Raw genomic sequence first — 69,772 nt, 5'->3', positions numbered from 1 at the left:
CAGGCCTGGCCAACACCCAAGTTTACCTTTGGGGCTCTGAGGACCCCAGCATGTCTGTGTCACACGTCCACGTGTAACTGCCCTTGAAAGGCTAGCGTGTGGGGCCGGCCGGCATCCCTGAGAGGTCAGTCACCTGAGTGCTGAGTCTGAGTGTCTGGGGGCCCTGGAACATAGCAGGACACAGAGCGGAATTTTATTCTCCCATTTCCGGAAGCTGGAAGTCCAGCATCGAGACCGCGCTCGCTAGTCCAGATGCTCCAGGGGTTCAGGGGGGACTGTCCTGCCCCTGCCACCTGCTGGTGCCCAGGCGTCCCTGGGCTTGTGGCCGTGTCACCCAGTCTCGGCTCCTCTTCACGTGGCCTCTCCTATGCGTGTATCTAGTCACCTCTGCCTCTCTCCTGCAAGGATGATGCTGATGCATCTGGGGCCGACGGTGAATCCAGGATAATTGCTTCAGCTCAGATCTTTAACTTAATCACATGTCCCCTGTCAGAACAAAGGTCGCATTCACAGGTTCTGGGGTCAGGACGTGGCCATGGCCGTGCACCCACCATGGGGTGGGGAACTGTGCAAGGTTTCAGAACAGCTGTACCAGTCCATCCTGCTACAAACAGCACAGAGTGACCACTCCGCCCCAAGTCAGAAGTGCGGGAGCCACAGAAGGGACATCGAGGAGTCTGCAGTTTCTCAGGGAGGTTCAGGAAGTGGCACCAAGAGGAGGCAGGAGGCCAGAAACTCACCAAGGTCCAAGCCTAGGAGCAGCTGGGGTGGGAGTCCTGCCTCAGCCATGGATCCTGGGGTCCCCCGTGATCCGCCACTCTCCCTGGAATGGATTCTGCCATGCACCCCGCTCTTGGGGTGTGGTGAGCCGAAGGGCCTGAGCCCTGTGATGCCCCAGGTGGTGCAGGAACCTTCGTGGTGGGACCCGTTAGGAGGGTCTTCCTGGCCGGAGATATGTGGCCCCGTCTTCCGGTGACACGGCAGAGCACAGGTGAGGGGTAAGTCGTCCCTCACTTGTAAGGAATGAGAGCCCCAGGATATAAAGACCTGAGGACCCCTGTGCGCAGGACCCCAGCCATGCAGCCAAGGGCAGCTGGTGAGGGATCTCAGGCGAGCCGGCCCACCCACCACCACTGCGGCCTTCCTGGCTGTCCAGGAGTCGTCCTGTACCAGAACTCAGTTCTGCTGACCACTGACCCCAGGAGTTTCAACGGTGGGGTCCCAAGCAGTGGGGTCTAAGAGCCCCACCAGGAGGTGCTTCTGTCATCCTGGTTTCCAGGGGGACGCCTGCACCACGAGCCCCCAAAACACAGGAAGGGGATCAGAGGCAAGAAAACTAAAGGACACAGCCATGCTCTGCAAACGCTGAGGTCCCACCACCAGGCTGCCGAGACGGGAGGAAACCCACAGACAGTAAGAGCCGGTCTTCAAAACCTGCTTTTGTCTTAGTGCCTAAGTCACGTGTTTCTAGTGCTCGCATTTATTTATTATGATTTCTTAAAACGCACGTCCCTTTCTCTGTGTCTCTGGGCACTGTGGGCACAGCCACCTGGAGGCCTTGGAAGTGAAAAAGAAACAAGTGTGAGGCAGAACCTGAGACCCCGCCAGCCCCAAACCACAAGGACAAGTGACAACAGACAGCGGTGATGGTGGATGATGTCCATCCTCTCGGAAGGAAGGAGCGGCCGTGTCGCTCCTTTTACTGTGTTCACCTCCAGCCTCAGAGCATAAAACACGAGTCACTCTTTTTAATTTCATTCTGTTTGTGAATTTCTTTCTGTGCATCAGTGAAATACAACATAAAAATTAAGTTCCAAGGCAGAAAAAATTGTTAAATAACTGGAGAGACACACCATGGAAACACTCAGAATGAAGCACTCAATTTTGTAAAAATGTCAGCTCTACAAGTTCACTGTAACCCTAATGAAACTTTCCACAGATTCAAGCCTCTGAAATGCACATAGAAGAATAAACTACAAATACATTTTACAAAAGCAAAATATTTTACAAAAGCAAATAAGGGGACGATGAGGGGTATTTCCCACCTAGAATAAAAGAATATTATGAAACTATAGCAAAGAAATGGTGACGTGCCAGCGCGGACGTAGCCCAACAGTCAATGGGACGACAGGCGTGTGGAAGCGTGATCGCGTGACCTCCGCGGCATCCAAGTCCATGCAAAAAAGAAAAATCCTTCAATGAATTGTTTGGACAAATGACTGTCCGTTTGGGGAAAACCATAGAATTGTATCCCAAAGTGATCTCCAAATACTTTCAGATGTGAACTTTGAAACACTGCAACTATATGAGAAGCAGATGTAAGACGGCGGGTTTACGACCTTTGGGAATCAGGGCTCCTTAAACCAGACACAACACACAAAATGGCCCTAAGGCTGATGGCATCAGCATTTGGAACTTCCGAGTTAGGAGACAGTAGGTGTGCAGCTGGGACAACGTGTGGACGACACAGCCCATGGAAAGGACTCGGAAAATCAGCAACCGGAATAGACGTCCCACAGGAAAACAGTCACTTCCCAGAGGAGACAATCCCGACAGCCAGTAGCAGCTGGGAAAATGCTCAGACTCTGTTATGCAACAAAGTGCAAGCTGAAGTAGCCATTTTTCACTGCTCAGGTTGCAGTCTTTTTCCCGGGGAGCTGGGGATGGGCGTCAGACCCGGTGGTCCGGCCACGTGTCTGCCCGGCACCTAGTGGCCACGTGGCCCAGTCCCGGGTAGTGGCTCCCGAGTGGGAGGGAGGAATGGTCTCCAGGTGACTGGCCTCAGGGACACGCCTTCTTCCTTTGTATTGGCTGAATCCTGGAGGAACATGAGGGCTGCTGCTTGAACGCAGGCTGGACTTGCGGGTTGAGAGTGGCAGGGGCACAAAACGTGGGTCTGGTGTCTGCCTGACATGAGCCACAATGCAGCCAGGCCAGGGCCATCCTCCTGAGTTTCATTTCTATCTGAAGTCCCTGCTCTTCCTGGTTTTCTGCCCACTGCAGCGGAAGCGAGTCTGTCCTACCAACTCCTACCACTGACTCCCCCTGACTGAGGGTGGGAGTGTTTGTTTGTTTACCCGCTGCCCTCCCCCAGTCCTCAGGCAGCAACCCCACTTTCCCTCTGCTATTCTTGAAATGCCCCATGTTGAATGGTCACTGAAAGCAGCCCCTCTAGGTGCCCACCACTCGGCCGGAACCTGCCTGTGTGTGACTGTCAAGGCTGACGCAGTGGCTGCTGCAGGGCCCCCGACATTCGTCAGCACCCCGCTGACCCAAGGTCACTCCTGGGACAGCTGCAGAGCATGCTGGGACGCGGGTGCAGTCTGAGCACTGGAGCCACGGGCGCTCCGGCTGTCAGGAAAAAGCAGTGATTCCACGCGTATGCGTGCACACGCTGACATGTAACTGCAGGATGTCTCCAGCAGGACACTGACAGGTGCTCTCGGCCCGCCCCACGGGGCACCAGCACACACTGGTCCCAGGGCCGCCCTGCAGGTGGCAGCTGGCTCCACTGGGGCCACATCTGGGTTACAATCTGGAACTAGAATGACCCACGCAGCAGACGGCCTGCAGTCCAGCCCTCTTCCTCTGTGTGAATTCCTCGGGGGTCCTCAATGACTCAAACCCTGACCCTGTCCCTGCAGTGACATGACTGTCAAGTAATTTGCTTCATTCCATTGAGAAAACACAGGCAAGGTCGTGGGTTTCATAGCCCACGGTAAGCCACTGGTCCACTGACTGACACCCACTTTTCCAGGACAGCTGCCGGGAGTGGGCCAGACGCTGCCTGAACGTCGGCCTGCAGCTTGGGGCTCCCCGGCCACCTGCGCCTCCTCCTGCCTCTCACAGACCCAGGACGCCATCAGCTCTCCAAAGCAGCACCAAAAACTGGGCGACTGTGAGAAGAATGACAATAGGCAGGAGGACTGTAGCTAGTGCAGGTGTAATTTTGTGGGTCACCAAAGGCATTGTGGGAAGCTTGGTGGTGTTTACAGAGTGAGGGCTGGGGTTGGGGGGCGGGGGGCCAGCTACACCTGCTCTCACATGAGTGAGCACCTCACAGCCGGTTTCAGGAAGGAAGCTGAGATTCGATGGCTTAGCAAATATTAGCATGGCGGGATGCAGAAATGGATGAGGAGCCCCAAAGCCAGCCTGCCCCGAGATGGGGGGAGGACGCCTTTCCACAGGGACCCTTCCCGCAGTGCTGCGCACTCTGCTCAAGGGCACAGCCCCCAGGGCCAGCACTGGCCCCCTCGCAGTCCCCACCAGCCCAGCTGCAGGCTCCCAGTGCCGCTCTTCTCTGGTGAGTGGAGGAACCTGATGGAGCATTGTCAGGCCTGCTGAGAGCCCTGCATGCTGCCCCCACGCCCTCCTGCTGGGTGTAATGAAAACCACTAGAAATTCTTCAGAAAGACAAACATTGGGCAACAGCCTGCTTCCCGTGCACTGTGGAGGATGCCTTGCAATGTAAGACGTGGTTAGATACATAAGAGTAGCACTTGACTGAAAACAAGAAACTTAAAACTAGGAAATCATTACAGCAAGGCTGAATGACCCTCGTTTTAACAGAAAAGTCTGTTTCCAAATTAACGTCTCATAATTGAAAGCCTTTATATACTGAGCTGTCCTGGGGTGCAGGGCACCACAGTGGACCTTCCTGCAGTGTGACAAGTGTGGGACGGTAGAGAGAGGGGCTAGTCAGCAATCAAACTCGTTCCGGGCTCTGTCCCCAGCACGAGGTGATACAGGGCTCGGGGTGCTGCCTTCAGGATGAGCCTTGGACGAGCCTGTGTTTACTGCAATCTTGAGAGGCATGGTTACAGTTCATAAAAGCATTAGAGTTGGGGCACCAAACGCCACAGAGCAGGAAGCGGAGGGGCCGAGTGGCGGCCGTGGTCAAGGACACGCAGTGACTGGGACCAGGCCCGACTCCTGGCCCCACCTGCCCCGCGCCTGCATCACGCCTGGCTGGGTCTGCAGAATTTCCGTTTGGCACACGAGCCCTGATCAGTCACCAGCCTCCAGAATCTCCCGCCCTTTCCCTGCCTGTCTTGCCAAGTTCAGAACACAACCCCACCTGCTTCCAGGGCACCCACGGAGATCTGTGTGCACATAAGCACGTCTGAAAGCCGAGCAGAGCCCCACCACGGCTACCCAGGCATTTGGAGTTTGGGGCATACGCCTCCTGTGGTGCAGTGCGCCCCTCAGTCCTGGTGAAAGAGGGGCGCCCTGCCCCCACCTCACTGCCCGTCCTTTCGTCCTTTCCCAGCATGCTCCTCTCTGCATGTGGGGGTCGGGGGGACTTGCCAGGAGACAGAGGGGTGAGAGCAATAGGGTCAGTAGATACACAGAGATGTGTGGGAGTCACTACAACCACACTCTGGACACCCCGTCCCCCAGAGGCCAGCCTTGCAGGTTGGAGCTATGGAAGTCTAAAGCAGCACCCTGTAACTTTGACTGGAGAGAGGAGAGGAATGGGGGTTCCGTTGGGGTGCAGACCCCCACGGGGAGCCACCTGTGTAATGGGTCTGCCTGAGAGGCGACTCCCAGAGAGACCAAGCCCTCAGCGCTCCTGCTCCCTGGCAGACTGCCAGCTGGGGTGTCAGCCTGGTTTCTGCTCCGCGGGGTCTGGGCCAAGTGTCACTTCGAGGGCTGTGCAAGGAGGAGAAAGGGGGGCCGTGTCCTCTGCTGTCATTCTGCTCCTCTGGTTTCTCAGACTGGAGCCCAGCAGCTTCCTGACACTGAGAGCGACACTGTCACTTAACAGGAACCCGGGCACTTACTGAAACAACAAGCCAACTTACAAAGGCTGCGCCATGGCCGGCAAGAGCCCTGTGTCCAGGGCCTGGCCTATCAAGTGTGGCCTTGGCATCTTGGAGGCTCACAGTGTCTCCAAGGCCTAACTGTGACTCCCCGACCTTCGCCAGATGCAACCCCACTGCAGGTGGGGTCCCTCCTTCGCCAGTGGGGTGAATAGAGGTGAGCAGAGCAGTCCATGTGGCTATGGTGGCCCAGCTCTGGGCCCACCGGGAAGTCTCCCTGGACAGGCTTTCCCCTCGGGCCCTGGGCATCAGGGGGCCCCCTTCCTTCCAGGGAACAAACAGCTCAGGTTTCAAAGCGTGTATATATATATATACACGTGTGTGTGTGTGTATATATGTGTGTGTGTGTGTGTGTGTGTGTGTGTGTGCCTGGACGCAGATGGGAACCACTCTGAGCACCTCTTGTAATTGCAGAAATCAAAGGTGACTTGTATTCATCTTTTGTTATCGGTACATACTGAGTATGACAATTTTAATAGTTTTCCTTTCTTAAAATGTGTATATTTGTTCTGTATTTATATATATATATATATATATATATATATATATATATATATATATATATATATATATATGCTGATTGAGACCCAATCCAATAGTCCCACAAAATCTGCACTAATGGGGGTCTCCTTCCCAGAACGGAACTCCTAGTCTAAGTTGGGGGTGCCCTCACTGACGCAGACAAGTGCTGAATTGGGCCAACACCCACGTCCCGAAAACTGAAAACGGGACCCATGCACTTTAGAAAGTGGAGAAAAAGGTGGTCGTGAGGGTCCAGTGAATGCATGACATGGCCCCAAAAATTCTGAAGAGCAGGATAACCTCTGGTTCACCCACTCAGCAGAGGGCGGACCCCTGCTCCTCCCCCCATGGACTCGCCTAACTAAAGCACTGTCCCCAGGGCCCCCACCTGTGACTCTGGCCCCCCGCGGTGTGGCAGGGGCTGGACCCTCTCCGTTCAAAGCCCCTCGTGAATGCACAGAGGCTTTTTGTTGCCCTGGGATTTCTTTCCATGGCTGAGTGATCTGGCTCCACAGACCAAGGAGGCCTGGCCGGCGTCCAGTGGGGGACAGAGGGATCTGTGTGTCGTGTTGGGTCAACATCACAGCACAGCCATGGCGGGAAAGTGGGGCGGCCGTTCATGCAACTCTGACTTGTGTGAATAAGGTTTGCTTTTTCCCAAGTAGCCAAATGCCGGTCCATGCTGAAATCTCATTGCCTGCCAAGGTTACGGCATTTAGATTTAAAATAAAAGTATTGCCGAACTAGAAGCTGGGGTAAGTTCCTTTTTTCTTACCCCCCTTCAACAAAGCTAAATGGAATAACGGAGACCAAATCCTACCCTTCAAACACGCATTTGGCTGAGAGCAAAGGGATTTTCTGTGCCAAGCGTCAGTCAGGAACAATCCCTTTGCTGACACTAGAAGCCTGTGAAAGAGTCTAGGACAGGCGCTGACGCCACCAGACGCACAGCGGGGCAAACGAGACGGTTCTCTTTAATTTCATTCTGAAAGTGAAAGGGCTTGGCCGCTGAGCTGCATATAAAACCACACTGGCGTGAATGCTGTGAGCAGTGAAAGAACTTATTATTAGGGTAACAGTGTTACTCTCAGACGTGGAGTAAAATAGAAACACCGAGGCTGAAATTAAAAATATCAAAACTGGTAGTTTCCTTATCAAATAAAACTCAACACCTAAAATTTGCATTCATAATTAATCCTTTGTAAGTGTTCTTAGACTCACACCCACTCCTCAGCCTGGCTCCTGACCCCAGGCTTTGCGAAGCGGTCCCGCGGCTGCCGCAGGGAATGCTGTCCTGTCTGCATCCCGCTTTGTCCCCATTTTCAGCCATGTTGCTTCAACTTTCAAAATGGTGTTTCAGCATCTGGCATCTCACTCTGCCCCAGCGTTGGATTCCCCTCGACTTCTGTGCCTCTGTGTTTGGTCTTATGTTGTGATTATGTCAGTGATTCTTAAAAAAGAAAACAAAGCATTTGCCGTGGTTCTCAGACTGTGCCTGGAGACCCACAGCAGTGGTTGCATTTCGTTCTTGGTTGTTAATTTGACAATGTCCAGGCTCCATACATGACGACGCAAACTTGGCTTGTCACTTCCCTCCTGGTGGACATTTACAGTTTCTCACAATTCCAAAATCAAGATTCTTCTCACATGGGATGTTTCTCTGAGACACATTCTGAGGAGTGTAATTCCTGGGTCACGGGGAGTGTGTGTCACTTATTGGCTAGGCAAATTGCTCTCAACCCCCTTCTCAGCGTCACTGCATATCTCCCTACACTAGGCCTTGTCAGACCTTCTCATGCCGTCGGCCGAGGGGTACAGGGGTGTGTCTCCAGGGTGGTGTTCACATTTCCTGGGCACCAGCACGTCAACCACCCTTTCCCGCTTTTCCTGTCTGTGGCTTCCTCTTCTGGGGATTGCCTGTTCAGGTGCTTTGCTCGGGCTTTGTTGTTTTGCTCTGAGAGCTTTCTGGAAGTTATGTTTTGTGGATGCTGATCCTTTGCCAGTGACATTCATTGTAATGATTTTTGGCCCCTTTTGTGGCTTGTATTGTCAGTTGGTTTATGGTGAGGCTTTTACAATGTTGTCTGATTTAAGTGTTTCAGTGTTTCTGTCTGGCCTGTGCTTTTGGTGAGTTTATTAAATCTGTCTCTATCTCAGGTCATTAAGATAATCTCGTATAATTTAACTTTAAGGTTACACTTTCCACAGTTTATCAGTCACTCATGTGTGTGGTGTGTTTTTTTTGTTGTTGTTGTTGTATTTTTTTTTATTTTTTTTTTGCTGTGTAAAAGGTATATAGTATAAAACTTGCCATTTTAGCTGGTTTAAGTGTACAATCCGGTGGCATTAATTACGTCTCAACTCTGTGCAGCCCCCACCACTGTCTATCCCCAAAGCTCTTCCAGCCTCAGACAGACTCGTTCACGTTTTCATTAATTTGTTTGACAGACTCTTACCAAGCACCATCTAGGTGTCCAGTATGATGTCCTGGAACGTGCCAGTGAGCAAACCCAGCAAAGTCCCCTGTCCCCAGGGGCTGACCATGCGGGGAGGAGGCTGGAACACATGACAAACTCACAAATCAGTGGTGGGGAACAAGACCTGAGCACGGAGAGCGGGGCCGGTCGCTCCTCTGAGGAACCGGGGGTACCTCCCCGTCCAGTCACCACCCGACCACCTGTGAGCCACCTGTCGAGCCTTCACACTAACCCACCAGATGGACACTGCTCCCCAATCAAGGAGTCTCCAGGGAAGCTTGTGAGAGCGCCTGGAGGCAAAAGCCAGCGCCCGCTGTGGTAGACGGGCGTCTGTGCAGCAGAAGGTAAGCCGATCGACGTGAGCGTCTCTCTTTCTGGGGTCAAGATGACAACACAGCGTGAGCTGGTGCAAAAGGGACCCAGGGAGCTGAGTAAGGGGCATCGTGTAAACCTTTAAGGAAGTGGTCATGGCACAGGGTGACTGAGCTGGTTCCCCTGGAAGGGAGGCTTTCAGAGGGGTGGAGGGGTGCCCTGGCCCCAGGGTCAGGCGATAGGAGGGGTGGCTCTGAGGACAGCCCCATCCTAGGGGTTCTGGGGAGATAAGGGGACATGAGAAAGGCAGAGCACGTCCCCTTGGGGCCTCAGCAGGCAGGCTACCTGTAGCCTCATCACAGGTGTAGCCAGAAGGGACAGGGCCGAGAGTGGCTCTGGTGCCCCGGAGTTTGTCAGTGGCGGAAACCCCGGCTCAGACTGCATCCCTGGATGGATGAACATGGCAGCTAGGGTGAGGACCGCTCTCCACAGCTCTCGGTGGACATCTCAGTGCTGGCTCCTGGCGCCAGAGAAGAGCTCACTGGCCAGGCCCGCTGTGGGCAGCAAAGCCACCCTCGTCCACCCCTGGTTGTGCCAGGACAAGACAGTCTCACTCACCTCCCCGTGCTGCATCTCTCACACTGTCGTGTCTGGACTAATGCCACTCCAGGCTGCCACCCACCATCACCATTTTCAATGTTTCTTCTCCCCAATGGCGAGCTACCTTGGAGAGCATGACAAAGCCATCAGAGCATGTGGCTGAGGCAAGAGGGTTCCTACGGGGTTTGCTCAGCCCGTGCCACTGGGGATAACCTTTCGGGGGCTCCTGGGTCCCCTGCAGAACCCGCCCTAGGGTGCCCTCCTTCAGATGACAGCACTCAGTTAAAGAGGCAAAGGACCCAGGAGCAGGCGGCTGTTCCACGTCTCATGGGGCCTGGAGAGCATAAGACTGTAGGTGCTTTTTCTTTAAGAAAAATAGTATAAAGTTACAATAATAGATTAGGTACGAAACTGAATATTTATTTAGATGAGAAAAGAAAAAGGGGTGGCTCAGTTGGTTAGAGCGCGAGCTCTGGGCAACGGAGCTGCCAATTCGATTCCCACCTAGGCCAGCGAGCTGCGCCCTCAGCAACTAGAATGAAGTCAATGAGCTGCTGCTCAGCTCCCGGGTGGCCAGATGGCTCAGTTGGTTGGAACACGGGCTCTCAACCACAAGGTTGCTGGTTCGATTCCTCGACTCCCAAAAGGGATAGTGGGCTCCCCCACAACTAAGATGGAACACGGCACCTTGAGCTGAGCTGCCGCTGAGCTCCCAGATGGCTCAGTTGGTTGGAGCACATCCTCTCAACCACAAGGTTGCCGGTTCAACTCCCACAAGGGATGGTGGGCTGCGCCCCCTGCAACTAGAAACGGCAACTGGACCTGGAGCTGAATGGCACCCTCCACAACTAAGACTGAAAGGACAACAAGTTGACTTGGAAAAGTCCCGGAAGTACACACTGTTCCCCAGTAAAGTCCTGTTCCCCTTCCCCAATAAAATCTTGGAGAAAGGGAGAAAGAGAGAAAGAGGAGAGAAAGAAATTACAACATGCTACAAGTGCTTTAAAGCGGCATGACAAGAGAGAAAACACTGGAGGAGCGAGGCCTGGCCCCCACTGCCCCACGCTGCCTGCACTGGGGGCGGCGCTCCACTGCCACCCCTTAAAGATTTAAGTTGGAGCATAAGAAACTTGTTACATACAGTTTGAGGGATTGTCAAAAAAGGAAGTAATTGCACAAATGTTACAAGTGTAAATATGCAAGTCTGTTTTGCCCACAGACTTTACTGCGAGTTTTATGTGGTAAGGTAGAATACAGTCTAAGGAAAGAAACCGTCTCCGGATGGACTTCGGATAAAGCGTGATACTGTTTAACACACCACGTAGTCTGGGCACCCAGCCAACTGGAGAAAGCCCCTCCAGACCCCAGGGGTCCTGTCCTCTCCTCTCCAAGCCCTAACCCTGAAAACATGATTCCTCAGACAGCAGGACAAGCAAACACCTGCTTTACGTCATTGAAATTTAAATGTACTTGACACCCTTTGGGGGAACCATCCGATTTCCCATGTGGGTTCCCATGCAAGGAACCCCATTTTCATGCCTATTAAGTATAACCGTGTCTGCAGAAATAACTGGGGGAGCAGTCGCAAGAGCTACACAAGCATTTCTGCACATTTAGCTGCACTCACTCCAGAGACTCAGGTGTCTCGTCACCGTCCCCCATGGGAACCTGAAGGACTTGTCTGGAAATGCTCAGCGGGGTGGGGGCTGTGTCCCTGCCCCGGGCACCCGGGCAGTGCTGTGGCGCAACCGCCCCGGGCCCAGGGAAAGACTGTGCTGGGTGCCTGGGAAGAGGAAATGGTGCTCATGTCGTTTTATTGAAGGCACTGGATGAGTCACAGGAACCGTATAGAACAAAATGCAACATAGTAAAGACTTTATGAGCTCCTCTCAAAGTACACTGCTCTGCTACATGCAGCATTTCCCCCGGTTCCTGTTTAAAAAAATGAAAAGATGGCGTTTCCTTAGATCTATTCCCTCTTGAAGTTTGATTTAATGTCGGTTGGCTCCATATGGGTGACCCGGGTCCCTCTGGTCTGTATCAGAGGCTCACATACCCGCCCACCCTGGCTGACTTCCTTGGGTGCCGGCCAAGCCTGGAGGTTGGACCATTTACTTCGTTATTTCTCTGTAAATCTCTTTGGACAGTGATAAAGAAGAAACACGGTCTGGAGGCAGCCACCCCCACAAGAGTACGGTAAACAAGGCCTGGAATTGGAACTCGATTACCTGGAATGCCCGGTCAGCTTGCACTTTCCACAAAGCACAGCACCACTGTGGCCACCAGGCATGTGAGTTAACATTTAATATAATGTTCACGTTTGATAAAATTAAACATTGCCGCTGGAGACATGAAACCAACTGCGAAAACATTGTCTGACGTAGAATGCCAATAGTGACCAGAACAATGTAAGCCCTGCAGGAAGGATATCAGCCCACTTGGTTCCCGAGAGGGCACAACGTGGACATGGACCCACCCGTCAGGAACCCCAAGCAGACTCCCGAACCAAAAATGCCAATGGAAAAAGAAGAAAGTCCACACGGCTGGCACAATGAGTGAGAAATACCAGAATTTAATGTTTAGGTGACAAGTGGCTTTCACGCTGCCACTGACAGCTACGGTTGTTCAGGGCTTTCCGCCAGCCAGCTCCGTGCTGAGGCTCCAATCAGGGCGCTATTTGCAGTAACCCTTGAGATGGGACGTTTCGTTAACCCCTTTTGAGAGAGGAGAACACCAAGGCTCAGAAGTGAAAGTAACTTGTCCCAAGTTCTGCTCTTGGTAAATGATGGCCGAGTCCTAAGGCCTGCCCTGCGCCCCACCCTCGACCTTTGGCAGCCCTGGGGGAAGGGACGTGGGGACAGCCCTGGTCCCATGCCCTTTGTGTGCATATGTGCCCTTTTAAATCACGTCACTGTGCACACGGACTAGGAACGTATATCCAGAGAGGTGCACGTGTGTTTTGAGTAGTAACAAGTGCAAACTGTCAGAGTGGAGAACGGATCACAGGTCGTCATCCCTGGGCCCACCTCACCAGCTTCAATGTGGAAGGAACCATTTGTTCAGAGAGAAGGTGGTGAACTGCCCTACAGAATATGCCCTCTCTTCCTCTTCTAGGACCTGGAAATACTCAAACCTGGAGCGGTACTGAAATACATTAGATTAGCAGTGCTTTTTTCCCCAGCGACTTAGTCAGTCACTAAAATCACACCCAGCTTTTCACAAAACCCCGTATGCAATCCAGGATCTGACTCTCAGAGAAGTGTGACTAGTTCCCTAGTCTGGAAAAAAGGTGAGGCTTTCTAATATTTAGCTGGCCATGTCAAATCAAACCCCACCGAGAGCTCAGCACATGCTCTTGGCACCCCAGGCCCCTCTTGGTGAAGATGCTTGTCTGTGGGTGAAGGCAAGCACCGTGGAGGTGGCAGGCTCAGGGAGCACGTGCTAGGGCCACTCTGCTCCTGGCACTTCACCTGCACTCTGAACTTGACAAGAACCATCTTCTGCCTGTCACGTGTGAGGCAGGACAGGGAGCAGAGAGCAGCTGAGTCACCCAAGGCCCCACACTCTAACCCCTCTCTCCGTCCTTCCCGCATCAGGGGTGTGACTCGAGTGATTACGAAAGACCTAGGACTTGTGTCAACTCATCCCAGAGGCTGGTTACTAATGGGTTTCTAGGATAATCCTTTAATTCACCAAGGAAAGGAGAAGGGTGGAAAACAGAGTTGCCCATATACAGCTGTGTCTAAAAGAACAACTTAGCCAGGCTGGAGCTCGACGTGCTTGCCATATCGGCAGGCATTGGCACAGCTCAGTGGTATGTAGGTAAGTGTATCATTGCAGCTCGACAAATACCACTGCAAAAGAAATTAGGTTCCTTTTGGGTTATCAATGCACGTTCTAAATGGAGATCGTTCTACACACACACACACACACACACACACACACACACGATAAAGTGACATACAGCCCATTTCAATGCTGACTAAACAGACATTCAGGGAGGCCTGGACCACACCCCAGTATGTTCTCAAAGTCCTTCCTCAAACGCAAACGCTGGTTTCCTGCCCCTTGTCTTAAGAGACACGCCCTCTTTAATGGAGTCTTTAAACTCAAGTGGCTTATCAAGGCCTCTGGTCCAGTAAGCGTTCCCGGCCTCATTAAGTCAAGTATTGAAAATATGTACAAGGACCTCTTATGACAAATGTTCTGAAGTTGAGGAGCCAGCTCGAGGGGTTCTCAGCGTCTGTCGGCAGAGACCAGGTGCTTCCACTCAGGATGACCTCCTGTTTGCCGAAGCAAGGACTGCTGCACAGAGCAACCTCCGGGCCATGCAGCTGGGGTGTCAGTACACGTGTGGGGGGAAGAGGGCAGGTGTGTGCATAGGTACAGGTGTGTGTGTGCAGGTGTGTGTGCAGGTGCGTGTGCAGGTGTGTGTGCAGGTGGGCATTCAGGTACAGGCGAGCATGCAGGTGCAGGCTGTGAGCAGCACCCTCAGGGGTGCCTGTGGCTCCACTGCCCAACCCATGCACACCTGCTGTGCCCATTCACCTCCGAAGATGAGTGTAGGATGCGATACCAGCCAGCTGTGTGAGAGGCCCTGCCGAGGACCCAGGGGACAGCAGCCCTGTCCCCAGAGACAGAGGGGGGAGGGGAGGGAGAGAGTAGGCTCACACGTGACTCAGTCCCTCCTCCATGTGGTCTCAGCTCTGGGACTTCGCAAGAGGAGCCTCTTGTAAACGGCATTGGTGTTTTCACCTTGTGCATTGCTTTCCTCCTGGGCCTCTTCCCAGACCTTCCAATTGCCACCTCCTCCTGGACCTTCCTGATCTTCCCGGCAGGAGTTACTTCTCCCTTCCTACATCTCCCCCACCTTCCTCAGTCTGTCCCACAGCCCCCGAGGGCCCAGCTGTACTAATGTAGGCGTTAATCTCCAGCTGGGCAGAGCCCACCGAGTCCCCCCTCCCAGCCAGAGCTTAGGACACACGAAGGTTAGATCATGAATGTGAGGAGTTCTGCCATTACATGCTTCTAGAATAAACTTTTTTGTGCTCCAAGTGAATTGTTCCCTTGGCTTTTTTCAGACAATGACTATTACACAACCCAAATGTCTCAGGACTTTACAGCCAAAGGTGACACCTTGGGAAACATCTGATCTCCCACCATATTTCAGGGCCTCTGGGCTCTGGGACCACTGAGGACATGACTAGGCAGGCCCTGGGGAGGTCACCACCGATGTGCCGGAGACCCTCCTGAAGGGACAGTGGGATGAAGGCGGCCAGGACAAAGGTCCTGTGGAACCTGAGATGAGAAACAACATGGGCTGAAGCGAGAGCGGCAGGGAGGCACACTCAGAGGGTGTGAAAGGGCTCCCAGATCTATCTGAATACGCAAACATCAGCACACTCCCCTCCTGCTTTGCTTCCTCAGCCCGGGCACCGCGGCTCGCTGCACAGGGCTCCCCACTGCCGTCTCCTGCAACTGGATAGCCGTTCAGTTCTGTCCTGGCCAGTCCTCCCAAGGGGCAACTCCTGGACTCACCCCTCTGGGCCCTCCACTCTCCCCCCTGCTCTCCTGGTCACAGGCCCCCCAAGCCAGGGTCCACCACAGCTTGGGAATGAGTGGAGCTGACCTCCCTGTCCATCTCCGCTGTACACAGCCCCTCGACGGTCCCACCAGCCTTCCCAGCTGGGCCCCTGTGTCTGAGATCAGAGCAGTTACCGACTGAACGACCCGGAAATCAGCACAGTGTCCACCAGCAAACAATGCCCACCACAGTGCCCAGGGTTCCCATGTCGCCACAGCACTGTGGAGGGCAATGCTGCCACTAGCTGCCTTTCACAGATGTGCCCACCAGGGTTCGAGGACAGCTCGCTTGCCCAGGTCACGCGCATGGCTCTGAAGCGGTGTGGGACCCAGCCCTGCTCTTTCCCTCTCTTATCAGTGATGCTGTGTACGCTTAAACTGCCAGGCTGGCTCTCTTTTGGTCCCAATCCTCTCCCTCCATCAAAACACGAAGGGGCCCAGCATGGTGATACTTCCCTGTGTCAGCGGTGAGGGGATCAGCTGGGTTACCAGAGGGTCGAGTCACTCCCTGTCCCAAGACCCAGGAGCTGACAAGGCCGAGGAGCCTCACAGAGCACAAAAAGTCCCCAGGAGCAGTACTCTGGAGAGGTCGGCCGGCAGCCCCCAGTGGGGTCGCCCCAGAGCAATTCAGGAACAGCTGGGGCACCTTCCCATGATTTCGGGCGCCCGTGTGTCAACTGCGGCGCTGCTGGCCTGTGTCCCACTCGTCCTCCCTCCCTCGCCACCCACGCCTGCTCCTCCATCTCATGGCTCAGGGGCCCAAGCAGCGGCGCGCAGTTAGCTGTTCTCACTACAAAAGGTTTGTCAATTTTTGAAATTTATGAATTTTGAACAGGAAGCTATTTGCCTTAGTTAATTCTGTGCCATAAATCAGGGATTCCCCGGATGTCTCCCCTTCACCTGGGGAATAATTCCATGAACTAGAGTAATTAGGGAAGGAGAAGGAATCACGATTCCCATCACCCCTTCCCCAAGCACTGGGTCCCAGACAGCAAATGCCTCTGTGGATCCCTCCCGCCCGTCCGCGGGAGCCGGGTGATTCGGCTGGTCCCCGCGGTCCGAGTGGACCACACGTGTCTGGAATGCGGCCGGCCTCACACTCCGTGAGCTGGGTCTGGCGCGTCCCCATGGATCCGAGTCTGCACGGGCCTCTCACGTGGGGTCTGGCCGGGCCCTGCTCCTCGTGCGCCGCAGGATTTGGGCAGGTGGGGCGGCCTCGCACCTACACCGCTGGGCTCCACACCCACATCCCGGGGAGTGCGTGTGCTGAGTGGCGGAAGGGGACGACGTGGTGCGGGCCACCACACCAGGAACCGGACCTCCTCTTCCCCCGGGACCAGGACCAGGACCAGGACCAGCCGGCCGGTCCCCGCGGTCCGGCTACTGCGAGAAGCGCTCGGACCAGAGCCTGGGCGCCCCTCGGGACCCGCGGCCCCGCCCCTCGTGGCCCCCGCGCCCCTCGCGGCCCCTCGCGGCCAGCCACCGGCGAACTCCGGGTGCAAAGAGCGGGACGAGGCTGGGGCCGCCTCTCCCGGCCGCGGTGGGCGGGGCTCGCAGGGAAGCCCCGCCCCTGCCCCGCCCCGCCGACGCCCCCCGCCCACGTCACACCGCAGCCCCTCCCGCGCCTGCGCGGCCGCGCGCCGGGCCCGCTCCAGCTGCCGCGCATCCTCGGCCCGCGCCCGGCTCCGCGCTCCGCTCCGCTCCGCTCCCCGCTCCGCGCTCGGACCTCCAGGCTCCGCGGCTACCCTCGCGGAGGGCGGCACGGCCATGAGGCTGCGGGGACGCGGTCCCCGGGACGCCCCTGCCTCCGGCGCCGCGTCCAGCACGGGGGCCGGCGGCGCGCGGCTGCTGGCGCCCCCGGGGCGGAACCCATTCGTGCACGAGCTGCGCCTCAGCGCCCTGCAGAAGGCCCAGGTGGGTGCCCGCCCGGTGTCCGGCGCGCGTGGCGCGGAGGGGCGGGGATGCGCGGCGGGAAGGGACCCGCGGAGGGGGCCTCGGGCGCGGCCCAGCCCGACCGCCGCCCTCAGGCCCCCGCGGCCCGCATCCTGCACCCCACTTCCCGAGTCTCCACGGCCCTCACCCCATCGCGGGTCCCTTCTCCCAGGTTCCCGCCGCCTGTTTCCCGCACCTAGGTCCTCATCCTCTTTCCCTGGGCCCCCCGCACCCCGCCCTGCGCCCCTTTTTTCCGGGATCCCGCGCCCCCTTTCCCTGATCGCCGCACCCCCGTCTCGGACCTGCCCCCGCGTTCGGTCCACGCGGCTCGGTCCCTGGTCCGGTTGTCGACTCCCGCCGCGTGCAGGCCCCGCCTCGGTGGACCCCCTGGATGTGACTTTGTCACTTGATGAGCTTGGTGTGTGGGGACCTCGTTGGTCATTTGAAGGAGTGCCACGGACAGTGGGGGGCGGGCGGCGTGGCGTCCCTTGAAGATGAACCGCGGGAGAATTTACACCATGTTTGCAAATTGTTTTCTGGGGCGTGTGCAAGGGATGCTCCCTGGGGGTGGGTGTAAGCAGAATCCCTTGTCCGCAACAGCGGTCCAGCCCGGGAGGGACCAGTAAGCCCTGTGCGTCCATGTATGTCATTTGTGGGCTCCTCTGGTCAGGCTGAGGGATGGGTGGCTTCCAGGAGCAGTGGGCCTCCACACTTGTCCCCTTCCTTCACGTGGCTTCTGACCTGGTGGAAGGACTCCCGGTGTGGGAGCTGCATGCTGGTTGTGCGTGTCTGTGAGATCGCTCAAAGTGGGCCTTTGTTCTGGCTCCAGAACTGTCCACAGAAGCAGATGCAGCCTCCTGGCCCCAGCGGTGGCCAGTAGGTGGGGAGGGTATTTCCATGTGTGTGTGATGAAACTTTTTTGGGGAGGTGGAGATTGAGAATTTTTTAATGTGTAAAGTAATTCATCTGAAATAATAGTTAAGTGAAAGTTCTTGAAGAAGTCAGCGTAAAGTTGTCATTTTCTGAGGCACCTGTCTTTTCTCGAAGCACCTTCTTGGTGGGTTCAGGAAGCACGTGGGAGAAGAAAGGGTGTGTAGAGACAGAGCAGAGTGAAGAGAATAGAGAGGTGTCGTCCATTCTGGTGACACAAAAGGGCAAGGTTGCCCCAGGCTTCTGAGCCTCGTCCCTGGTCTCTGTGCATGTCCGAAGCCAGACACCAGCATCTGCCGGCCGTATGGTCTGGGGGCCCCTTGTTCACTTGCAGCCTCGTCCTGATCACCTGCCAGGTGCTGTGCCCAGGGCACTAGGGCGTTAAGACACAGTCACTTCCTCTGAACTCCTGAGTGGGCCCCCCCAGCCACCAGCCCTCTCGCCCCAAGTCTGTGGTCCTGAGGGCCTCCTTCCTCTGACTGCTCTACTGCTTAGAACCCTTGAAGGTGCCCTGGGGACCGAGCCCTGACTGCTTCAGGTGCTTCCCACGGTCCCTTCTGGGCACTGCACCACCCCCAGGCTTGTCACTCTTGGCCCCAGGTGCCACAGGGTTCTCGGTCTTCCTCTTGCCCACTCTCTCCTGACCTCTCTGCTCCTCCCTCTTGGGTGAAGTATCACCTTCAGGAAGAAGCCCCCTCCTCCCTGAGGTCCCTGAATGACTACCTCCGAATCCCTGCCACTATTGCAGCCGCTGTTACTGCGCGTACAGGCGGGGGTGGGGGGTGGGAGGCAGCCGGTCTGTTCTGCCCCAAACTGCACTCACTGCCCAGCTGGGTTGGGCCTCGTGCAGATGTGTAGCTAGTTGTTGAGTAAAGAAGCAAGTGCAGGGAGAGGCTGTCAGAGCAGACGCAGACATCCCCAGCTGCCCTCCATTAGGGTCCAGGGCTGTGAACCCAAGGCCCTCGGGCTGTCCTCCAGTGAGACTGGCCAGGCGGCTGCCAGGTCCTAGTTTTGGGTGTGGATAGGCATTATCGGGATGACATTCAGAAATGGAACAGGTGCTAGGATGTCTCAGGCTCCCGGGCAGGACGGGATACTTTGTGCACACCTTGTTGCAGTGTCAGAACTGTCACATGCCTTTATAACAGAGGCGTCCCTATGCTCGGATGCCTGCAGTGTGTGGCTGACAGTGTGTAGCTCAGAAATGCCGTCCAGGATCCAAGTCCTGCTCTACGCACGCAGCTGGCTTTGTGCCAAGCAGAGCTGTCTGCCAAGCTTCTCACCTTTATCTACTGTGTTAGGGCAGTTTGCGCAGTGAACTAGCCTATCAACCAAAGAAAGCCTGCCTCCCAAATCGATAAATAAATGGATTCAGCAATGCCTGAGACACCGGGGCGCTGGGAGAACCACCTACATTCCCGTAAGATGAAGCAGTAAGGGGCCTGCATTGACCTGCTGGCATGCGCTGCCAGCGAGGGGCCGCCACGTGTCTGAGGATTAATGGCCAGTCCGCCTGTCACTTAACTGCAGATGTAGCAGGAGCTTAAGCAGCTCTTTGGACAGTAAACAGCAGCGTAAGATCCGGAGACTGTGGAGAGTCTGCTACAGGATAATTACATGGACATTTGTTGCTTCTGAAGTCATGAAGTGGTTTCGTAGTGCCCGGGTTTTCTGGTGCTTCCCACTGGAACCCATGGGTGTGGGCACATCTCCCTCCAGCTCTGAAGTCTCCCCGTTTTTTAACTCCCTGTAACTAGTGTCCTTGAGAACTTACTTCCTGGGAAGCAGACTGGCTTCCTGTGCACCTTGGAATTAACTGTGGGATGAGGCAGTTTAGGGCACCCCTCCCCCAGCCTAATCCCCAGAGAGGATGGCAGATTCTCACGCACCAGACCTGCATGGGGTGGGGGGTGGGGGGTGGAATTTACCCAAAAGTGGGTGATCTTCTTCTACGAGTCCTTATCCAAATGCTTGAGTTTTGATAGTTAAAAACAACAACAACAAGAAAAAAACAGGTGCCCTGTTTGGTCTCAACCTGGATCCCAAGTTAGGGGTGGCCATTCTGGAGCAGGGGGTCCCATGCCCACCTGGCCCACTAGCCTCAGTGCGTCACCCCCACACACAGAGGGCCTGCCTTTGCCTCGCTCGGCCCACCCCGCCCACCCCGCTGCCGCTGGTATCTGGGTGCCCAGGCCTGACACTTCCCAGCGGCAGCTGTTTATCCAGCCCTCCTGCGAGCCAGTGCTCTGCCAGGGTGTGTGGAGGGCGGATAAACAGGAGGTGGCCCTGCCCTAAGCTGGTGTTCTTGAGGGGCTGCTGGTAATAGAAACCCCAGGGGAACATGGGGGTGGGGATTTGCAGCAGAGCGTGTGTCCCGTGGGAGAAAGAAGGCCTGGGAGGCTGAGGCTGCTAGCATACCCCAGGCCCCACGTCTCCGGCCACCTTCTGACCACCTGGGAGTCTGATGGTGACACGTCAGTGAGATCCGGGCATCCTTGCACTGGTCACTCAGCCCAGCCCTGGGAGGAGGGTGGGGGAGGGTCAGGTAGGGAGTGAGGTGGCCTGTCCCCGTGTCCCAGGTGAGGAGACAGTGCTGTCCCTGGAGTCCCGGGCAGTGGACGTGGAGGGACGGTGCCCTGCCAGTGCTGGAGGGCGGGCTCAGTGCACGTGTCTGACTGGCCTCTCAGGGAGTCTGGCCCATAGGGAACTAGCTGTCCCTTCTAACTCACCAATTCTAATCTATGGAGGTGCACACGTGGCACTAACGGGCTCATGTTGGGGGTTCAAGGCCGAAAAGGCTTGTCTTCTCTGTTTTTATGCTCTTCTGTCCTGTGATTGCGTTTTCAGTGTGTGTGTGTTTTACACATGTGTGTATACATACAGACACACTCACATGTACACACACGCGTGTGCCCAGAAGTATATACACACATTGTATACACACACATATATGCCCAGAAGTACATACACATGTTGTATACACACACACATATACACACATTATACACACACACACACATATACACAGAAGTACACACACACATATACACAGAAGTACACACACATTCACATACACAGAAGAACACACGGTTTTGTTTTACAAGCTCTGTAATGTCTTAGGACTGAGCGAAGCGCAGTCAATATTATTTCCCATTTTAAACAATCAGGATTTTGTCCCCAAAACAGTAGCCCCTGGAAAGCTGAGCTGTAGGAGCTGGGCACCTTGCCCCCCACAGGTGCCAGGGCTCCAGGAGGGCACCCCCAGTGCTGCACCTCTGAGGAGGGGCCTGGGCCTCCCTGCTCAGGCACGTCTGGGCGACGCCTCCACTAAATCGTGTTCCGCAAAGCCTGGCGCCTGCCCCTCCCGCCTGACCCGACACTGGGAGCCTTGGTGACCACTCTACTCCCCAGCCTTCACCGACACAGCCAGACAAAGTGCCACTGTCCCCAAAGCGAGCAGAAGCCGTAATCGCTCTTGGGCGTTCCCGTGGGTTTGCAGGGGTGAGTTAGGGTGACCTGGCCTGGCCTCAGTTTGTTGTGTTCTGTTAACCTTTCTCTGTGAAGTGCAGAATTTTGAAGATAAGCCCAGAGGACAATGTGTGTTTGGAAATAACATGTTTACGTGGGATCGCAGTTTGTCCTTCCAGAACCCCCCTTGCTGTGCAGCCCTCGGCGCCCCCACATTCCGCAGAATTAAAACTAGTTCCTTGTCTCTTGGCATTTTAACCGCCTTACGGTCTCGAGCAGCCTCGAGAGCTCGGGTGTTTGAAAGGCTGAAATGCTGCTCTCACTGCTGGCGTGGGCTTCTGTCCTCCTTCAGGCACAGTTCCCTGGGCTCTGCACACGTGACCGTGACATCCAGGAGGCCACCACCCAGTGTCATGGGTGGAGCCACTGGCCTCGCCCTGTGCTGGTGTGGGGACATGTCACAGGTGCCCTGGGACCACTCTTAAAACTCCTGCTTCCATTTCAGAGTCTGAGGGGTGACTTGTTTTCCCTAAAAAATTATCTGCCACATAAAAACTTTAAAAAAACATCTTTCACAACTTTAATGTTTCAGACCCCTGGGATGCAGACACAGAGCTGGGCCTCTCTGTGCCGTGTCCCACGCAGGGTCCCCGAGGTGTGGGGTCTAGGACCAGCGCTGGGCTCCCAGCAGGGCCTGCTGCTCGGCGTCCGACACAGCCAGGAGTGCAGACGGGCTGAGGGCCCTGACGGCCCACCCTGGATGGCGGTGGGTCTCACCTCTTAGCCTAGTTCCCCTCCCTGTCTCCCCCTGGCCCGCGGTGGGGGCACTGTCACACGTGTAGAACCCCTCTCCCAGCTGGCCGCCCTCTCCCACCCCCCCAGTCCATCCTAGTGCGTTCCTTCTAAGGAGCAGTCAGCCTGCTCACCACTGCGCTCAGCGGAGTGGCCCCCCTGGCCAGGGGCCAGACTGCCCCAGGCTCCTGTCCACTTGTGCTCTGCTGGCCAGCACCGCAGACCCACTGCCAGGCCCAGCCTCACCACCAATGTTGCCAGTCAGCCAGGCTCCCCGCAGCTGGGGGGACAGAGTCCTGATGTTCTGGGGTGCTTTCTGTACTTGGGGGTGGGGTACAGGAGGTGCCCAGGTGGGGCTGCCTGCAGGTGGAGGCTTCTCTCCACAGCTGGGAGCAGAGGACAAGCCCCGACAAGAGCACTTAGGACAGCGGTCACCAGGTCCTGCTGGCTAGCAGGTATTCGCTAAACAAATGCAAGCAGGTGGGAACGCTGCCATTCTTGAATTTCAAGATTCCTTTATTCAGACCCTGCAGTCTGGCCCCTGGAGGTGAGGCATTTCCTTGGGCCATAGCTCTGAGCTGAGCCGAGCTGGGGGCAGTGAGGGGCCATGGGTCTGTCCGGCGCTCCCAGCAGCCTCTCCCCGCCTCTAGCGTGTTGCGGTCTGCGCCCCTCCCACCTTTCCTGCCCCTGCCTGCCGTCCCCCTGGGCTGAGGCGCACCCTGCCACCTGATGCCAAGATGGCTGCCCACTCACCCTGGTCTGCCATCCAGGGAGGCCGTACCTGACTTCAGCCAGTTAGGTTGGGAACATGCACTTACAAGAGGGGCTGGGGCCTTCTCCTCACTTCCTCACTGAGGCGCCTCTGGCCTGTGAGCTCCGAGGGCAGGGACACAGCCAGGGGCCCATAGCGGCTCTGGGACGACCAGTCAGTGCACAGATGGTCTCTTGGCTCCTGGTGCCTGCAGCAGTGCTGGCTCTGCTGGTGTTCTGACGCTCGTGGTGGGCTCTGGCGTCACCTGGTCCCCAGAGCAGGACGTCCCTTCTCTGTGCCTGGGCCGTGCGGCCCCCGCTGCCCCCCTTCCTCCTGAGTGTTTTATCCCCTCGGAGGGACCTGTCCTCTTGGAGTAGCCCCTGTGTCCTGGCCCCTCCCCAGGCTGCTCCACCACCTATGGGGCTCACAGTGTCCGGGTGTTTTTCTGCAAGCAAAGCTCCGTGTTCTGTGGACGTGTAAAGAGGGTGTCCTGCCCCACAGGTGTCGCCGTCCCTGCTGTATCTCAGTAGGGACGTGGAGCTAGCGTCGGCCTTTGGAGGCCAGGCCTGTTCCCAGAGTAGAATGTCCAGCGCAGGAAGCTTACACTTCCTGGCGTCTCGGCTCCCACCCCCACCCCAGGGCCCCCACCTGCGTTTTGGTTGATTGTGGAATTCTACATGTGCACGTGCAGGAGTAACCAGAATCCTGGGGCCACAGGGACAGACTCGGGCTCCAGCCGATGGGCCCTGAAAACCCAGAGGTGAACTCTTCTAGAAATTGAAGAAGGGGAGGAAGGGGAGGGGACTGGAGGCCGGCAGGAGCCGGGGAGGGGCACGGGCGTCCATGAGGCTGATCTGCCTGTGCCCTTTACCCCTGCCCGCCTGCCGCCCCTCCCGCGGGCCCTGCCCTCTGGCCCTGGAGCCTTTTGCCCCGCTCCCCGCACGCACGTCCTCTGCCGCCTGAAGCCCAGCTCTCATTGTACAGACCTTGCCCAGCTTCCCTGAAGAAGGGCTGCTCGCGCGCTCCCCCCAGGCGTGCCCATCTCTCCCGACACCTGTCATCTGTTATTTGTGTCGCGCCCCCACCTCCCACCTTGGGCCCAGCCTCTGGCCGTTGGCGTCTCGGTGCTGGTTTCCCTGGCGTCTGAGTCCATGTGGCAGGTGGCTGCTGAGGACCAGGCGGCCTGTCCGCTCCCCGGGCTCTCGTGTCCCCAGGGCTCCCAGTGCCGTGATCCCCGCACGCCTTACCCGGAGGCCCCGCTGCCCACCATGCTGACCGCTGACCTAGGGGTTGGCTTCATACTTCCTTTACCAGGTGGACCGTGGGCCCCACATCTCGGGCTGCCCCCGGGTCCCGGCGCCGGGGGCCTGTGAAGCCCTCGGTGCTGATGACTGAGCCCGACAGGGTCAGCGGCTCGAGGGCCCAGCTTCTGGTCAGAACCCGCAGGCACTGGCCGCAGGGCAGGCAGGCAGGCTGCTGCTGGTGGGGATTTCCGTGGGGTGGGGGCTCCTGGGCGTGGGCTGTCGCGTTCAGGCCGAGCCGTGCTGACCACGAAGGGCTGCCTCACAAGACCCGCGGTCCAGTGCAGTGGGCTGTCCGGGAAGATGGCCCTGCTACCGACTGTGGGACAGTTGTGAGCTCAGGGAGTCACTGAAACACTCAGTTTGAAGAAGCGTCCGGACTGCGCGCTGGGCGGTGAGATTTGATTGGAGAGCTCGTGAAGAGTGGTGACGGGGATGGTGGGGAGGCAGGGCTGGCTGAGGGCTTGAAAGACAAAAATAGCTGTTTTAGAGAAGCTATATTTAATTTTAGACGTGAGTGGGAGAGCTGGGAAGAAACGGGCATGTGGGCAGTGGTAAGCACGGGCTCTGGGAGTTTCCCCGAGCGGAGGCTCAGGTGATTCTGACGGTCACATGGGTGGACAGGGAGCCTCAGAGGGGGACAGGTGCCACCTGAGGTCAGCAGGCAGTAGGTGTTCACTCGCTAGTAAGAAGTCCACGGGTTTGGGGTGCAGGATTTTTATAGATGGGCAAGGACACAGGAGAAGCCCAGGTACCCAGCGCACAGAGTGTGTGTGTTCCCATGCAGGGGCCCCTGGGACGTGCCCTGTGCCCCCCACCCCCGCACAGCCATTTCCACCCCCGTGTTGACACCTTGGATCTCCAGCCGCCTGTGTGTCTGTCTCTTCATAAAGAGGAAGCTTTTTCATGAGAGCAATGGTGTGTGTGACGAGATAAGACCAACCGACCTTTCCGAGCTCCAGGCTTTCGTTTCACTTTTGCTTTATTCTGAATGTTGGACTCAGTGTGGAAACCCCTGTTTAGTCCACACTGGCTGCAGCATAGGGTTTGGGCCTGTGGGACTTTGTGTCTAACAAAAAAAGCCACCCCGGGAGCCTGGAATGTCCCCCATGGTCCTGGGGAGCCGCTTCCTGCCTGGACACGGCTGCCTGTGGCCACAGCTGCCAGGCCTTCAGGTGCAAGCTCCGCACTTGTACAATATTCTGTCTATACTAAACCGGATTCTTGAAACGCTTGCTTTGTATGTGTTTTTATAAGTAACAGCAAAAACACCAAGATTGATTCCCTGGGCAGGGTTTTCGTGTTGATCTCACATTGCCCTGGACAGCTTTCTGCAGAATTTACACACTTCATGTCTAATCTACTTGGCCAAGCACAGGGGTGACCCTGGCCAGCACCCCAGGTACGTTTCAGGGATTCACGAGCCCCAGCCCCAGAAACCACTGCTTTGGCAACTCTGGAACCCTGGGCACGTGTCCTTCCAAAGAGGAGCCTGTAACCCCAGACTCCCCGGTCTGCCCTCGTCACAGCTCCTGTCCCGTAGTGCCCCCAACCCCCACTGTGTTTGGGGGCCGGTTGGTGCACTCCTCTGGGCTCCAGCATGAGCCGTTTTGTATGGCCCAGGGGTGAGCGAGGGTTCTGGACCCAGCCTTGCAGCAATTCGGGAAGGATCTGCCCTGCAGAGGTACTGGGGTGCCTGGGTGAATAGGGAGGCCAGTGTGTCCTGCAGAGACTGGGCAGGGCGACCTGGGGTCAGAGGGCGACCTGGCCGCCATGCAGACCTCTGAGCACTGAGGGCTGTACTCTGGCTGCGTGTGGAGGGCCTGGCTGGGAGCTGCCGTGTTGCATCTTGGAGGAGGGTGGGTCTTGGGTTCTGCAGGTGAAACAGTAGGAACTGGTAAGAAAGATGGTGGCAAATGTGACCCCCAAATGTGTGTCCGCTAAGCAGACCAACTGAAGGATGCTGTCTCAGTGGGGAGGGCGGGCAGGGGAGCAGCTATGCTGTGACGATACACACCTGAGCCCTGGGCAGCAGCCAAGTGTCGTCCCAGTGCCGGGCCGCGTCCAAGGTCGTGAGGTGCATGGAGGAGGGATGGCCAGCCCCATCTCATCCTGCTGCTCCTTGAACTTGGCCTTTGCTCTGACCAGCCGGCTGACCTTGGGAAGCTGCCCACCTCCCTGACTGCCTCAGTTTCCCCACCTGTCCAGGCCCACCTCTCCAGCGGCCGGCCCTGCCTGTCTGCCTCTCACCGAGCCATGCCCTCACGTGCTGCACATGCCGTTGGGGTGTTCACTGACTTGGGTACTTGACTCGTCTGCTGCATTGCTCCTGGAACTGCTTCTTGGTGGCCTCACGGCCACCCTCATTCTGAGAAGTGTCCATTGAGTTGATAAGCAGTTCCCTTCAGTTCTTGCCCTCATGGGGGGACCCTCTGTCCCCCAACTCTGGGTTTCTGGGCTGGGAGCAACAGGGGGCCTCCTGGCCTCTGGCAGCTCCCCAAGTGGCCCAGCAGGTAAGCCCCAGCGCCTCACTGCCCTGGGGTCCCATCCTGGTGAGTGGACAAACCTGTTGCTCCGTGCGCCCATGGTTCCCAGGGCCCCAAGTGTTTGCTGCAGCACCCCCATTCCTCCAGGCTCCCCGCACTCCCCAGGCCCCATCCTCAATAGTGGTTTGTCCACCTCCTGGGTCTCACCTGGGCCTCCCGTCCTTGACAAACGCTTTATTCAGATGCCGGGCGTCTAAATGGCATAGATATGAGTCCCATTTTGTTTGTTATAAGACATGAAATAATTGTCACCTCCGGACCAGTCCTCAGTGCCCCATGTAACTCGCAGCTCCTCCCTCTGGCTCGCCCTTGCGTCTGTCTGTCACATAGGCCACCTTCAGCTCACCTGTCCCCTGGTGGCCCCCTGGGTGGCATCCAGCTTGCTGCCACCCGCGACGCTGGCATCAGCCGTCTGTCTAGTCACCTGCACCTGTGTGAGCAGCTTGGGGAGCCAGGCCTCCCGCTGCCAGGTACACATGCTCAGGCCCTACCTGTGCTCTCACCTGCAGCCGCCAGGCTGCGGTGTCATTCTCAGGGAGCTTTCGGGGAGACCCACCTGAGTTGTGGGCCTTCCCAGAACCTCTGCCAGCTGCTGGCTCCCTGCCCCTGGAGCAGCCACACCCCCTCCTCCCGTGCTCTCCTGGCCGCAGGTGTTGTTAGAGGCTTGCACGGCTGACGGGTCCCTCAGCGTGGCGTCACTCCAGTGTGCATGCCCGGTGCACACACGCCATCACGCCGCCCTAGCTGGCCCATCCACTCCTGGAGAGGGTGTGTTTCCCCACAGTGACCAGCCTGGTACAGGGACAGGAACGTGTGGATAAGAGGGACGTGTGCACGCTGACGATCCTTGGCTCTTACCGAGCAGGGCCGTGGTGCCGTGGTGGTTAGGAAACACGAGGCACTTGCACCAGTGGGCCTGAGGCGATGCCAGTGGCCTTTGTGGCCTTGGCAGAGAAGAGGGGTGATGCCCGTGAGTCAGATCAGGCATTGTGACCGCAGCTGCCTCACTGAGAGCTCTGGACCGACTGGTGCATCAGGTGAATTCGCTGTGAATTGGTGAACATTTCCCATGTGAAATGAGAATTGTCACTTTCAGACTTCTCACTACGGGACATTTCAAATATACTCCAAGCGTGTCAGCTTAGGCCGTCCTAACAGGGTAACCCAGGTGGCAGCTAGAACATGAATCTCTCTCTCTCCGGGTCCTGGAGGCTGGACGTGTGAGCTCCAGGTGTGGCCAGAGCTGCTTTCTCATCAGGCCTCTCCTTGGCGTGCGCAAGTGCACATGTGTGTGTGTGTGTGCGCGCGCGCGCGCCTGAGACCGTGGGTCACGTGATAACCGTCTGTGAAGCTCTCGTCATGTCACCGTGTCCCCGGCAGCGTCCGGGCCTCTGCCAGCTCTCCGCATCTCGCTGCACCACTGACTTCCAAGTTCCCCTCTGGCGCTTTCTCCCCCGACCTGGAATCAGCTTCGCTTGGGGCCCTGTGTCCTGTGGGCGTAAATGGTGTCTGAGGCCACAGGCAGCCCTCAAATTTCCCCTGGCCCCTGGGCATGTCACCGCTGGGACCTGCTCTACTGGGGGCTCTGGATGGAGTGTGCGGGTTGGAATGCGTGCTTCACCTTCCAATCTAGTGTAAATCAGCCACGTGCTGGGGACGTGTATGTCAGTGTCACTCGTGTTAAACCCCTTTGTAATGGGACAGTTTATCGTTGCCGATTTTCAGTAGTTAAATAACTCAGCCAGGGATTCTAAATGTCTTTCCTCTCAGGATTGTGTCACAAGCCTTCATTTAGCGCATGGGCAGGGTGACTGCCTGGCACGTGGGAGGGTGACCGGGGCTCCCGGTAACAATGGGAAGGCTGCAGCTGTTGGCAGCATCTGGAGAGGGCGCAGGTCCTGGCACTGCCGGCTTTTCCCTTCCCTGTCCCGTTGCCGAGGCTTCTGCCTCCTTAGGGACTGGCCCCCAGCCCCTGGGGCTCCGGCCAGTCGTCACCTGGGAGCAACAACCTCCCTCTCTGGACCTCCGTCCCCACCTGCCCCCCCAAGTGCTGCCTGCACAGCTGTCATCTGCCAGTTGCCACCCCACCCACTGGGCAGAATGGCCCCTATCAGAGGGCCTTTGGTGTGAACAGGTCCTAGGGGACCCTCCCCGGGCCAGGCTCTCTGAGCCAGTGTCCAGCACAAAGCTGCTCATTGGGGTGTGGGGAGTGGACACCTGCCCTCTCCCTGAGGCATCCCTGCCCCTCCCTGTATGCTCCTCATGGGGAAAAGCACTAGGGCTCCGCAAAGCCGCAGGCCCGCCCTCTGGGCCGGCAGAGGAAAGCAGCATAGCCGCCTCAGGGAGAAATTGCCATGTCTAGCCCGCCCACTACCCGGTACCTGACCACAGTACCCTCTGAGTGCTCGGCCAAAACTGCCTGGAAGTGGCCTGGTGGCTCCATTCCATCACACACTCTTTGTTCTGTGTTTCCAGTCTGGCCAGGATTTTCTAGCACCATCTTTGCAGTGACACTGCTCTTCCCTCAGCCCCACCCCCACCAGAGTTGTGCACACCCATGTGGCTGTCACAGCTGCTCCCGCCGTCGTCACTGTGGCCCCCAGCACCAGGTCAGCTGGCACAGGCTGAGGCCCGTGGCCGGTGTGCACAGGGCGTGGGGGATGGTGAGGATGCAGGGAGGCTGGTGGCCGGGCCTGGGAAGGCTGCAGGCGATAGAGCCTGGGAGGGAGGCAGGCGATAGAGCCTGGGGAAGGCGGCAGGCGATAGAGCCTGGGAGGGAGGCAGGCGATAGAGCCTGGGAAGGAGGCAGGCGATAGAGCCTGCGAGGAGAGGGCGGCCAGAAGGCACAGGATGGCATGGTCCAACCAGGGGCAGTCTATGCTCAGGACAAGTGGCCAGAGCCCACAGATGGTTCTGGAAGGAGCTGAAGCACTCCTTCCAAGTCCTGGGGATGGTTTCTGCCTCCTCTGGGGCAAGGCTGAGCCCAGCAGAGAGCACAAAGAGCTGTGGGAACCCAGTGAAGCAGCTGGAAAATACGTGGGCTCTCAGCCTGGGAAGCCGGGACCTCCCCGGACCCTGTAGGGGTGCGATTTACATAGCACTATCTCTATCCAGTGTGTGTGTACACATACATACACATACATATATACGTGCATGCATAATATACATACGCACAGGTATATATAATGTACACACGCATATATAATGTACATACATATACGTGCATACATAATGTACATACATATATACACGCATGCGTACATAATGTACATCCACACATATCTACACACACACATGCGCGTGCGTGCACTGACAGAACCGCCTCTCCCAGCCTCCAGGTGGTGCCAGGCGGTGCCAGGCGCTAGGTACACTGCAGGTCTGTGGGGCTCTGTCTCAGGCTATGTCTGGTCCCCACCCTCCTGCTCCCCATGTCATCGGCAGCTTGTCTGTTTGCTGAGGGTCAGAGCCTGTGATGGTCACTCACACATCCTTCCCTTCTTGCTGCAAAACTGAGAAACCAGGACTGTGCCCTGTGTGGTGCACATGGCAGCCAGAGCACTGGTGCGTTATGTCCGGTTCAAATATGTGGCCCGGGTTCAATGGCCGAGTGAAGCCAGGGGCTGCCGACCAGCCTCCAGGAAACATGTTGCTAACTAACCAAACAACAGCTGCGCTCCGTGCCCCAACTCGGGGTGCTGGGCAGGCTTGTGTCCTCCATCCCGTCTCACCAGCTCCTCCCTGTTGGTCCACACGGAATGGGGTGCTGCCCCCCGGGGTCCCTCGGAGCCCCATCCCTGTCTGCAGGCCTCAGATGCACAGGGTGGGGCAGCCGCGTGGTCTTTCTGGAACCCTATTAGACACTGTTGCTTCTGTCCATGATTTGTAGTAGAAACCATCCTGGTACCTAAAGGAAAGTGGCTGCAGAGTGTGTGTGGGGTGCAAATGCTGTGCCATCCGTGTGTGTGGCCTGGCTGAGCCGTTCTGCCCTCTGTGGCCTGTCTCTCTGCCAGCACAGGCACCAGGCTTGAGGAGCGATTTATGGGAACCAATAGTGAACTCTCAGGAACTGGATGTCTCTGCACATTGAAAGGAGACGGCCAGCTGGATGATGAGCCCCAGGACCGTCCCCTCGGAGCCGGCACCCTGGGCGGTGCGGGCAGCCAGCCCTCCAGACGCGAGAAGGGCACGGTCTCAGGAGCAGGAAGGAAGTGTCGTCTCCGTCTCGGTACTGCGTCCTCTTTTCCCTCTGCAACAAAATTATAAAATAGTAACAAAGTGGGGAAAGGACATAGTGTTTTACACCAAGTGTTAAAAATAAAGGAAAGGCTACAGACTTGTGGGGTTAAATTAAAGAGCTACTTAGAGAAAGTTGCGGGTTCTCAACGTGGATGTTGGGAAATTAGGCATTTCTGAAAATAGTGCTTCAGGCTTTTACCACAAGAAGTTAAACGGACCCTTAGAGTCTGGTCACAGTGCAGGAGAGGCTCTTGGAAGAGCTGAAATCAGTGTGATTGAGCAGGTCGCAGAGAGGACCACGCACATCAAACTGGTTCTATAAGCAGATTAAATAAAATAAGAGTATCTGTCAGCATAGGATAAAAAGGGTTAGAGACAGAAATACAATTAGCAGCAAAACTGTAGGTCAGGACTGCTGTAAACCCACAGGGGAATGTCCTGGGCAGATTCACTCAATTTTCCTGAAATCACACACGATGGGAAATTTGGTAGGTGAGGAAAAACCTGCTGAGGACTTCCAGAGGTTTCCTCACTGACAAAAACACTGAAATGAAATGAAGAGAAAAGAGAAAGCTGGGTGAACAGTAGTCCTAGAAACACTGAAACAGCAGTCAGACATCAGTGGAAATTCCTCTGTGGAGGCGGCTGGCTGTGACCCTAACACACCACAGGACCTGCCCAGAGCAGGCAGCGCTGGGACAGGGCCAGGGGCTCAGCCTCCCCGAGGACTCCACGATGGCTCCGTCCCAGAGGCGTCAGCTCCGTCCCAGAAGCAGACCCAGCGAGTCCTTGAAAAAGGACCTCATTCGGGCAGCTGCCCAGCCCTGTAGCCAAGGTTTGACTGTGGGAGAAGCTGTGAGCACCTCATACTGATGGTGGGTGAGGGCAGACGCAGGCTTGTCCACCAGACGCAGGGAGACCTGTGCGAGTCCAGCACCAGTCGTGACTTAAAGCAAAACAAAGCTCTCAGAGAGCCTGGGATGGAAGGTGTGTTCTCACCAGGAAGACATTTACTGGCAGCCTGGAGCCAGCGCCCATGTAATAGGAAGCAGGGTCATCAACGTCAACCAGACAGCCAGTCTGCTCTCGCTGCTCCTGTCCAACCTCAGGTTGAAACGGGAGGTTCCAGCTGGGGCGTGGATGCCCCTTCCCCCCAAAAGAGGAGCAAAGAGAGGGCCAGTCAACATTGCCTTGCTTGCAGAACGTGTGGTTTTCAGGTGTGGCAGCGTCCAACAGGCAGCCATGCCATGGGGGCTCTTGGGCACTTAGCATGTGGCCACTGGGCTGAGGGGCTCTGTGAGGACAGCTCCCACGGGCTTGTGGGACACTGTGACACAGGTGTGGGGAAGCTCACAGTTTCTATATTGAGCATGTGTGGAAGTGATAATAGTTCAGACATACCTACTGGGTTAAATAAACTATAAAGGTAATTTCATCACTTTCGTATTTCTTTAAAATGTGGCCACTGGGAAATTTTACATTATACACACTATACATTGTCTGGTTTACATAGTATCTTGTTGGGCAGTGCTGGTCTTGATAGGGAACCCAAGAGACTCTGCAGAGACCCGGGGGACAGTCAGCATGAGTTCAGTTGCAGGTGACAGACCCAATAAGGTGAGGTGGGGTGGGGCCAGTCAGGGTCGGCCACTGAGGGCTTGTGTCACCGTGGACCTTCTCATCTGTCTTTTCGTCACTGACATATTTGAAATGTGTGTTATTGCAAATGATCAGAAACTGCATCTGTTGATCATGGAGCCTTTGTGTTTCTGATTCTGTCACCCCTCCCGCCCCATCCTGGCTGAGCACCTGAGGTCAAGTTCATAGATGCGCCTGTGATATGCCAGGTGTGAAGCCAGAACCTCACTGCATTTCACTTACAGCCGTCTGTCCACTCAGGACTCTTCCTGACTTGGCCGCTCTGCTGGACCCCATGTGTGCATCACTCCCACGCCCACCCCGTGTTTGCACTGTCCCTGTCACCTGCGGGGCCTGTCCCCCTCTCCCTGGAGCCACAACCTGCCTTCCCAGTGTCCTGGCACATTCTCTGCTGGGTTCCCACTGTGACCACCTTGGGCTGCACAGCCACCCGAATTCCCTGGGCTTCCTTGGGGTCCACTCAGGCCAGCTCCATACATGGCAGCTGAGTGCTGCGAAAGTGTCCTCATGTCGTGTCAGGCCCGGGTGCAGGGCTGCCTGTGGGGTGTGAGTCAGGGGCCGAGTGCCAGCAACTCCAGGAGGGACCCCCCCACCCCACTGCTTGGCTGTCCCTCGGGTGACGTCAGGACGGAACAGGATGGTGGGGCAACAGGTGGCCAGTGACACACCCAGCCGTCCTCGGGGGCACAGCAGGCCCGGCGCTGGATCCCGGGCGACTTCCATGCAAGGAGCCCACAGGAGAGGCTTCCGAGTGACCCGCCCCTGTCTCCCCAGATCGCGGCCATGACGCTGACACTCTTCCCCATCCGGCTGCTGCTCGCCGCCTTCATGATGCTGCTCGCCTGGCCGTTTGCGCTCGTCGCCTCGCTGGGACCCACCGAGAGGGACCCTGAGCAGCCCCTGGCCTTGTGGCGGAAGTAAGTCTTTGTCCGCGGTGGCGTGGGGGCACCGGGCCCCGTGTCCGTCCTCACAGCTCCTCCTGTCCACCCAGCGTGGAATAGTCCATGTCCCGGGGACGCACTCCCCGTCCCGGACCTGCTGCCTCCTGCCCCTAGTCTGGTCTCAGGGGCCCCTCTGGCTTCGTAGCCTAAATGCTTCCTCGCTTTTAGCACCGAGCACTCTGTAGCTGGGCCTGCTGTGAACACGTCTAACTAAAGACTCACATGGACCTCAGAGAATTAAGTTAAATCACTGTGTCTTCCTGTGTAAGTGCCTCACGCTGTTCTTGGCCTCACTGTGTGCCTCGTAGTAAAGAAACTGGCGGGTGGCCTGAGAGCTCTGATAAGTATTTTCAGTCTTAGAAGGTATCACTCCTATCAAAAACCAAAGTGTTGGCCAGCCTTCTACCCTGTTCCCCTAAAATAAGACCTTGCCAGACGTCAGCTCTAATGCGTCTTTTGGAGCAAAAATTAATATAAGACCCTGTATCATATATTACATTATATTATTATATTATATTATTCTATTCTATTCTATTATACTATATTACATTATCCCTGGTCTTATAGTAAAATAAGACTGGGTCTTATATTAATTTTTGCTCCAAAAGACGCATTAGAGCTGATTGTCCGGCTAGGTCTTAATTTCGGGGAAACACGATATGTTTTAACATTGCTAATCAATCACAAGGGGTCCTTAAACAGCTTATTCGGAAACAGAAACATGAGTTGTTTAGTGCAGGGGTTGGCCAAAGGGCCCCCAGGCCAAACCTGGCTGCCACCTGTTTCTGTAAATAAAGTTTTATTGGGATGCAGGCATGCACATGTGTCGTGCACAGTCCTGGCCACTGCCCTGGAGAACGGAGTGATGGTGGCAGAGGCCTTGCGGCCGCAGAGCCCAACACGTGCTGCCTGGCCCCTCACAGGTGGGACATATTAGCTCAGCTGTCCTTTCTCTAGAAAGAGAGGGAACCACAGAAACATGGGTTCCCGTGGGAACTGGGCTCTGTCCTCAGCGTGGGTCGCCACCCTGATGCCTACAGGCCCTGCAGACACAGTGGCCACATGCAGGCCAGGGGTGGACATTAAGGTCCAAGGGTTTGTCGTGCTGGTGTTGAACGTGGTGTGTCCAGGCTTTGGGACGGGCCTTGTGTCCAGGGGACCCTTCCCTCAGGGTCCTCATGTGCTCTCCTCGTGGTGTTTCGCGTTCCCGGTCTCTCTACCTCCCCAGAAGACCGAAGGGCAGGCCGGGGCTGTGTCCCCACTGTGTCCCCAGTGCCACGCCTGGCCTGGGGCTGCTGCTGGGCCCGTCAGCCGTGGTCCCTGCGCCTGGGGCCCCACTGGCTGTGCTGCGTCATGTAGCCTGGGAGTCACGGTTTCTCTCGGAGATCGTGGTGCCCCTTGTGCTCTTTTTTTAATGTTATGAATTTAGTATCAAATATACAATCAAGCAAAATAAATCTAGGCCAAGTAGGAACCAGGGTTTCCATCTCACGAGGCTGAGGGCCCATAGCTAGAAAGCAGAGATTTCGGAGTTTCTGACAAACTACAGGTGACTTGATGAAAAGTTTGCGGTATTAGCAACGGTGGGAAGTGATAGTGCCGGGGGCTTTGTGCCTGGAGCCCCCTCCCTCCCGCTCGGCCCCCTCCCTCCCGCTCTCGGCCCCTCCCTCCCGCTCGGCCCCCTCCCTCCCGCTCTCGGCCCCCTCCCTCCCGCTCGGCCCCCTCCCTCCCGCTCTCGGCCCCCTCCCTCCCGCTCTCGGCCCCCTCCCTCCCGCTCTCGGCCCCCTCCCGCTCGGCCCCCTCCCTCCCGCTCTCGGGCCCCTCCCTCCCGCTCTGGCCCCCTCCTCCATCTGCAGATTATATCTTTTCAAAATAGATGGCTCTGGGCTGTTTTCCGCTGGGCGAGCTAACTCCAGGTGGCCTTTCTCGTGTATGAATAATTCACTAATGGGCCACAGCAAACAGTGCCCAGAGCCCAGCCTCACAGACGCCCAGGCCTGTGGAAAGGCCGCCAGGGACAGCTGGGGGCCGGCAGTTTCTCAGGAGCGCTGGTGCCTGGGGTGGGTATCATTCATCTGTGCCTGTGCGTGTGGGTCTGTCGCTGTGTAGATACATGTGTACAGGTATGAGCATGCACATGTGTGTACGTGTGTATATACGTGTGTGAGTGCACGTGTCTGTACATATATATGCATTGAGTGAGCATGCACATGTGTGTACATTATATGTGTGACATGTAGGTAAGTGTTTGCATGTGTGTGTGAGCATGCACGTGTGTGCGTGTGCTCCAGCTGCACACATCGCCCACACACTTCCCGTAGCACAGCCCTCGGGGCCCCACGCAGCAGTGTTTTGGGGAAGTCACTCGTGCTTGGCCCTGGGCTGGGTCTGGCTCAAGGGGAAACAAAGGAGAGTGAACACCCCACACTGAACTCCTGGAAGGCTTTGGGACACGGGGAGTTAAGAGGAAACAGGTTTTGAAATAGCGGGTCCAGTGCACACAACACTTGTGCCCAACACGGAGCAGCACCGTGCAGCCGTCTGGACAGTCATTGCGCGCTGCGAGCTGTGCGGTTCTGACACCCTGGTGCGAGATTAGGGAGCGTTTATGCTGAATGTAACTTAGTGTCATTCAAACCTTCATAAAGTAGAAGTCTTAGGTCTTCAATGAAGGGAGGCACGACACAATTTCACAAAAGACACTCGAAGTTACTTTCAAAACACAGTGTTGTAAAAATTGTAGCGTCTTCTTGCAAAACCCAACCAACCACCAAGCTGATGCCCAAGCCACGCCACGTGGGCAGATGGTGCTGCCCCTGCCGACTCCTGTGTTTTAGAAAGAGGGTGTCCTAGTCTGCTCAGGGCCACCTTACACCTAGAGCCGCTGGCTGGGGACTCAAACAACAGACGTGCATTTCCGGAGGCTGGGAGGTGAGGTCACGGTGTGGCACGGTCAGTCCCCAGTGATGGCCTCTTCCTGGCTGTGGACATCTGCTCCTCTCTGGGTCCTCGTGGGCGGGTGCCCTGGTCTCTCTCCCTCTTACAAGTACCCAGGTCCTGTCAGATCAGAGCCCCAGCCTGTGACCTCACTTAGCCTAAATTTCAAATACAGTCATGTTGGGGGTTGGGGTTTCAGTATACAGGTTCGGGGGACACAGTTCAGCCCCTAGCAGAGGACACCTTTTCCTGAGTGCTCCGTGTGGGGACTCTGTTCCTAGATCTGAGGAGTCCGTCTCCGTGACAACTCCTGGTGCCACATGTCCGCTGGAGGCCAGAGCCTGGACTTGAACTACTTTGAGCTTTTCTCTGCTCTCCTGGAACCCTCCCCTCACACAGGGTCTCAGCTTGTGACTGTCCCAGAGAAGGCCAGCAGCACCCACACGCCTCTCGAGTCTGCTGCCCAGGGACCGTCCCTGCTCCTGGCCAGCGTGGCCCAGCATCAAGCTGGAAGCTCAAGGCTCCAGGAGATGGCCCAGGCCCCTGCTGTCCATCGCCAGCGGTCAGTGCTCAGCTCCCTGGGTGGTCCCTCCAGCAGTCCTCTCACGTTGTCTGTGGCCCCTTCTGTAGCAGCGCCATTCAACACGCAGGCCCACGTCCTCCCCGACCATGTGCATCTTAAAGACCCAGGTGACCAGGCCTTGTCCCACCGCCACACACCTGCATGCTCAGGGACCCAGGTGACCAGGCCTTGTCCCACCCCACACACCTGCGTGCTCAGGGATCCAGGTCCCAGCAGTCACGCCCAGGTTGCGCAGTCAGGACGCTCCCTTGACCTGGACACCGTGCCCTCAGCTTCCGGTCACCCCCACCACCTCTGTGGCCCCTTCCCTCTTGCTGCATCTCACTCTCCCAGCCTTATCTGCGGTCAATCCCGTGCTCTTCTGATGAGCCCCTCTGGTTCTGGGACAGTGACAACGGCTCCCAGACTCCTTCCTCCCGCCCAACTCTGCACTTACCTGTCTTAGGTGATCTCCAGCTCACCGTGCCCATGCGGAGCTTCCGGGCTCCCATCTCCCCGCCTGTTCAACCATAGCCCCGCCTCCATCGATGGGAGTCCATGTTCGTGGCCAGGCCCAGGAGTCACCTGGACCCTGTCTCTCACGCCTCCCATCCACACTACGGGAAATGTGGTGGCTCCACCTCCAGAACACATTTGACCCTCCACCTGCTCCTACTTCCTGGTCCCGGGCCCCAGAGTAGCCTGTTACGTGCTCTCCTGTGGTTCCATCTCGAAGGAGACAAGCACAGTCAGAGCACAGCTCTCAGCTCTCGTCAGCCCCAGCCCTGCACGAGCTCCATGTCCGGGTCCCCCAGGAAAAGCCTCGTCCCGTCAGCACCTGCAGGGCCCTGGCGCTCTGCCCTTCCTCCCTCCAAGGCCTCCTGTCTCTCCAGCATGCGTGCGTGCTCCTGCCGCAGGACCCTTGCACAGGCCATGCCTCCCCGTCCACCCAGCTGCACACAGGGTCTGCCTGTGGCGCCCATGCGGGGGCCTTGCAGCTCCTTCCTCTGCTGCTCCTCACCCTCCTGACTTGGCTCTCCTTTCCCTGTTCTTTTTTCATGGATGGGACCTCTTTCTGATTTACTCCATAATTCACTAATCTTTAAAAAAACTCTTACTTCCCCCCCTAAAGTAAGCTCAAGGCAGGCATGGATTTCCGTCTGGGTGCCCTCCGAGCCTCCGGAGAGTAAACACAGGTGAATGGGTGCGTAGGTGGGGGGTGGGGGGGTGGAAGGCATGTCTGCGGGCCCGTCCTTCCTGGTTCCGCTGTGTGGGGACCGCTGTCTGCGGGGTCCCTGTCTGCGGGGTCCCTGTCTGTGGGGTCCCCGTCTGCATTGGCTACGCTTTGCTGTTGGTGCCGTGCTCCTGAGGAAAGAGCTGTTACCTTGTTGAGGACGGTCCCAGCTAGCACGTGGCAGGAGGCAGCTGCATGTGTCCGTGCACTGCGGGCTCCTCATGGGGAGAAGCGCTCCCGTCACCGTCACAGCCGTGGCCACGTGCACATCAGCTGTCTCTGTGTTTGAACTTCACTTCCTGTATTTCTTTCTGTTTTACAGAATTTCAAAATACCTTGTGCTTTGTCTGTAGAAAATCACAGTGAGCCCTGAGCGAAGCCTCTGAATTGTCCGGCTCATGGTCACGGCTGCTGCTGGGACCATGTTCTCGGCCTGTCTGCTGCCTCTTTGGGCACGGTCGGCTAGTTCTTGGGTCTGTTTCTGTCTTTTTCTTTTTCCTTGTTTTTTGTCCAAGATTTTCTGGAGTATGAAGTTCTTTTCTTAGAAAGAGGACATGCGAGAGGAACTCGGGCGCATTTTGTGTCTGAAAATGCCTTTGTTCTCCACGCACAAGTGATGGATTGTTTGGGCACGGAATTAAAGTTTCCAAACCTTATGTCCAGGAGCTTTGAAGATGTGGCTCTGATGCCTGCTGACGCCTATGGCGGATGCTCGGACAACCTGTTGGTTCCTCGTGGGAGGTCTCGGGGGCTTCTCTTTGTCCTTGCTAATTTGGGAACAATCTTGCAGGGAATTTCTAAGTATGAGACTTTTAAAAATATTCGTTGTGCCTAGCACCTTGACACGGTGTGAAAATCTGGGTCTCTATTCGGCTCTGAGACTCTGTTTTCCTCATGTCTTACAGCCTGTCCTGTCCCCCCTTTTCTCTGCATGTCTGGGAGGTTTCCTTCTCACTTTCCAGCCTTTCTCGGGAATTGGCCGTTGCTGCAGTGAGATCACTGACTACAAGAGCGTTTTCTTGTCCCTGTGCTTACTGGGCGCCCTGTTCTTGATTGTCAGTGACGGTGGTGATGGCGGTGTGGGGCTTTAAACCCCCCTTCTGAGCACGACTGGGCCTCCTCAGGATCACAGCCTGTGCCCTGTCATGTGGCTGGTTCTGCCACACGTCTCAAGATGCTAAGGTGTCCACCTGTGTGCCAAGAGGAGGGTGGAGGTCCCTGCCCGTGTATAGGTAGAGCTGTCTCCCGATCCACATCCCCTGGAAAAGCTCGGGCCACCTCAGTGTCACCAGCTACCTTTGCCCTGGGGACAGTGGTGTTGGACCCCAGCGTTGTGCTCTCAGGTCAGCGTTTATGCGGCCTTTCTGCAGCCTGGGTGGGGACAGAATTCCTCGCAGACCATCAGAGGGTGATCAGGTTTGGTCCCCTGCTCCCTGTTCCTTTCTGTTGGGTAGCGTTTGAACTTTTGACCTGAAGAGTGCTGGGTGTGTGTCTAACAGAAAGATCAAGCTTTGATCCCCATGTTTTTTAACTGCTCTCCTCTCCCTCCTGCCTTCCTAGGACTGGTTCTGTTCCCACTGCAGCTTCCGCCATAGCCCCATTTTTCCTCCCCGCAGCCCCGTTCTTCTTCCCCGCAGCCTTGTTTCTTCTTCCCCGCAGCCCCGTTTCTTCTTCCCCGCAGCCCCGTTCTTCTTCCCCGCAGCCTTGTTTCTTCTTCCCCGCAGCCTTGTTTCTTCTTCCCCGCAGCCTTGTTTCTTCTTCCCCGCAGCCCCGTTTCTTCTTCCCCGCAGCCCCGTTCTTCTTCCCCGCAGCCCCGTTCTTCTTCCCCGCAGCCCCGTTTCTTCTTCCCCTCAGCCTTGTTTCTTCTTCCCTGCAGCCCCGTTTCTTCTTCCCCGCAGCCCCGTTTCTTCTTCCCCGCAGCCCCGTTTCTTCTTCCCCTCAGCCCCGTTTCTTCTTCCCCGCAGCCTTGTTTCTTCTTCCCTGCAGCCCCGTTTCTTCTTCCCCGCAGCCCCGTTTCTTCTTCCCCTCAGCCTTGTTTCTTCTTCCCCGCAGCCCCGTTTCTTCTTCCCCGCAGCCTTGTTTCTTCTTCCCCGCAGCCTTGTTTCTTCTTCCCCGCAGCCCCGTTTCTTCTTCCCCGCAGCCTTGTTTCTTCTTCCCCGCAGCCCCGTTTCTTCTTCCCCGCAGCCTTGTTTCTTCTTCCCCGCAGCCTTGTTTCTTCTTCCCCGCAGCCCCATTTCTTCTTCCCCGCAGCCCCGTTTCTTCTTCCCCTCAGCCTTGTTTCTTCTTCCCCGCAGCCCCATTTCTTCTTCCCCGCAGCCTTGTTTCTCCTTCCCCGCAGCCTTGTTTCTTCTTCCCCGCAGCCCCGTTTCTTCTTCCCCGCAGCCTTGTTTCTTCTTCCCCGCAGCCCCGTTTCTTCTTCCCCGCAGCCTTGTTTCTTCTTCCCCGCAGCCTTGTTTCTTCCTCCTTGTGGACAGCTATTGACTCTGCTTTGCACGTGTTTTTATTGTGAAAACTAGTGTGCAGTTGAACAAATGACCAGGAGGTGTGCAGCTGTGCGATCACACCAGCCTTGCAGTGAAGGGGCGGCTCGTGTGTAACCACGCAGTAGCTATGTCACGCAGACTCTCTGGCAACTGGCCCCACTCAGGTCACTGGCGCCTTATTTTCCAGAACCTTGAGGGTTTCAAGCCCCTCGGATAGCAGTCCAGTGAGGTGTGGGGCTCTTGTGCTTCTGTGGCAACGACCCCGTCTGCTCACCCACATCCCCTGGTGGCCGGTGACAGTGGCTCCCGCACAGGTGACTCCCCCTCCCTGCGGAACAGCGTGTGTGCAGCCGTTTCCCATGTGGATTTAATGACGCGTTGAATAGTGATCTAGTTTGTAGCCGTCAGAGCAAACCATGGAAGGCAATGTACTTTTAAATGCCTCGATTCTCATATATTTTAAAAAGAATAAATGGGTAAGAAATTCAGTTAATCTAGACTGATTTTTACTTTGTCTCCCGATTTATTGTTCATCTAATGTCATCCGGAAAAGGCTCATTCTAATAACATGACATCTGATACTAGGAACCTCAGGCCTCCTGTGGGACCTGAGACGAGGGACTTGTACACGGCAGGTGTCAGCTCTGCTCCGTGTTTTACTGTGTAGCGTAGACGTCTTGATGGTTTTGTTTTTCATTTAAAGTATATGTGCTTAGAATGCGAATAGCTGACCCCTGACACTTACAGAGTCCTGCTTCCGGCCCGTGTGCCTTGTCCTGTTGTATTCAGAGGCCATGTCTGCTGAGTGACGCAGCTGAGCCGGTCCTGCGTTTCCTCACATAAATGAGTAAAAAGGCTGCCCTGCCGCACATTAAGTGGCCAGAGTGGACAGCTCTCTGTCTCTCACCAGGAACATCTCAGTAACAGCTGTTGCGGGCAGGAGCTGGCCCGGACGACCCAGCGAGGTTGGTCCTGAGACCCCACGTTGGTCTCCGAGGGACCAGCCCGTGACGGGAACCCCTCAGGAGGTGGGCGGGCCGGGCCCACGCGCCTCACGGGACCGTGCCTTCTCTTACAGGGTGGTGGACGTCCTGCTGAAGGCCATCATGCGTGCCATGTGGTTCGTCGGCGGCTTCCACTGGGTGACCGTGAAGGGGCGGCAGGCCCTGCCCACCGAGGCCGCCATCCTCGTCCTGGCGCCTCACTCCTCCTACTTCGATGCCATCCCTGTCACCATGAGCATGTCGTCCATTGTGATGAAGGCGGAGAGCAGAGACATCCCGATATGGGGAAGTGAGTGACACACCCGCGCCCGCCCCCGGACATCGGCCTCGCGTCCCTGGTGTCTCCCCTTGGTGTGACGTCCTCTGTGGTAGTAGTTGTTGTGATGTTTACCTCTTAGTAGCAGGCTAGTGCCCTCGAATATTATAACGTGTTGAAGTACTTCTGCAAGTCTCTCTAACGAGACTCTGTTACCTCTACCGCAGAGGATTCTGGAAGTGGGGACAGCTCTGTAGCTCGTCCTGGCTCACTGGTCACTACCACACCGTACGGGTATCCTGAGACTGCATGACAAATGACCAAAATGGGGCTGAGAACAGCACAAACGTGCACTCACAGCTCTGGAGCCAGAGGGCTCATGTCACAGTGTCACAGGGCCAGGTTCCCGCCAGAGCTCCAGGGGACGGTCCTCCCTGCCCTTCCAGCTTTTGGTGCGTTCGGCATCCCTGGGCTGGTGGCCATGTCACTGCAACCTTTCTCCATCGTCACATGGCCTCTCCCTGTGTCTGTCTGTGTCTCGCCTCTGTGTGTCTCTTATAAGGACACTTGTCGTTGGATAATCCAGGGTGATCTCATTCCAGGATTCTTAACTAATTATATCCACAAAGACCCTTTTTTCTCAATGTCGTATTCACAGGCTCTGGGGCTTGGGACGTGGGCTCATCTTTTTGGGGTCACCCCTGAGCACAGTCACCATACCGTGGGAACGTAAGGAGCCTGGGTGCTCTCTGTGGTGCCCTCACTGCACAGATCAGCAGCCTTCCCGCGCCCGAGCGCTATCCAGGGTGCCCCCGGGGTCAGCGTCTGTCCCAGGTTCTCACCCCCCCGGAGCTGCCCACCCGGCCCCACCTGGCTGCTCTCCTCGCCCACCAGCCTCTTGCCCGTTGAGCTGGGCCTTCATGTGGATTCTGCAGCAGGGCTGGTCTGGGCGGAGGCGGCGGGGCTGGGCGAGGGCTGCGGGGGCAGAGGGGCGTCTGCCTTCCCTGAGTTTCCATGTGGTGCCTGACGGCATCAGCGTTCACTTGACAGTCACAGAGAGAATGCCGTGTAAACGTTATTCTTTCTGACGAGAGGAACATTTTGAGAGCAGGTCCAATAGGTTGTGTGCTGTTGGCCAAGTGATGGCTGCTCCCAGTGAAAGGTCGGTGGTGCCTTCCAGCTGCCGTCACAGAGGACCGCTTGTTCCTCACAGCTCCAGAGAGGACCCGCTTCTGGGCAGGAGGCAGCCCCATCATCCCGTCCTTTCCTTCTCGTTGTTGTTTTAGCAGAGTCAGGACTAATCGGCAAGGAAGGAGGAAATAGGTCCTAGAATGAGGGAAAGCAAAATGTTCAAGACCTCGGAGAGACCACCACTCCGAGCCACGTGTGCCTTAGATGTTAATGAGCCCCGTGGATCTGACTGGATAAAATTTTGGGTTTTTTTCAAAAGTTAATTTTCCTTTTGCCCTTTAGAAGCTTTCCAAGAAGTTGTGTGATAGCTGTTATTCCTTACAGGTAGTGACAGCATCCGGAAAGGATCCAGAAGCTGACTGTGGGCCCAGGGAGGGCTACCCTGGGGCAGAGCAGGTGGTGACGTGGCCTCACCTGCCCAGGAGGGTGACAAGCTGCCAGGGCCACTGGCTCTACCCTGTTTCCCGAGATGGAAGCTCTCACTGAGGACAGTTGTATTTGAAAGTCGGTTCAGCTTCCTTTTCTAAAAAGTATCTTCCCACCTTTCAGTCCTTTTGTGAGAGGCCCAAGGTGGTGGTTGCCGTGAGCTTTGGTCAAGGGACCTCTGACACGCCAGGTTGGGCTGTGGCCTGGGACTGTTGTGACAACACACCACAAACTGGCAGCTTAAAACCACAGAAGTTGGTTTTCTCCCAGTTCTGGGGGCCAGAAGTCCAAAATCCAGGTGGCAGCAGGGTGGTTCTGAGGGAGAATCACCCCTGGCCTTCCTCCAGCTGCCGGTGGCTCCCAGCGGTCCCCGGGGCCCCTTGGCTGTGGCCCCTCACTCCTGTCCTAGCCTCTGTCGTCACATGGAGTTCTCTCCCTCTGTGTCTGTGTCTGTTCTCCCTCCTATAAGGACACCAGCCGGTGACTAGGGCTCACCCCAATCCCAACAGCCTCGCCTTTCCTTAATCACATCAGCAAACACCGTGTTTCCAAATAAGGTCACAGTCACAGTACCTGGGGCTAGTATGTCAGCCTGTCCCTTGGAGGGACATAGTTCAGCCCACAGCGTTCCCTGGGCCCTCTGACTCGGCGCCATGGCCCGCGTGCCCTCTTCTGTCATCGGTGACAGAGCCTCCTGCTCCCTGGGACTCAGCCTCCTTCCGTCTTTCCCCTGATTTGTCTCCCGTGGACGCTTTGCACTGTGCAGGCTGCGGGGCTTCATGCTGTCGTCTGAGTTCAGTGAAAGCTTCGGTGCTTGTCCCGATTTCCTTGTGGTCAGGCATGGACCCCGCCTGCCCGGTGGTGCGGCCCTTGGGGCATCTGGGGTTCTCGCCCCTCGCCCAGTCCTTCTGTGTCCCCTCACAGACCCGCACCTTCTCTTTCAGCTCTGATAAAGTACATACGGCCTGTCTTCGTGTCCCGGTCAGACCAGGATTCCCGCAGGAGGACCGTGGAGGAGATCAAGAGACGGGCACAGTCGAACGGCAAATGGCCACAGGTGACCAGCCCTGCTTGCATTTAGGTGGATTTATTCCCAAACATCGGAACTACTTGGGTCTTGGGGGGTGGGTAGAAGAAACACAAGGGCCAGAAATGGTCTTCCCGGGGGCTGGACATGTTTATTTCTTTTTATTTTTGGTGAATGTGCAAATCCAAGAATGCGCTAAATATCAGGTACTTTGGGTTCTGAAATTTTAAAACTAAAAGAAATAAGGAGAAACGATTCTGATGTCTCGAGTTCCCCAGCCTTTGTTGACAATGAGTCTTTTTCTAAGTTCTGGGTCGGAAAGAGCTGCTCACCTGTCCGCCACGGCCAGCACCGGCTCCTGAGTGGTACGTTCATCTGTAAGGTGTCCACTCGTGTCTGACGTCCTGGGCTGAGCTGCCGGCGTGTGTCTGCCGCGGTGGCCCTGGCCAGTGTTAGCCGTGGATGCGTTCTGCATGGACGCGTCCAGTCCTCCGGGCAGCTGGGAGGTGGGGCCCAGGGTGGCCCGTCTGCACGTCCCTGGCCCAAGAAAGCACGTGCTGTTGTCTGTTTGTGTCGCTTCCAGATTTTAGTAAAACCCATAGTTAGAAGGAGAACCAATATATGCTTCATGACGTATTTTAGCTTGTTCAACTGAAAATGATTAAATTATCTAAATTGCGTCCACAGGAGAGAAACGGCCTGTGACTGATGGCACCTGTGAGCTCTGAATGATGTCCCTTTATTGCTGAACTCTTTTTTTTTTTTCTTTTCAAGATAATGATTTTTCCAGAGGGAACTTGTACCAACAGGACCTGCCTCATTACCTTCAAGCCTGGTATGTAGTTTCCTTAATTATTTCCTTTTCTCCTCGAGAAAGTGGGGGAGACCCGCCCCCCAACCAGTGCCTCCCGGTTGCCCCACAAAGGGCACCAGTGCCGAGAGGCTCCACCTGCTCCCTGCCGGCAGGGCTGTGAGCCAGGAATTCTCTCCGAGTGTTTCCCACCGGCACAGATGTGCAGGGACCCTTCCAGGCACCAACCGGCTGCAGAATGGGAAGGACTGGAGGGAAGCTGCATGCGAGGCCGGCGTGGAGAGTGCGGTGCCTGTGCCATGGGAGTGAGATGGCGTCCCGGTCCCTTCTCTCTGCAGGTGCCTTCATTCCGGGAGTTCCTGTGCAGCCTGTGGTTTTGCGGTACCCAAATCAGCTGGTGAGTGTGTTCTCCGGGAGTCCTGTGAAGGCGGCTTGCCTGGGAGTGAGAGCTGCGAGGCCTCTGAGCACACTGGGTTTCTAATGCACCGCTCGTCTAGAATATTCCGAGTTTGCAGAGGAAGTCCTGCTTTCATACGTCAGGAAGCGGTGGTCCTCTTGTGTGATCCAGCCTGACGTTTGGGTGGGAGAACCCACCTTGTCAGCAGCTCTCACTGCCCAGCTCACACTCCGGACAATTTTTAAATTAAGACTATTTCAGTCCTGGGGGCTGGAGGAAAGGACGCAGGAGGAGAGGGGCTGGGTGACTAGCTCGTGTGCCTTCTCGTGCCTCCGCTGGGTGTGCAGAAGGTTTGTCCTGAGAACAAAACGAAGGAATGGGTGGGTGTTTGGGGCTCAGAGCGCCTGGGAGAGCTCCTGGGCCGTCGTGACGGACCCCAGCTCAGTGGGGGAGCCTGGACGAGCCTCAGCGCAGGTTCCAGCCGGGGCCCCGTGGAGCCACCGCAGCCACAGCTGCCACCGCAGCCACAGCTGTCCCTTCCTCCCAGGCGCCCTGTGGGCGCGCTTTCCCTGCCAGCTGCATCCCACTTCTGCTGTGACACCATCCAGCTGGCATCCTCGTGCCTCGATGGACACTCTTGTAGCCAAGAGAGGTCCACACGCACTTGTGTCCCTGGTGCCTGCCTGGGTGCTGGCTGCCCTGGAGTGGTTCTCCGTGGACAACACGAGGCAGATCTGTTCGTTACATGGAGCTTTCTCTCTATAACAGCATGCCTTTAAGACGGCAATAAGAGAAACTCGCAGGTCAGAACATAGTGGGGTCTGGAGTTGCTGGTACAGACAGTGGCAGAATTACGTGTGACACGGGTGGGCACGAGGCAGTCTGGCCTGCCTACTTCCAGGCCAGCCCCATGGGTCCCAGGTCTGCACACTGGACCCTGCGCCTGCAGGTTTGGACAGGCTCAGTACGGGCTCTGAGTGGCCAGTAAATACATGTCAGTCAGAACTGGTCGCCACGCAGACTGACGGATCAATTATGCTCACAGCACAAGTGAAACTTGGGAGACGTGCGTTCGTTAGCCAGTCTCTGAGAATAAGAATCTGTCATCAGTGTGTAGGATCCTGAGTTTTCCATTTTTTAAGTCTGTTCCATCGACGTATTTTAAGCAAGATGCCATTACTGGTTTTTCCAGAAACATTCAACTTACGTGTCAGAGAAGCAAGTGGGGGCCTCCTGGGTGATGGGCAAGCCCGTGCGGTGGTTTCTGGGAGCCTGTGAGAGGGGGCAGGACTTGCAGAAGAAAGAAGCCCGTGTGGGTGACCCGTGTCAGCATAGAAGCAGGGCATGCCATCTAATGTCCCCACCTAGGTGGCCAGTGCAGCTGCTGGGCCTGTGGATGGAGAGGGTCTGAAATGCCCCCTCGGCCCTGGGCTCACATGGGGTTGGGGACGTGCAGGACACAGTGCCACGGTGGCTTGTTCCACCCCTTCCCGAGCCTGCAGCCAACCTGCCGGAGTGCGGCTCTGACTGAGAGTTGGAGCAAGGGCATTTGGGAGTGAGTGCAGGTGGGTGTGGGGTTGCAATGTGGCTGAGTGATGATGGTGGGCAGGCGGGTGTCGCCGACAGAGCAGGCTCCACGTTGTAGACTGGAGTTGCCAGGGGCACCTCAAGGGGGCAAGGCCAGAAAAGGAATGGGGCTAGGACTTAGGTGGACACCGGAAGTGACCTTGGAGCTGTGGGAAGACAGCACCCACCTTCTCCCCTGCCCCAGAGTGGACTTGGGGGGATGGGAAGGTCAGCGTCTGGGGTCAGAGGCGGGCTGGGAGGAGGCCCACACATACACCTGTGGGAGGAGGCGCCCATGTGCCGTCTGTGGGGATTTCTACATCCAACTTCCAGTGGCGCTTCATCTGTTCCTTTCTCACCCCCAGGACACTATCACATGGACGTGGCAAGGCCCTGGAGCGTAAGTCAGACCAAGCTGTCCCCTAGTCCTGTCCTCTGGGAAAGCACTTGGTTCCGTTAGCAAATGTGAAACCTCAGCACGTGACCCGCTGCTGTTTGCCAGCAGTTAGGCTCAACCCACTGTGAGAACCAGGGTACGAACCCGGCCGTCCTCACCCCCTGGGTTCCAGCACTTCAGTTAATTGTCTCCAACCCCAGTAGGAAGGTAACCATGAGAATGAGAACCCTTCTCTTCTGGCTGGTGTCTGTTAGCTCAGTGGTGACCATCCCATCCTTGACCAGGGGACCCCTGGGAAAGAAAGAGGAGCTCTTGCTGAGCTCCTAGAGGAAGTCTGGGGGTGGCATGATTCAGGCCTGTCCAGTCTGCACTGCCAGGGGATGACCAGGGCAGGGACCGCTGTCAGGTGGACAAGGTTTCCTGAGCTGGAGGACAAACTTGGAAAATGGTGGTTTGCAGGGCAAGCCAGAGCCACAGGTGTGGGTGTATTTCATAAGAACAGTGAAAACCACTGTTGATTAAAAGTAGCCTTGTCTCTTATTGCTGGGTTAAGGTTGGGGTTCAGGCTGAGGAAAGCATCCATCTCCTGAAGGAGAATTAACTGCCCAGTGGTGCCCTCTGCAGGGGAAGGGCTCTGGAGAGTTTGCTCCAGAATTGGAAGTAATTTAACTAGACGGAATGTTTTAACCAATGCTATTAATCTATTCGTTTTTAAGGTTGGAAATCCTGTGGCTCACACTGTGTCAGTTTCACAATCAATTGGAAATTGAGGTTTGTATGGATACAGTGTTGCCCCGTGTTATGTTGGCGGTGTTATAGAGACAGTGTGATACAATGTATCAAGGTCTATTGATGTGCTGTCATACATTGTTACATGGGGGTCTGTGCAAATACAACGTACTGTACAATGTTATAGATACAGTGTTATGTGGGGTCTGTGCAAATACAGCGTGTTATGCAATGTTATAGGTACAGTGTTATGCAGGTGTGTCTCTACATGTATAGATACAACATTATGCAGTGTGGTGTTAGGGTCTGTGTAGATACAGGTTGTGTCATCTGTCTTGCTTTGCACGCTCTCCGTTTTTCATGGCTCCTTAGAGGTGCTTCCAGGGCTTTTGCGTCAATCACTGCGTCTGTTGCATGATTTTGAATCCATTCAGACAGGGTTTTTTAAATCAACAAGGAAGATAAACCTGTCATTTTTTACATTATGGTTAGCATAGCTTAAGGGCCTATAAAATTGGCATATACACAGTGAATTAATTTTTTGGCTTTTATTTTTACCTGATACTAGTACTGCTGAATTCATACTGCTAAATTTATCATACTGTCGTCCTCTCTTTAACACTTGGTCAGATTAATCCTCACGTAGCCCCCCAGTTTTTATCCTGTTGGATATCGCAAACAAAGTCACAACACCCATCCCCTCAGCTACCGTTTCCCCGAAACTAAGACCTAGATGGACAGTCAGCTCTAATGTGTCTTCTGGAGCAAAAATTAATATAAGAGCCAGTATTATGTTTATGTTGTTATGTTATGTTATACTCAGTCTTATATGATAGTAAAATAAGACCGGGTCTTATATTAATTTTTGCTCCAAAACATGCGTTAGAGCTGATGGTCCGGCTCGGTCTTATTTCAGGGAAACAAGGTAAATTAAATACAGTCATATTCATTCAGCTTGTAAATTCAGGTGTGGATGAGGACTAGAGTTTATTTTCTTAAAAAGGAGTTTATTTTCTTAGATAGGCTACTCCTGCACCTGAAAATTAAAGCTGAGTCGTATATAAGTATTTAATGAGACAGTTTGTTACCTTTGATAAATATTGAGGGGAGCACTGAGTCTCCAGATGAGCCAGTCTGCAGCAGAACGTCAGCCACGTAATACACAGGGCTGAGCTGAAAGGGCCTTGGCCCGAGTCCCTGGGTGACAGACCTGCCGCCTAGGACATTTTCTGTGGCTTGTCTGCTGGCGGCCGCGCCCTGAGGGCAAGCCCGCTGCCCTGGCCTCCCGGGTCAGCCTGGTCTCTGATTTAATTGAGAGCTGAAAAGCAGCTGTCTAACTGTGAAATCGCCCTAGACCGGCTTCCTGGTGTTACCCTTCCGAGGGCGAGGCTGACGTGAGGACCTGGCGTGATTCACACGGTTCTCTTAAACGTAGTGGTGAGTGAGCAGCTAGCATTGTGCAGCGAGCATAGACGGGGTTTCAGGAAGTCCCTGTATCCTCAAATGTCCACATTAAAGAAAAAGGGCTCAGTGGTGGTAGTTTCCTTTCCTGCCCAGTAGGACTTAGTCATTTAAAATGCTGTGTGAGTGTCACTCACTCAGACACATGTTCAGGGGACAATTTATTATGATCTCAAAATGCAGCAACATCAGAGAGCTAATACGAGTCTGTTTCTGACGTAGAAATGATCTGTTGTGCTGTCCGCAGCACCAAGTGAGAACTTCAGAAAGGGACGCACGCATGTAATTCTCTGTGTGTAAAGACCAGGCCCCTGTGTGAAATCGTGAACACAGTGTGCTTATTTTCGGGGAAACACGGTAAAAACAGCCTGAGAAAAAAGAGCCTGAGAGCTCCCATCGGGGAACGGGCGCTCCTGGTGAGGGCAGTGGGTTGAGTTTTCACACATGTGTGTGCACGTGTGACCCCTTGAAAGATGATTCGATGGAAAGTGCTCTGACAGGTCTTAGTTTTGTCAGACTCAGTTGTCACTTAGGTGGCGCTGGTGAGGCGAGTGTTTGCGGTAGGTCCTCGTGGGAGTAACCGCCCTCTCTGCTCAGTTCCTGCCAGTGTACAGCCCTTCAGACGAGGAGAGGAAGGACCCCGCTGTGTACGCCAACAACGTGCGGCGCGTCATGGCCGAGTGAGTGAGCCCTCCCCCCCCCACAGCAGGCGGGGTCTGCCGGACACCCTGCTCCCTCCACCTCCCTCAGTGTCGGGGCAAAGGGTTCTTGCAGAAACCAGTGAACAAGCACTGGCTGCCGACTAGGCACGCACCTTACGTCTCCTGTTTCTGTCAGGTGACATTTCTGCTTCTTCAGCATTTGGAAGAATCTTAATGATCACTCACTTTCCCAAACTTCGGATGTGCTCACAGCCACCAGCCGCCCCGGTGCTGTGTGTGTGGGCGCCACGGTGGCCGGCAGCAGAGCTGTCAGTGAGGGCACTGGCCTGGGCGGGTGCCGCCCGAACCTTCAGTGTTCACCCCGTAGTGTTTGTTAGTATTGTTGCCCCGTCTTCTCAGTTGAGTGGTTTGCACCCGTAGCCTCGCACGTACCTTGGCCGGTGCACAGCCAGTGCACTACAGCTGGGCACATGGCCACCTCCTGTTTTCCTGTCCCCTCCCCACTGCCCCCCCCCCCCCCCCCCGCGCTTGTTCCAGGTGGTGGCAGCGTCCGCTCACACCCCTCCCCTCCAGCCTTCGTCCCTCCATGTCCCATCCCCTCCCTCTGTCCTCTCTTTTCTACTCAGACTTTGGCCACCTTGGTGCCAGGAGGGGGCGCTGACATTGTCACCATGGGGTGGTGAACACGGCCGCAGGCGATTTACCAGGTGCTGTCGCTGGGCTGTCTGTCCAGTCTGTCCAGCCTCCTCAGAAAGGTGGCTCTGGGCACAGTCTAGCGGAATGCGCCCCTCCCATGACTCACCCTCTGGGGTCCCTTCTCCCCCAGCCTCTGTGTACCACATACCGGCCACCAGGATGCACATGACCCTCAACTTAGGGGAAATCGTGACACCATTGTTCAACCTCTTGATAAAGAAATAATGTCCATGGTCTTGCAGGCTCAACAGTTTAGGTGTAAATGTTTTTAGTACACGTTCAAAGAAGTTAATCATTACCATTTCTAAAGACATGCATCCTAAAGAAACTACACATAGTAACAGGGGAGAAGCATGATGGAGTCGGTGGAAAGGACAGAGAACCCATGGAGCCCCCTTGCCTCAGTGGCTGCAGGAGAATTCCAGAGACACGGAATTGTCACCTCCCTGGTCCTTGGTCCACCTTCAGACACGCCTGGGAGGGGCCAGGGGCCTGAGGGCTTTGCGGGCGGCCCTGGAGTTGGCCTCATGCTGCCCTCGTGTGGGACAGTCCTGCCTTCCCGTGGGGCAGTCCTGCCTTCCCGTGGGACAGTCCTGCCTTCCCGTGGGACAGTCCTGCCTTGTCCTGCCTTGTCCTGCCTTCCCGTGGGACAGTCCTGCCTTCCCGTGGGACAGTCCTGCCTTCCCGTGGGGCAGTCCTGCCCTCCTGTCGGGCAGTGCGACGCTCCTGGTACGACTGTGACTTCTGTCCCAAAGAATCACAGCTCAGTGTGCCGAGGGGAACCCCAGCATCCGTGGAGAAGGATTTCAGAGTCCTTTCCCCTCGTGTGACTGCACACAGCATTGTCATGGCAACAGGAGCTACCATCCAAGGGACTGACAGCCCACTCAGCCATGGGGCCGTTTAGTTTTCTGTACTTGGTACGTTTCCCGCCGTGAAATGTTTTCTTCAGCGGTCAGGAAAGGTGTTTTTTCATGAATGCTGGGGCAGCTCTGAGAATGGCTGAACCCGACTCTGTCCCCGTAACGTGAGGGCGGTGCCAGCTGTGACAGACGCGACCCTTGGTCACCTGCCAAGAATTCAGCTTCTCCGTCAAGCACCGTGTTGGGCTCGTGTCGTCTCCGTTCAGGCCCAAACGCGCAGCGTGCGCTCGGCTATTAGGTGTTTATGTTCAGTGCTAACGTGGACTTTACACGTGGTCCCGCTACAGCGCTGCGATCACAGTCCTCCCCACCCAGTGACTCCGGCTCAAGGTTTCTTTGTGCGTGGGAGCCGGGGGGGCTTGTGGGTTAGGTCCCCACCTGTCCCGTCAGAGCCTCTCTGTCATCTCCTCTCCCTCCTCCCTCCAGGTTTCCTTGTTGGTCAGTTCTGTCCTGCCCAGGCCCCACCCAGACGCCCCTTCTTGGGGAGGGACAGATGGGAGGGGCCCCACTCCAGCAGTGGGAGCTGGAGGGAGCAGGCCTCTGCCCCCACCCGGGAGAAGGAGGTTTTCCTGTTACCCCTGGGTAAACGGCTCAGGGAAACCCAGACTGCCCTCCAGTTAAAGGAGGGGCGGGGGCTGCGTGCCTGCTGACCCAGAGGGATTTGAAGGTGGGGGTCACGCGGTGTCATTACGTGCCCTCCCGTGCAGCCTTTCCCGGTTTGTTGAGGCAGATGTGCTACAGCGTGCGTTTCCCCACTGCCTGCACGGCCTCTGTTGGAATTGCTAGAAGCTGCGTTTGCTGCACCCACAGCCGGCGGGACAGAGAGAGCGGCCTCTGCCGGCTGATAAGGAGCCGCTGACAGTGAGCGTAGAAGGATCTGCCCGCATTAGGCATCTTCATATACGTGCCCCTTTGCTCTGGCTTTTAAGTTACAGATGCTGCTCCCTCTGAGGCTGGATGGTTGGTTTGGATCCCTCCAGCCTCACAGCAGCGGGGCCTCCGCCAAGATGTGGACACACTGGGGGCCTTTCTAAGCAAAGCTGCCTGTGCCTCCAGCTACTCCTCCATGTGTCACCCTGATGACCCCTGTTCCTGGGACACTTGTTCTAGTCATGATTTGCATGTCCACCCTGGACACACCTGCATTCACGTCAGTTTCTTCTTTTAAGTAAAGTTTTATGGGGACTCAAAGTAAAACCCTGAAATCTCAGCACAAGCACCGTGTGTGGTAATGGTACAGACAAGCGTCTCAGATCCCACGGAGGGGCTCGCCTGTTCACATGCCCACGTTCTCAAGGACAAATCGCCAAGCGGTGTGGGTGCCGTGGGGCTCAGAGCAGGACGTGGGACGTGCCGGTCTCGGTCACCTCTGCCTGGATTTCTGCCCTCAGAGTGGCTCGGGAGAGTCCTTGAAGGCAGGCCCTGTGAAGTGGGGTGCTCACAGGGGCCCCTCTCTCCTGCAGGGCCCTGGGCGTCCCCGTGACGGACTACACCTTCGAGGATTGCCAGCTGGCCCTAGCCGAGGGACAGCTTCGTCTGCCCGTGGACACCTGCCTCCTAGAATTTGCCAGGCTGGTGAGGAGCCTGGGGTGAGTGCCCTGGCTCTTCTTGAGCAGGTGGTCAGAAAGGACGCTCCCTTAAGCACTGTGGGCGCGTGTGACAACGCAGGTGTGCTGTGTTCAGCAGCAGTGAGAGGACAGCTCGGCCGAGAGCTGCCAGCGAGACTGGAAACTTCCACCAGCACCTCACTGGGCCTTCCCTCTGCAGGTGCTGGTGACTGCACTGAGGCCACAGCGGCCCCCACCGGCCCCCTGATGTCACAGAGATAGAGTGCTTATTTGGAGGTGGGGGGGATTTTCTTTTTCAAATACAACTTCAGTCCACACAGGAATCAGTGTCTTAAAACCCTTGTTGTGCCAGCTCTCTGGCGCCACCCGGAGGATGTCCGGTTACAGACTGACCGGCGAGGGCCCCGGGGCGGTAAATGGTGGTGTAGACGCCTCCACGAAGCACCCTGTGTGCCCTCAGGTTATCAGAAGCCTCTTCTTGGAAACTAGCTGCTTGGTCTATAAATAATTTAATATTTCGTTGGGTCGTAAACATAACAGTAAACCTCCTATTTTTGGCATTCTGTGACTTTGCTGCAAAAATTTTTCCTCTTGTTTAGTCTAAAACCAGAGAAACTTGAAAAAGACCTGGACAGGTACGCCGAAAGTGCTCGAATGGCCGGGGGACGGAAGGTCAGCCTCTCAGAGTTTGCGGCGTCCCTGGAAGTCCCCGTCTCAGACACGCTGGGTGACATGTTTTCCCTGTTTGACGAGGTAGCGCTGTCGCCCGGCAGGGGCGGGGGGAGGGGTTTGGTGGCAAAACCTTCAGCCTTTCATGTATAAATGTTTTCCTCATGACAGGCATTCTGTAGACAATTCTGGAAATAGAAGCGGGGAAAGCACCCCTCCTGGCCCCCTCACACCAGCCGACACTGTCTTCTGGGGAATTTTCTCCTGTGCTTTTATATGCACATAAACATTTCACATTTAAATTAATGTTTGCTCATAAACACGGCTGTGGTTTGGAGGGTTTTAATCAGATCGCTGTGAGGCCCGGTGCCATCACACAGCGATGCTGGCCTGTGACCCTGCCATGTCTTCCCCTGCAGGCACCCTTACCCTGTCCCCCCACTGGCCCATCCTGTCAGTGCAGCAGCCAGCAGCCTTTCCAAGAACCTTCGTCCCACCCAGCACACACTGAGGGTGCAGCTGCCTGGCGCTGGTATCACATCACAGCTCAGGACTCAGTTTATCCCGTGCTCTCGCTGGCTTCCCGGAGCCCACATGCGAGCCTTGCTGTTGGCAGGTCTGGTTTTCTAACAGGAAGGCCCTAGCGGGTGGCAGTCGTGGCACACATACTTTCCTCAGCAGCTCTGTCGGACAGTCTCATTGGCTGAAAATTAATTGTAACGGCTGGAAGCGCCATACTGTGCGGTGACCCCGTCGGCTGCGAGCGGTCTCCGAACTGCTCTTCTCCTGCAGACACATAACCTCGCATCTGAGTGGGCCCGTCCTTTATTCACACAAGCGGCCAGTGTGGACCCCCCAGCTCTCCCGCAGGGAGCTGGCTGAGCTGCCCCTGACGGCCTCTCTCTTTTGCAGAGTGGGAGCGGTGAGATGGACCCGCGAGAGTATGTGGTCGCCCTGTCCGTCGTCTGCCGGCCGGCCCGGACCCTGGACACCATGCAGCTGGCGTTCAAGGCAAGTGCGGGGTTCACGTGAGTCTAGTGGGTGGGGATGGTGACACATGGGTCACATCAGTCCAGTGATGCATCGTTAAAGCCCTGATTATGGGGTAAACTTAACTGTTTGCCTGAGTGCTGGGTTTACCCGAGCTTAGACCAGCCGTTGTGTGTGACACCATGCCTGAAGCTCTTCAGGTCGATTTCATCTAGGATTTAGTCATCCTCGCTCACAAGAAGGGCACAGGAGAGGGTCCTCCCGGTCTTCGGCAGGCTGCTCAGTGCCACGTGCCCCATGGCTCTCCCCGCACGGCCACTGCACTAGCCCCTGACTGGGAGGGAAGCCCCAGCATGACCGTCTCCGGGCGGTGTGCCGAGGCTCCCACCTGAGGGGACGGTGTGACAGGCTGCGGCAGGAGGTGGCACCGGGATGCACTAGCCCCTGACTGGGAGGGAAGCCCCAGCATGACCGTCTCCGGGCGGTGTGCCGAGGCTCCCACCTGAGGGGACGGTGTGACAGGCTGCGGCAGGAGGTGGCACCGGGAGAGGGTGGCACCCACCTGTGCCCGCCTTGCTGGTCCTGCCCAACGGGACAGAGCGTGTGTCAGAGCATTTCTCTGAGGAAGCTTTCCCTCACAGGAGAGCTGGCACCGAGGGTGACAGCACATGCTGTCCTGCAAGGACTCGCTCCATCACTTGCCAGAAGCTGTCAACGCCAACGGGGGGCCAAAGGGGAACAGGTGGGGCTGGGGGGCCGAGAGGGGCTGCGGGATGACGCCAGCCTCTGCCTCACAGATGTACGGCTCTCAGGAGAATGGCAGCATAAACGAGGACGCCCTGGCCAGCATCCTCAAGACGGCCTTAGGGGTGGCGGGCCTCGCCGTGACTGACCTCTTCCAGGCCATCGACCAGGAAGAGAAGGGGAGCATCACGTTTGGTGAGTGGCCCCAGGAGCAGCGACGATGGACACTCACTCGTGCAGGAGGGTCCCAGGAGGGGTGGGGACACACATGGAGTCCCTGCCCACCTGTGCTCGCCAGGCCTCCTGTGTTACGAGCAACACAGATTCTCAGGAGGAAGGTTCTTCCCGTCTGGAAACCTGGCCAGGATGGTGGCAGTTTCAAATCTGATTTCTGCAGGCGGGTGACACAAGCCTAGCCGCACAACTCAGAGCCCACAGTGGACACCATCCTGGGGCTGTGGGCCTGCCAGGCCCAGGTGGGGCATCTGTGTCAGGGCCCCTGGTCAGGTCCCAGTGTGGGGGCAAATCTGACTCCCAGGTGGCCCCTCTCTGGGGAGGTTTGGCATCGTCACCTGTGGCCACACAAAGTGGGACAGCACAGATCCTCGGGCCAGGACCTGAAACCCACCTGGGGGGTGGAGAGGGCAGGCCAGCAAGGTCCCGGAAGGCTCAGCGCACCAGCCAGTGTGCACATTTCAAATGAACGTGTGTTCTCGCTCAGAAACAGTAGACGTTTGCTCAGGAAAGGTCATCATTCACGTCTTGTTTGGACATGTTTTAAAATTGTGTCTAAATGTCAGACAGGAGTGTGTGGGGGTTTAGCTGTGTGCGTGCACTCGTGTCTGCCTAGAAGAAGAGGCCATGCCTCCTGGTGGGGTGGGGGTTGTCGCTGAGGTTTGTAGTGAGCGCTGACCAAAGGCAGGCTTTTCCAGTAAAAGCCATTCCAAGTTTCCTGAAGCCTGCAGGCTCCTGCACACAGGCTTCTCAATGTCACCTGTTCTCAGGTGCCCTAGTGGGGGCCCAAGGACGCTATCCACCCCAACTCAGGGCCCCAGGCCACATGGGGATGCAGAGGCGTGACGCCACTCAGGTGCTGTGATCAGCTCGGAGGTGAGCCTCCATGCGCGCCTGGGCTCCCCGGAGCTCAGCCCATTGCCATCACGTGCCTCACAGTGTCGGTCACCACGTGGTGCCCCGTCCTGTCCTGAGCCGACCCTGTGATGAGCGGTGCCTCCCTCACACGCACCGAGTTCCCAGAATGTACCACTGAACTGACAATCACGCTTTCTTTAAATTCCCAAAGAGGAATAGTTGAAAGGATGCAGTCACCACCTCCTTGCTTCTCTGTGATTTTGGGTGCAGCAGAGAAAAATGGAGTGGGGTGCCCATTCCTCTTCTCCCCTCCGAGGTCGTTGCCTTCGGTCCAAGCCTGCCAGAGGGGGTGGGGCCCCCGTGCGGACCCAGGGAAGGGCCATAAGCTCCAGGCACCTGCCCCCAAGGTCCCAGTAACCACAAGTCTTGTCTTTCCAGCCGACTTCAGCAGGTTTGCAGAAATGTACCCCGACTTTGCAGAGGAGTATCTGTACCCCGACCGGCCACCCTTTGAGAGCTGTGCACAGACGCCCCTGGCTCCCACCCCCAACGGCTTCTGTGCCGACTTCAGCCCTGAAAACTCGGACGCTGGGAACACGGCTGCTCGGAAGAAACTGGAGTAGGACGGCAGGGGCTGGAATCAGGAGGCCGCTCGCGGTGGTCACCACTCTGTCCCCACGTGGCCGCCAGCCACATCTGCTCTTACCACCTCCGGGTTTCACTCTCCACATAGGCTGCGTGTTCACTGTCCCAGGCCCAAGATCCAGAGACTGGGGGTGTTTCCACTTTGCTTCTGGGTGAGGTGCTGGCCTGTGGGGCGCCCATGAGAGTTCACTGGGCACCTAGTCTTCACAGCGAGACCCTGTGTGTGGCGAGTGCCTGGCCCGGCTTGGCTGGGCTCCAGGGTCTCCCTTCCAGCGGGCATTCAGGGGTTGGGTGGACACCAGGGGCACTTGTTTTCCTCCGAGGTGTCCTGGTTTTAGGGTTCCATCTCCGTCTTCCACACAGCCCCTCTGGTGAGTGGCGGCCTCCATGCACACGTGAAAAGCAGGGCGTGTCCTGCATTCCGCTTGCAGCACAAACCGTCTGCCAACCCCTGGAGTCACCATGTGGCCGACTGCCATTTGGTTTTTAAATGTTTCTATATTTGTGGGAGCTCATGAGTATTTTATAAACTTCATTTAGAAACTTCAGGAAACATTGAGCATCTTTTTAAAAAAAAAAATTCTTTTTCTACTTCATTTTCTTTCCAGGGTATTTATTTACCAGCCCTTTTTTGATAGACTCGGGCTGTCTGTGGTTTTGCCTTCACCCTCCCGGCCTCTCTCCCAGGTCCCTCCCCTCCCGCTCGGGCCACCACAAGCACGGGCCCCAAGCTGCTTTTTCCCATCCTGACTCCTTTTCTATAAACATTACCACCTTGGTCTCTGTTTTGCTCTGACGTCATCCCCTTCACTGTGGCGTCAGCTCTGGGGGACGTGCTGGCCGCAGGTGGCTGACTGAGGGGTGAGGGCTGGCAGTCGGGGTCATTGTTGCGGGTATTGGGTCATGCGCCTGCGCCCTGGGGTGGCATGCCGCACCCTTTGCCTGCATCTGCACCGAGTTAGGGCAACGCAGCACCCTACACAGAGGAACTGGAGTGGGGAGCAGCGGAGCGGGGGGCCAGTAGCCGGGACAGCCTTGGGGTGTCTGGGGACAGCCTCATTCAGACTTTCTCCCTGTCACGGTGACAAGGGTGGCATCAGTCCAAGACGGGACAGCACGCCTCTGGCAGCGTGAGGTTTGGGTCCCCTCCCTGAGCCCGGCCGGGACGGGACACCTCGGTGTTACCTTGGCTCCTCCCGAAATCCCCTTGATTCATTTCCTTGGGACGGGATTCGAACCTGTCCTGAGGCAGTTGTAGCCACAGACTCCTTTGTGCCCTGGAGCAAAGTCTCTGGGTTCCTTGGGGAAAGAAATGTTTCTGAATTTCTAAAATGAATGGGATTTTGTATTTGGGGCATCTCTATTGAAAGTGACCACCAGGCCAGAAGCACAGGGAGAAAATGTTTACTGACCTCCTGAGGTAGCTGTGACGTGTGTCTCTACCCGTAGACCCCCATCAGGAAAGCCCTTCCGTCCCGTTCTGTCACCCCTGCCTCGTGCCAGCTGCTCACTGCCAGCCAGGACGCAAACAGCGATGGGCTAAACTGAGGCCGAGTCCGGCCCCGTGACCCGGGCACAACAGACTCAAACACAGCCTTGTAGCTGATGGTGACCTGATAACCGCAAAGTGCATCAAGGTTCATTTTCAAAGAGAAAAACGTACCAGCAACCAGTGAAGGAGGTGAACAAACTAGGATATTCTGGGGGAGGGCCCACGCACGTGGCTGTATCCCTCCTGTCTGTGATGAAGGGTTTTTTGAATGAAATGCCACCGTGCATTTTCAGGAGAAAAATCTCTGATAAGCAGACATCGAATGGATGTTTGCTCCCCCTGACCCACTTTCTCTCTCATAGTGACTTAGCGATGTGCCGAGCTGGAGCGTCAGTTCAGTCCCTTTCGTGGGACATGACGACAAAATGGCAGGTGCAGCCCCGCCCCACACGCGGGCCGTGGGTCGGCCACTATGTAAAGAACTTTGGGTTTGCAATGGAATGAATAAAATAAAACGTAAAGTCGTGTGTACTTGAGGTTTGTTACGTGTGGTTTTTATTAGAAAGACAACGAATGTTCCTCAGGCTGTGACATTCCTCTCAGTGCTTTGCTAGCACTGTGTTTGGAAAACACGGCAGTTGGAATTCCGTAGATGAAGCTTTGTCCGTAGCCCAGCGAAGGGCTGGAGCGTTCCGATGTCACGTGGACAGTGGCTGACATTTCCCAGAACCTGAGCTTACATGGCTGCCCCCTCCCTGGGGAGTCGTCTCGTTTCTCTGTGCTCACACGTAGCCCTCAAACACACTGCAGTCCTGTTACGTCGCTAAAACCAGGACAGCTGGTGGGTCATGATCCCCGTGGACGTGGGGATCAGGTGGTCGCCACTGGCCTCAGGCGTCCAGAACACTCAGTGACATTGTTCACAGAAGTTAGTCAGAGGAGCCGCTGCCACCCGTGCATGTCTGACCCCACTGGTCGGAGACAGAGTGGCACCGTTCACGCAACAGCCATTTTGCTTACGTCTTTGTGTCAGCCCTTTTTAGTAGAGTAATGGGTATTGCCTTTGAAACTGGTTAAATGTATTTAATTTCTCTGAGGTAAAGAAAAGGACTAAAGAAAGGCAGGATCTGAACATTTCACACCCAAAGCTGGACACAACTTCCCAGTGAAACGAACAGCGAAGTCGCCACAGCTGTGGGCCTTGTGCAGGAACAGTGGCGGTGCAGCTGCACATGGGGCTGGGGGGGCACCCAGAGCCCCCCTCAGCATCCGGAAAAAAGGAAGTCTCTGCCCCTCTGCTGCCCATCTCAGCAACATCCCCTGCCCCTCTGCTGACCCAACCAAGAGCTGGCCTGTAGGACATGGCCATGGGCACTGAAAGCAAGCGGCTGACCAGTGACCAGCGCTGTCCATCTGCAGCTACTCAGTGTCCATTGTCAGCCCTTCCCATATGTGAGTGACATCTGCTGTTTCCTCCTAACATGATACAATCATCACACCCCAAACACATGCTTTTACCTTCTCCCCAAAACGTGACATCCCGTGTATCCACATCCTTCCCTGGGCGATGTCATTCCTTCCACTACCGTCACGACGCCATCTGGACATTGTTTGACGTGCAAACAGTTCACCACTCACCACCACTCATCTTCCCAATTTAGAACGACAGCAGACACCGAGAAGTGGGGAAGGTAAGTGGTGAACAAACTGATGTGGGGCTCACAGTGTCACACACGCACATGCGCCAGGCGCTGGGACAGGCAGCAGGGTCCCCCCGTCCTCAGTTCTGTAAGCAGGTATGAGGGTGCCGCCGTGTTCACACTTCTGTCCTCCATCCCCATTCCACGTTTCCTTGGCTCCGACTAGCACCTGGGAAGGTCAGGGTTCTTTAGTGAGAGGATTCAAATTTTTATCCCAAAGTATCTGTCTTGCATTTATTAGTCATGATATTACTTGTGAAGGTGCCAAGAGGAGCCCAGAGGGTCAGCGCCCCATTCCCCACATGTCGCTAGCATCGGGGACACCCCTGTCCTGTTGGCTCAGTCACAGGAGTGGCCCCAAGTAGCTGGTGACCATATGAAGTTTGAGTGCAATGGCACAATTCTGTCCCCAAGCAGAAGCTTTTCCATCCTTGGGGATGCAACCCTTTCAGGCAGAAGAGCCCAAAGTTGCAGAGAAAGAAGTGGGACCATGAAGAGGGCCGCAGGGCAGCATGGTCTCATCTGAATCGCGGTGACGGTGGCGTGAAGGTTCAGGGTCAGCAACCAGATCACACAGCTCACCTGTCCTCAAGCAGGTCACCTGCAGCTCCGCCCGCCTCTTCCCTGTGTCCCTGTCTGACCATGAGCCCCTCTCCTGGAACTCTGCCGAAGATGCGAGCCACGCACCAGTGTTGAGTCTCCTGTGCAGGAGTAAACACATTGGGGCCAGAGTGAGTCACACACCAGACTGAGCTCCACAGGAGGGCTGTGTGCCCTGGGAGGTGACAGAGTGTGAGAACGTGAAATGCAGCACAGACCACCCTATCACAGCTGCTGGGTCTGAGGGCAAGGAGAGCCACTCCTACTTCCACCCTGGTGGCACAGATGTCGTCCTGCTGGGAAGTCCGTCATTCAAAGCACATCCTATATGCGATGACATCACCCCCACTTCACAGGGTGCCATCCCCCCGCAGGCAGCACACCTGAAACTTCAGAAGTTAGTCCTCCGTTCCGTCATGCCAGCTGCTTCCGGGTGAGGTCCTTGGCTGGAGTGGAGAGTTCAAGAGCATGGCTGCCATGCTTCCTTTGCGGTAAAACGAGCTGGGTGACGGTGAGTCAGTCACTCCTTAGATCCACAGACAGTGTGATGGCAATACCAAGGGCAGAGAAGGCAAATGCATATCCACATAAGTGCATTGGAATGGGGACAAACGCCCCCTCAACAACGGGAGGGTCCAGTGCAATCCACAGGACGTCCGAGGAACTGGACCTGCTATGACGAGGTGACCACATCAGCCAAGACCGTTCTTGACTGATTCCTGCTTCATTTCCATCCCTCCATTGTCGCTTGGTGAAGTCTAGTAAGTGCGCACAGAAAGGCGCAGGCTGTGCAGCACCACCCAGCACTGGGCGGGGTTATGGAGGACACAGCGGGAGCGCGGCTCACAGCACCATGTGGTCCCACTGCAGCACAGGCCAAAACAAATATCAGTGTTTCATTACGTGTGACTAGAGTCCCAGAAAAGGGGAGATTAGGACAAAAATTACTTGGCAAAATAGTGGTCAGAATTTTTCCAAATCTATAAACTCAGATATCCGAGAAGTTCAATAGGTCACAAGCAGAATAACTATAACAAAAACACAGGAAGGCACATTATAGAGCTTTGAAAGCGACTGATAAAGAGAAAATCTTACAAGTAGCTAGATAAAAAGAAAACGTTATCACAGAACGCGTGGAAATAGGGGTCGGCACAGAGGACTACTATTATCTTGAGATGGGCCGAGATGAGTTAAACACATGTATTGTAAGCTTCCCAGTGAAAACCGAGAGGTAGAACTAATAAGCCAATAGCAGAAATAAAATGGGATGTTTTTTAAGTAGTAATTTTATCCAAACTAAGCAGAAAGTAAGAAAAAATAACAAAGTACAGATAACACAAAATGAAAACAAATCGCCAATGGTAAACTTAAATCCAGCCACACTAGTAATTCCATTAAATATAGAATAAAATGATACTACACCAAATAAAAACTACCTAAATATATATATATATATATATATATATATATATATATATATATATATATATATATGCTGTTTAAACATTTTGAAAGTAAGAGAGTGGGAAACATGTAACATGCAAACATAAGAAAGGTGATGTGGCAAGAATAACGTCACACTCAGTGACCTTTAAGACAAGGAGAATTACCATGTCACAGACAAATGTGGCGCCATGATAAACGGTTTGATCCAACTAGAGACACAGTAACCCTAATAACAGAGCTTAAAAGGCAGAAAGCAAACACTGACAGATTAAAAGGAGAGATAAACAAATCCATTCCCTCAGTAATCGATAGACCCACAAGGGCAACATAATTATGTAGAAAATTGGAACAACACCATTTACCAAAGGGACTTAATTGCCATTTGAAGTGCACACGAAGCAGTTGACAAAATAGACTTATGCTTGGCGAGAGAGTAAATCTCTATGAATTTCAAAATATTTAAATCATACAGAGTATGTTCCCTTGTGAAAATGAAGGTAAATAACAGCATCTGCCCCTGTGCCAGGGCAGGCCTGAGCTGCACAGCCCCCCAGCTAGATGTCTGCTGAGGAGGACAGCACACACAGCAGCACTGACAATGGGGCAGGTCTCTGCCACATAATGTTGTCAAGAGCTGCATGGGTTCTGACTAATTCTTTTACACATAATGAAAGTGAAAGAGTTCAAAATCTGGCTTCCAGTCAAAATGCAGCAACAGAGACTGGATTCACCCGCTCTCCTGGTGGAAAACTCTGATGGGTCTTGTCGCAGTAGTGAGGAAATAGACGAAGCACTGCTCTGGTTGGGTTAACAAAGCTTTAAAGCAATAGTAGGAAGAATGGCAAACTGCTGAGAAGTAGCTTACCTACAGCCCAAAACAAAGTTTCAGAACATTCACCAGAATGCAAAATTCTCCAGTAGCCAACAGGGTAGAATTCACAATGTGTAGCATCCAATCAGAAATCACTAGGGGGCTGGTCCAGTGGCTCTGGAGGTTGGAGCTCCATGCTCCTAACTCTGAAGGTGCCAGTTCGATTCCCACATGGGCCAGTGGGCTCTCAACCACAAGGTTGCCAGTTCAATTCCTCGACTCCTGCAAGGGATGGTGGGCAGCACCCCCTGCAACTAAGATTGAACACGGCACCTTGAGCTGAGCTGCCTCCCGAATGGCTCAGTTGGTTGGAGCACGTCCTCTCAACCGCAAGGTTGCCAGTTCAACTCCTGCAAGGGATGGTGGGCTGTGCCCCCTGCAACTAGCAACGGCAACTGGACCTGGAGCTGAGCTGCGCCCTCCACAACTAAGACTGAAAGGACAACAACTTGACTTGGAAAAGTGCTGAAAGTACACACTGTTCCCCAATAAAGTCCTATTCCCCTTCCCCAATAAAATCTTAAAAAAAAAAAAAAAAGAAAAGAAATCACTGGGATGCAAAAAAGCAGGAAAAGGTGATCTATAACAATCAAAACAGATCCAGAAATGACTCAGGGGATGGAATTGGTAGAGGGCATTCGTTGTGCAATATGACTGAATTACCTTGTTCAGAAAGCCAGCTGGGGCCGAGATTGAACACGTTCAGTAGAGACATGAGAGGTACCTTTTATGAGACAAATCTGAATTCTAGCATGAAGACTACAATGTTTGAAACACAAAATGCACTGGTTGAGAGTAAACGTGGATTTGCCATCACAGAAGGGACGGCAAGTGAACTTAAAGATAACGCAGTACAAATAACTCCAAACAAAATAAAAAAGACAAAAGAAGTTCAACCAAGTATCAATGAGCTGTGGGACTTCAAGTTGCCTAATATACATGCCATTGGAGTCTCCAAGGAAAAGGACGAACAGAAAAATTATTTAGAGAAATGCTTTCCCAAACTTGATAGAAACTGTGAGCCCACAGACCCAAGGAGCTCAGTGAACTCCAAGCACAGGAGCCATGATGGGAACCTCACCGGGTGTGTCACAATCAAGGCTTAAACGAGCGAAAAAGAAATGCAGCCAAAGAAGAAAAGACACATTTCACACAAGGAGCAAAGACACGCTGGAGAGCCGGTTTCTCCTCAGAAACAAGACCAGTGGGAAGACAGCGGGGCACCGTCTGCAAAACAAGGAAAGAAAAAATTGCCAACCTAGAATTCTTTACTCAAACAGAAATATAAGCTGTGATCAAACAATACGGTGAATGTTTAAATAAAAAAATAGTAACTTATTATAGTAAAGACACATTGCCATTAATCCCCCTCAAAATACCCTCCCCCCTTGCTTCAAACACACTTATCCCATCATTCTTGCCACTTTCTGAAGCAGTTCTGGGAGCCTCTTTCGACAGTGGCTTTAGTTGAACTGTCGTAGCTGCCGCAACGTCCTGAATCATTCTGACTTTGGGGAAGAGCCAGACGTTACACGGTGCCCAATCCAGTGAATAAGGTGGAAGAGGACACACAGTTCTGTTTTTATTTGACAGAAATTGCCGTGTACCAGAAGCGATGTGTGACATAGAGTGTTGTCATGATGGAGGATGATTTACATCACACTTTAAAACACATCTACTCTCAACCGTAGCTCACACCCAACTGACTGCACCGAACAAGGTGAAACTTGTCACACACTGTGACTAAGCTTCAACACACCGCTTCCCATATTGAATGAGGATCCCTGCCTTTCTGTTGGATGGCACTCGGCAGCCGCATTCACCATATTCTGTGGTCACAATGGTAAGGCTCTGTGAAGCCATTTTTGGACATATGAGAGCTGAAAGAATTCATCAGCAGTAGACCCTCACTGCAAGGAATGTTGAAATGAGTTCTTGAAGCAGAAAGAATACGACGCACTTTGAAATCTGGGTCTACCCCAGGGAGGAGGGCCAGACATGGACCAATGTGACTATGCTTTCTCATTATTTAAATCTCTTCAAAAGAAGATTGACTATGAAAAACAAAACTGATTACACATGCTTGGTTCATAGCACAGAGGGGTAAAATGTTTGCTGACAAGTAGGCGTCCCTGTGGTGACATCCCTACAGTATGAACTGAGACGGAAGGAAGGTTCATTCTGCAACACTAAAGCAACCACTAAATAACACAATTAAGGAGATCTGGCTAATGATCCAACAAAGGGTGAGAGGGATAGAATTTTTAAAAACTCAATCCAAAAGATGGCAGAAAAGGAGGAAAAAAGGAACAGGGAACACATTGGAAAATAGAAAACAAATAGTAGGAGGTAGATTCAAATGCAACCACTCAATATTCAAATTAAATGTAAATAGTGTAAACACCTTCAATAAACAACAGAGACTGTCACATTGGTTACAAAAGGACGTGTAGAAGAAAGACAGTTTACATGTGAAGACACAAGACAGGAGGGAAAGGAGGGCGGCTAGTGCTAATTGAAAGGTGGAGAGGCTGTTTTAATAGCAAAGTCGACTGCAGAGCAGAGGTTATTGAGCAGGTCTAAACAAGGGCACTTCATGATGAGGATTCTGGTCCCCAGGAGAGGACCTGACAACAGAGTGTCAACAGGATGAAGCAGAGATGGTAGAACCACCAGGAGAACCCAGGCACGCAGTTATCCTGAGATATCTCAACACAGCTCTCCTAATGACAGAATCAGTATGGGACCTTTGTAAGGACACGGAAGACGTGAAGCCCCATGAACTGAGCTGACCTATTGGACATTTACACAACAGTTCACCCAGTAAGAGCAGAGCATGCATTGTCTTCAAATGCATGTGACTAGAAATGACAGCAGGGTGGTTGACGGAACGCTGAGACAGGACAGTGAAGGTGTGCTGCTGTCCCTGCCATGTGAAAAGACACTGTCTCTTCCTGGTCTTTCCTAATGAGTGGGGGTGGGGATCAATCTTTGCAGCAGCTGCATAGACAGGGTTTGTGTTGATTTACTCCAGTGCTGCCCAGCAACTGCCTCAGGCCAAGTAGGTGGCTGAAGAGCCCATAGGAGGTCACCAGGAACTTCCTGCCGGCCACCACACCTAAGGGCACAGCTCCAGAGAGTAATGGCTTCACTCCTCTTTCTCCTTCCTAGTCTCCTGTGACTGTCTGTCCTGCGCAGACCCTAACCGTCACTCACACAGGGGAGGGCCTCTGAGAGACAAACCCTGGCTTCTCCCTGGTGGTGCAGAGACCTGAAAGCAACTGGTGGTGCTGCCAAGGTAACATAATGTAAAGCAGCCCACAGGGAGCCTAGAAACCGGGAATAAGAGAGGAAAGGTTTGTGTGAGTCTCAGAGTTTGGGAGATGGGAGACACCAGGACATCTGGGCAGCAAGACTGGAGGGCCAGCTGTTCACTTTGCAGCAAGGAGGCAGAGGCTCAAACAACAGCTGCGTGCCATGGGGCTGGGGCATATCTAGAGGAGACTTATGCTTCTGTTGGAGAGTCTGGGTGTGGATTAATGATAGGAACATGGGAAATTGACCAATGAAAAGACAAGCAGTTATTAATTCAAAGGAAAATGAAAATTTTCCCAGAAAGGGAATGAAGTACTAGGACACTAGCTCAGTTTGAATCAAACATGTCAGTCTGGAACATCTCAGTCTGCGTGTCTGTTCCTCCCACATTCACACATGGACGTCCAAACCCCCAGGGGGGTATTAGCAAGTGGGGCTTTAGGATGTGATTCAGCTCAGGTGAGGTCATGAGGGTGGGCCCCCAGGAGGGGTCAGGGCCCTGATCAGGGGTGCGGGCTCTCTCTCCTCCCCTACGTGAGGTCACAGCCCGAGGGACCTCACCAGAACTGGGCCATGCCAGCACTCTGATCTTGCACCTAGCCTCCAGACTGAGAGAAACAAATGTTAGTTGAGCTGCCCAGCCAGGGGCTTTCTGTTATAGCAGCACAAGCTGACTAAGGAATGCCAGCCACTGTGCAAACTATAAACAGAGAGGAATTTGATGCAGAGAATTCGGTTAAAAATTGCTGGATGGTTTGGAGGGGCAAAAGGTGGGAGGGGTGGTGCCACCCAGTTGGGGGGCTGCAGGGGACTGCCCAGCCACTGGGTCTCCTCCCCTCAGACTCAGCAGGTGCTGCCGTGGCAGCCCTGACCTGAGCCCTGGCGGCCAGGGCATTTGGGAGACACAGTTCCCAGTGTCCAGCTGAGTGCCATGGGGAGCGTTGTAGAGCTCAGCCATCCACTGGGATGGCCATAGTAACATAAGATGCATGGGGACATAGCAGGGTCACCGAGGGCAGGACCCCACTGAGCCTGCGGATTGGTGATAGCACCTGACTTCTCACTCAGGGAGCAGCACCAGCACGTTCCCGGCCTGCTGGTGTTTTTCTTTAGAGAGGTCCACCCAGTCAGGGCTGCACCAGCTCACTTCCTCCCTCCAACAAGGGCTGCCAACCTGCTGGCTGGCCTTCCCATTTCAGGAATCACATGCTGCCCGTAAGGTTCACTACCTGAGGTGGATGGTCTTTTCTGTCCTTTACACACAGTGTGAGGGTGGTCAGCAAGCAAAGTGAGAGGACAGAGGCCAGAACAACTGGCAAAGGTTGTGTGACGCATGAACTTGCTGCCCCAGCACCTGGGAGCCCTGCCATTCCTGCAGGAGCTAACTGAAGCCACAGGAGGCGGCATAGGGTCAAGAGGGGTGAGGGGGGCCTCAGCTCAGTGCCCAGCGAGGGGACAAACGCTATGGCTCCGACGGTCCCCTTACGTCTAAAGCAAAGGCGGCTTCCTCAGCAGCTGACTCAACAAAGGGGCTGCCCAGCTGAGGCCCACTGGCCACACGCAGTGCCTTAGATGGTACACACGGCAGCGTCCTCTGTCCTTCCCTGCACCCTGCTGCCACTGCAGGTCTCTGCGATGCAGATGGACCGACAGCCTGAGCAGCTAGACGTGTCCGGTGGCATGGCTTTAAGGCGCTGCCATGTTCTGAGCAGCGCTCTCGGGAGCAGGCTTGTTAAGGTCCCTCTTTGTCATGGGGTGAATTGTGCCCCCAAATCCATGTGTTGAAGTTCTAAGTCCCGGGACCCCAGAAGGTACCCTGATTTGGAGATCAGGCCTTTACAGAGGTGATCAAGTTAAAACGAGAGCATAGGGTCGGCCCTGGTGCACTAGGACCGGGACGGTTGGACATGCACACATGTACAGAACGCCCTGTGAGTGTGAAGGCAGAGATGGTGATTCTTCTGTAAGCCCAGCAGCACCACGAACAGCCAGCCCACGGCAGAAGC

At 55.4% G+C, this 69,772-nt stretch overlaps 1 protein-coding gene across 1 annotated transcript; it reads left to right on the top strand.

The window, feature by feature from the left end:
- Window positions 1–16,936: 16,936 nt before the first annotated feature.
- LPCAT1 (lysophosphatidylcholine acyltransferase 1) lies at window positions 16,937–60,365 on the top strand. The gene is made up of 14 exons (XM_074329121.2): window positions 16,937–17,230; window positions 33,706–33,848; window positions 42,167–42,381; window positions 44,910–45,022; window positions 45,767–45,827; window positions 46,142–46,200; window positions 48,132–48,166; window positions 48,880–48,934; window positions 50,951–51,033; window positions 54,098–54,223; window positions 54,802–54,955; window positions 55,784–55,882; window positions 56,659–56,800; window positions 58,136–60,365. Exons 1-14 carry the CDS (start codon window positions 17,084–17,086, stop codon window positions 58,318–58,320), a joined length of 1,617 nt encoding a protein of 538 aa, XP_074185222.1. The 5' UTR covers window positions 16,937–17,083; the 3' UTR covers window positions 58,321–60,365.
- Window positions 60,366–69,772: the final 9,407 nt, after the last annotated feature.

The sequence above is a fragment of the Rhinolophus sinicus genome, chromosome 3, assembly GCF_057876585.1.
Source record: "Rhinolophus sinicus isolate RSI-liver-muscle chromosome 3, RSI-T2T, whole genome shotgun sequence".
Classification (NCBI taxonomy): Eukaryota; Metazoa; Chordata; class Mammalia; order Chiroptera; family Rhinolophidae; genus Rhinolophus; species Rhinolophus sinicus.
This window is presented reverse-complemented; position numbering and strand designations above follow the sequence as displayed.

Bases quoted from the DNA above. Each gene is read 5' to 3' on its own strand.
- LPCAT1 (XM_074329121.2), top strand. From the start codon at position 17,084: ATGAGGCTGCGGGGACGCGGTCCCCGGGACGCCCCTGCCTCCGGCGCC. The intron at 45,828-46,141 runs GTATGTAGTTTC...TTCTCTCTGCAG, and splicing joins CCTCATTACCTTCAAGCCTG to GTGCCTTCATTCCGGGAGTT. The intron at 55,883-56,658 runs GCAAGTGCGGGG...TCTGCCTCACAG, and splicing joins CCATGCAGCTGGCGTTCAAG to ATGTACGGCTCTCAGGAGAA.